At 38.4% G+C, this 65,904-nt stretch overlaps 2 protein-coding genes and 3 non-coding genes across 5 annotated transcripts; all 5 read left to right on the forward strand.

Annotated features, from left to right (window-relative positions):
• Positions 1-28,764: 28,764 nt before the first annotated feature.
• LOC122003908 (ABSCISIC ACID-INSENSITIVE 5-like protein 2) lies at positions 28,765-33,815 on the forward strand. The gene is made up of 3 exons (XM_042558881.1): positions 28,765-29,841; positions 29,935-30,006; positions 33,631-33,815. The coding sequence occupies exons 1-3, from the start codon at positions 29,206-29,208 to the stop codon at positions 33,709-33,711; spliced, it is 789 nt and encodes a 262-aa protein (XP_042414815.1). The 5' UTR covers positions 28,765-29,205; the 3' UTR covers positions 33,712-33,815.
• Positions 33,816-39,793: 5,978 nt separating this feature from the next.
• LOC122004519 lies at positions 39,794-41,251 on the forward strand. The gene has a single exon (XM_042559395.1). It carries the CDS (start codon positions 39,794-39,796, stop codon positions 41,249-41,251), a length of 1,458 nt encoding a protein of 485 aa, XP_042415329.1.
• Positions 41,252-51,618: 10,367 nt separating this feature from the next.
• On the forward strand, positions 51,619-51,720 carry LOC122007634. Its single transcript, XR_006119085.1, has one exon. It is a non-coding gene; the product is annotated as a small nucleolar RNA Z101 (small nucleolar RNA).
• A 77-nt stretch (positions 51,721-51,797) lies between these two features.
• LOC122007635 lies at positions 51,798-51,881 on the forward strand. Its single transcript, XR_006119086.1, has one exon. It is a non-coding gene; the product is annotated as a small nucleolar RNA Z102/R77 (small nucleolar RNA).
• Positions 51,882-52,079: 198 nt separating this feature from the next.
• On the forward strand, positions 52,080-52,218 carry LOC122007644. The gene has a single exon (XR_006119094.1). It is a non-coding gene; the product is annotated as a small nucleolar RNA snoR74 (small nucleolar RNA).
• Positions 52,219-65,904: the final 13,686 nt, after the last annotated feature.

Below are 65,904 nucleotides of genomic sequence, written 5' to 3' on the forward strand. Positions count from 1 at the left end.
CGCGAGATTCAAAAAAGGAGAAGGCCTTTGTCGCACCAGAGGTATTCCCAGAGGATCCGGATGAGAAAGTACCTTTCTCGGCTAGGATTTTAAATGAAAGACTGCCTAAGGGTTACAGAGCCCCTTCGATCGGAGAATATGACGGGAGCAAGGACCCGGAAGAGCACTTGTAGAAATTTAAAAACGCAGCCCTGCTGCACCAGTATAGCGATGCTGTCAAATGTCGAGTTTTCTTGAACACTTTAGCTGGCTCGGCCTTAAAGTGGTTCGATGGGCTACCCCAAGGGTCCATTACCTGTTTTCTGGACTTCAAAACGACTTTTCTGCGCCGATTTGCTAGCAGCAAGAAGTATCAGAAGACAGATAATTGTCTTTTCGCTCTGAAGCAGGGGTCGACTGAGTCCCTGAGAAGTTATATCAATCGCTTTTGTCACGCCCCGGAGGAGTCCCTGTCCGAAGAAATTTCGGCAGCATCTCCCCTGTACGGCGGATAATCTGAAACTTTCTACAAACACTATATACCTCAGCCACATGCGGCTGGAATAATAACAATAAATAAACCATCACCACGCAGTTAATATCAATTTCAGCCTCTGGTTGACACAACCACGCAGTTTATATGACAAGTAAACAGAATAATAATACCCTGACTCGAAATCAACCCTACTCAACTACACTCGTAAAGCTCAAATCCGACGATAAGATCAACTTACCTCTTCTGTCGTCTAGGCAGGCATGTAGTAGAACAAATCTAAACCATACAAAAATCCATCGATCAGACGAATCCATACAATATCCAAATCCTCAAACAGAATAAGTCTAACACAGTCTAAATAACAAACCAAAGGATAAAAAAAATAGTTTGTGGTCTGCAGGGGACTAGCAACTGAAACTCTCTCCTGACAGCATCAACCTGAAAATAACAACAATGGAGGCGGGGTGAGTCCAACACTCAGTAGGTACAACTGATATACAAAGTAAGGAAATAACACCTAGTACTAATCATGCGTACAGTCTCCTGATGTAATAAAGGTAAATGCAAACTGAAGTAAACAGGAGAATACTGTACTAACCAGGATCGGGGTATAAGGACAAACAGTCCGAGTGATATGAAAATCCTGTATGCATGTCAAACATAGGTGTCCAAACAATATGCAGCATATCAATGCAGCAAACGCAAACACAAGCAATAAATGCATCATGCATATGATGCCAATGATGCGTCCTGGTCACCCCTGACGTCAGTCGATCATCTCACACACAATAGTGAGGCTGAGTGGGTAGGGCTGTGACAACCGTGCACTCTGTCGTCACTACTCCTGATGAGTGACCGAGTGGACAGGATGCTGTCGGAGTACACCTATCCTCCTACCCCAAATTATAAATGGGGGAGCGCAATGCTCTCAACTCCCGGTACACGATGACGGGGAGGAATCCCTGCCGAATAACACGTTGTGTCACACTACCCATGAGCGGACCAACGGTGCCTAACAGAGTCCCTACTGCAACACACTCTGCCTGAATCGACCACCAACCCATGAGTGGTGGTGTGTGCAGATCCATGTAACTGGCGATGTGCTCAACAATAATAGAGCGAACTATCGCACAGCATGCAATCATGCAAATGGTGCATGGCACTAACGACAAAATATCCTGACCGAATCCATGTATATATAAAAGTGCACCATAGGTCAACGAATCAAATCAAATCAAAGGTACACAGAGAGTATAAAACCTAGGCCCTGAACATGGTGAAGCATGGTATATCACTACCCTACAAGCATGTATAAACAGGTAACGCATACATGAGATGCAAACCAATCAATCAATCAAGCATGTATCAAGTTTTGGGTAGTGATTAACCGAAACAGAATGAGAAACATAATTAATGCAATTTGTTATATTCACTACACTGTATATCAAATGACATAAGTCAAAAGTACCCGCCTCCAAATCGAAAAGTCCAAACTGGTCCAAATACGACGTCGAGATGCTCGTCTCGCGTCAAAATCCTGTGTCACAAATATAAACATATTTTATTTAACTAAATGCTTAATAATAGCTAAATAAAATATTTAACCCTAAATTAGGGCAAAACCCTAATCAACATACACATGATCTACAACTAAGCAAAATGCTAATTCATAGACCACATCAGCTCATTACTAAAAATTTCCCACCCTAACCGGATCAAGAAAAGATCAACCAGATAACCTAATCTAAGTAGCTCACTGCTAAAAATACCCAAGATTCATCACTGTACCCCCTTATTTTAGAGACTAGGGTTAACACTTACCTCAACTCACAACCAAAGCTGATTGCTGCCGGAAGAAGTAGCTGCTGGAAACCCTCCACTGAGGTGATCAAAAACCTAACAAAATGTATAGAATCATATCCCAAATTCACGCTAGCAGCTTACCCTTGACCGGAGATGGAAGGAACCCACTGCATAGGGGTGAACCAGGGTATCGACAACGACGTTGGGTCGAATCTGATGACCAACGACAGTGCTAGGGCACACGGCGACGGCACTGGGGATCGAGTGCCGGCACAAAGAGTCGACCGGTGATGGCTCTCACAGCGTCGACATCGACAGAGGAGAGGAGGAAGGCGTCGGCATCCGTGATTAGGGCACAATGTGGAGATGGTCGGCTCTGTCCTGTGCGACGGCGACGCTCTGCAAAGGAAGAGGGCATCGGCGGTGTGGCTCAGATCCACGGCACAGCGGTCGGCGCTCGTTCTAGGGCACGGCTGGGTGGAGGAGAAGTGGTGCGACCGAGGGAAGAAGGGCTCGGTGAGGAAGAAAACGAGAAGAGGGGAGAAGATCGGCCTCGGAGAAGAGGAGGAGGCGGCTGGAGGTGGCTGGTATCGGCGCAGAGGAGGTTAGGGCAAATCGGCGCGAGAAGTGGCGTCGGGTGAGGCTCGGGTCGGCGACAGAAGAAAAGAAACGGAGAGGAAAAGGAAAAAAAAATAAAGAAAAAGAAAAAGGAAATATAAAATAAACATTTCCTCGCTTAAATGGGTCGCCTAAACAGGCTTTTCCGGGCCCCGTTTTTATCCCCGTTAACTCGTCCGTACGAGCTCCAAAAAATTCCCAAAAATTTCAAAAATTTCCCTTATTAATATTTGCCTATTTTCAATATTTTATAGCTTTAATCAAGTGGCTCAAGATGTCCCCACTGCCACTTCAGAGATTCTGATGAGTGCCTTCTCTCATGGATTGGGAGAGGGAGAATTCTTCAGAGATCTCATCAAAAATCCCGCTCGAAATTTTGATGAGATGGTGGAAAAAGTCGCTTCATACATCAAAGTGGAAGAGGCGCAAGCAGCTCGGAGGAAAGCTGAAAGACCGCCTCCTTCCACCAACAAGCAAGAAAGAAGGGCGCCTCAACCACCTCCTCAACTTCTACCGCGAGCCCGGGAGGCCAGACCCGCATTTCACCCGGGGCCAGAAGTCAGACCTGCACCTCGAGTGGCTGCTGTGCATGTTCCCCGGCCAGGGCCATGGAATAATCGGTACTGTACCTATCATCGGTCACATACGCATGATACTAACCGTTGCTTTCAGTTCGCTCGAGACTCCAAGCGGGCTGCCGAGATGGGCTTACCTCCGCCAGAGCTAGCTCCTCAATTGATCAAGATGATGGAAGAGCAAAGGGGGCGACTGGACAGGCCGGGCAATCTCGCCCCGACCTCGCAGGACCTAGCACTCATCAGCCTGGCCGGGGAAAAGAGCTAGAAGGATCACGAGAGGTTGAGAACAGAGGTAATGCAGTTGTCAGAGAGATTGGCATGATCTTTGGAGGGTCGATTGATGGAGATTCAGGGAGAGCATGCAAGTCCCATGTTCGGCGTTTGGAGGTGCATGTCGTCGGATGCAGTCAGGAGCAAGCTGCGGGCTCTATTATTAGCTTCGGGCTAGCAGACCTAGAGGGCCTGGAGTTACCTCATGACGATGTTCTCATCATCAAAGCCATCATTTCCAATAGTTGAGTGGCTCGAGTTTTCGTCGATACCGGGAGCTCAGTCAACATTCTATTTAGGACTGCGTTCGAAGAAATGCAGATTGATGTTACTGAACTCCAGCCGGTGGCTACATCTTTATACGGATTTACAGGCAATGAAGTGAAGCCTATGGGTCAGATTAAGCTGGCCATATCTTTGGGCACCGAGCCGTTGGTGCGTACAAGGAGCACCTTTATAGTAGTGGACTCCCCTTCTTCTTACAATGTTATTTTAGGAAGGCCCGCCTTGCATGAATTTCGGGCTGCTGTCTCGACCTTCCATCAAAAAATCAAATTTCCCGTGGGCGAGCAGGTCGGGGAAGTCAAAGGAGAACAGAGGGTTTCTCGCTGGTGTTACATTGACATGGTCCAAGTTGAGGCTCGGAAAAATCAGAGGATGCAAGATGGAGGTGTTCATGTTGTTCAAGAGGAGCCTCTGCCTATAGCTGAAGAACTCATCCCTTGGGAAGAAGTACAACTACACGCCGAGCGACCTGAAAGTCTGACCCGGGTGGCAAGCCACCTTCCCTCTCCCCTCAAAGAAGAATTAATTCGGTGTCTGATCCGCAACCGGGATGTCTTTGCCTGGTCTACTGAGGAACTTCCTGGGGTCAAGCCGGAAGTGGCTGAGCACAAGGTGCATCTATTACCTGATTCCCGACCTGTAAAGCAAAAGAAAAGAAATTTCTCAGCTGACCAGAATAAAATAATAAGAGTCGAGGTGGATCAGCTCAAAAAGGCAGGACACGTTCGGGAGGTTCAATTCCCATCATGGCTCTCCAATGTAGTCTTGGTAAAGAAGCCCAACAATAATTGGAGAGTATGCATAGACTTCCGGGACCTCAACCGGGCCAGTCCAAAAGAGTGCTATCCCCTGCCCCGGATTGATCAAATGGTGGACTCCACGGTCGGCTGCGAGAGAATATGAATGCTGGACGCCTACCAGGGGTATCATCAGATACCTCTAGCATGGGAGGATCAAGAAAAGGTTTGCTTTATTACGGCTGACGGTAGTTTCTGTTATACTGTCATGCTTTTTGGCCTCAGGAACGCCGGAGCCACATACCAGCGAATCATGGATAAAATCTTCGGGAGCAGATCGGGCGAAATGTGGAGGTCTATGTAGATGATATACTCATCAAATCCCCGCTAGCCGAAAACTTGATCAAAGATGTGGAGGAAACATGCAGGACTCTTCGGCAATATGGGCTGAAGCTCAATCCCTTGAAGTGCTTATTTGGAGCTAAAGGAGGAAAATTCTTGGGTTACCTAGTGACTGAGCGAGGAATAGAAGCCAATCCTGAAAAAGTGCAAGTGCTCAAGGATATGCAGCCTCCTCAGAATTTAAAAGAAACTCAAAAGCTAGTCGGTAGAATAACAGCCCTGTCAAGATTCATTTCCAGATCTGCAGACCGAGCTGCTCCTTTTTTCAAAGTGCTGAGGAAGGCCTCCAAATTCCAATGGGATGAAGAATGCACCAGAGCTTTCGAAGAACTGAAGAAGTACTTGGAGACTCTCCCTTCTCTCTTTAAGCCAGTTGTAGGAGAGCCTTTATGGGTCTATTTGTCGGCCACCCCTGAGGCTGTAGGGGCCGTGCTCGTAAAAGAACACGAAATGTACAATGACCAGTGTATTTCTTTAGCCATTTATTGAAAGGAGCCGAGTCCCGATACACGGCTCTCGAAAAGTTGGTTTATGGTGCTGGTTGCTACTCGGAAAACCTAGAGGTTCCACTGTACAAAAAAATTTGTACAAAGATCTGAACCTTTTCCTAGCTACCATGTGTTCTTTTAAATTAAATTTTGGATCACCTGCGGAACTTAACACGTTTGATCCAAAACTTAATTTATTTGTTCTTTTAGGTTTAGACTTGGATCTCCTGCGGAACTTAACACGTTCGATCCAAATCACCTAAGTTATTAATTCCTTAATTTCCATAATTGGTTCCTAGTACTGACGTGGCGAGGCACATGACCTTCTTGGATATGGGAGCAACCACCACCGACTAGACAAAACCTTTTAAGGAAAGCTAATATTTAATTTCCTAAAATAACTTTAGGTTAACCAAAAGGAACAATCAAATCACAAGGAAAAATAAAAACAAAAGAACACAGCATCGAAAAACATATTTGAAATACTAGAATCGTAAGCCTCTTGTCCATTAAATATTAATTTCCATAATTGGTTCCTAGTACTGACGTGGCGAGGCACATGACCTTCTTGGATATGGGAGCAACCACCACCGACTAGACAAAACCTTTTAAGGAAAGCTAATATTTAATTTCCTAAAATAACTTTAGGTTAACCAAAAGGAATAATCAAATCACAAGGAAAAATAAAAACAAAAGAACACAACATCGAAAAACATATTCGAAATACTAGAATCGTAAGCCTCTTGTATTTGATATTTATTTCCAAAAATAACTAGTATGATGCGGAAAGGAAAAATTACTAGTTATACCTTTTAGAAAGACCTCTTGATCTTCTACCGTATTCCTCTTCTAACCTCGGACGTTGTGTGGGCAACGATCTTCCGAGATGAGAAATCACCAACACACCTTCTTCTCCTCATTGCTAGGTTCGGCCAAAACAAAAGCTTCACCAAGGATGAAGAAATCCACCAACCAAGCTCCAAGGGATGCAAGCTTTCTCTCCTTCTTCTTCTTCTCCAAGTAGTATCCGGCCACCACAAGAGCTCCAAGCAAGAGGAAGGATTCGGCCACCACAAAGAGGAAGAGAGGGAGAGAGGTTGGTCGGCCACAACACCAAGGAAAAGAGGGAGGGAATAATAGAAGTTGTAACCCATGAAGGCACCCCTACCCCTTCTTTTATATTCCTTGGCTTTGGCAAATAAGGAAATTTATTTATAATAAAATTTCCTTAACTTTCCTTGACAACAATTAATTAAGAAAAATTAAATAAAATTTCTTAATCAATTAATCATGGTCGGCCACCTCAAATAGACAAATTAGGAGAGTTTCAATCAACAATAAAAACTTCCTTATTTGTCTTTGAAAATTTTAAAAAATAAAATTTCCCTTTAAAATCCCTTCATAGTTGATAAAAAGAAATTTCTATAATTTTAATTTTCAACATGTAAATAATTTTTCAAAGAGAAAAAATAAAATATCTATCCAATCTACAAATAAGGAAAGAGATCTAATCTCTTTCTTTTAATCTTTTATAGATCCTTTAAAGAGAGATATTTTAATTTTAATTCTCTGTAATAAATTATATCTTCCACATAATAAAAATTAAAATTAAAATTATTTTTAATTTTATTATGGCCGACCCCCTCTAGCTTGGGTTCAAGCTAGGGCCGGCCACCCATAAACCAAGCTTAGGCCAGCCCTAGCTTGGCCGACCCCCTTTAGGTGGGTATAGGTGGGTATAGTACTCTATAAATAAGAGGCTACGATAGGGACCGAGAGGAGGAATTGGTTTTGGTCTCCCGATAAAATTAAGCATCCCATGTTCGCCCCGAACACACAACTTAATTTTATCAATAATAATTCATTCCACTAGAGAACTATTATTGAACTACCGCACCAATCCCAAATTACATTTTTGGGCTCCTTCTTATTATGAGTGTGTTAGTCTCCCTGTGTTTAAGATGTCGAATGTCCACTAATTAAGTGAGTTACTGACAACTCATTTAATCAATATCTTAATTCAAGAATAGTACCATTCAACCTTATCGTCATGTCGGACTAAGTCCACCTGCAGGGTTTAACATGACAATCTTTATGAGCTCATCTTGGGGACATTATCAACCTAGATTACTAGGACACAGTTTCCTTCTATAATCAACAACACACACTATAAGTGATATCATTTCCCAACTTATCGGGCTTATTGATTTATCGAACTAAATCTCACCCATTGATAAATTAAAGAAATAAATATCAAATATATGTGCTTGTTATTATATTAGGATTAAGAGCACACACTTCCATAATAACTGAGGTATTTGTTCCTTTATAAAGTCAGTATAAAAGAAACGACCTCAAATGGTCCTACTCAATACACTCTAAGTGTACTAGTGTAATTATATAGTTAAGATAAACTAATTCCTAATTACACTATGACCTTCCAATGGTTTGTTCCTTTCCATTTTGGTCATGAGCTACTATTTATAATTTATAAGATATTGATAACATCATCTTCTGTATGTGGCACCACATACTATGTTATCCACAATATAAATTAATTGAACAACTACAACTAAATGTAGACAAATTAACCAAATGTGATTCTTTATTTAAAATAAATGTTTACAAAAGCTTAGGCTTTTTGTATACACTCCAACAATCTCCCACTTATACTAACGACTAAGCTGCCATATCTTCTGCCATACATCTGATTCTCATTCCCTCCACATGCCGATTGAAAGCTTTAGCTGGAAGGGCCTTAGTGAAAGGATCTGCCAGGTTATCTGCTGATGCAATCTTGGTGATGACAACTTCTCCTCGCTTCACGATATCTCGTATCTGGTGGTACTTGCGCTCTATATGTTTATTTTCCTTATGGGCTCGTGGTTCCTTCGAGTTTGCAACTGCACCACTATTATCACAATAAATTGTGATGATTTTGGGTAAACCAAGAATCACATCTAAGTCCATTAGAAAGTTCCTGAGCCATACTGCTTCTTTAGCTGCCTCAGAGGCTGCTACATATTCCGCTTCCATGGTTGAGTCCGAAACGCATTTCTGCTTAACACTCCTCCATGCTATGTCTCCACCTCCTAAAGTAAATGCATAGCCTGATGTAGACTTACTGTTGTCCCTATCTGATTGGAAATCTGAATCCGTGTAACCCACAGGGAGCAAATCGTCTGCTTGGTAAACTAGCATATAATCTCTAGTACTTCTCAGGTACTTTAATATATGCTTTACCGCAGTCCAATGTCCTTGTCCAGGGTTACTCTGATATCTCTGATATCTGCTAACCATGCCCACGGCAAAACAGATATCAGGTCTCGTACATAACATTGCATACATTAAGCTTCCTACAGCCGAGGCATAAGGAACTGCTTTCATGTCCTCTATCTCCTTTGATGTCTTCGGAGACATCTCTTTAGATAGAGCTACTCCATGCCTAAAAGGTAAGAAACCTTTCTTGGAATCCTGCATGCTAAAACGAGCAAGAATAGTATCTATATATGAAGCTTGGGACAGACACAACATTCTTTTCTTACGATCCCTTATAACTTTGATCCCAAGAATGTGTGCACAATCTCCTAAGTCCTTTATATCAAATTGTTTGAACAACCATACCCTTACGTCTGATAATACCTTGACATTGTTGCCAATTAACAAAATATCATCTACGTATAGTACAAGAAATACCACCACGTTTCCGTTACACTTCTTGTATACACAAGACTCATCCGGACACTGAATAAATCCATATGACTGGATTACTTCATTAAACCGGATGTTCCAAGACCTTGAGGCTTGCTTCAGTCCATAAATGGACCGATTGAGCTTGCACACTAGATGCTCTTTGCCTTTTTCAATGTATCCTTCTGGTTGCTTCATATGGATGTTCTCTTCAAGACTTCCATTAAGGAAAGCAGTCTTGACATCCATTTGCCAAATCTCATAATCCATATGAGCAGCAATGGATAAGAGTATCCGGATAGACTTAAGCATGGCTACCGGTCAAAAGGTCTCCTCATAATCGATTTCCTCTTTCTGAGTGTACCCTTTCGCAACAAGCCTAGCTTTGAAGGTTTCTACCTTCCCGTCTGTCCCTCTTTTCCTTTTGTAGATCCACTTGCATCCAACGGCTTTTACACCATCACGTGGTTCTACGAGCTCCCAAACCTTATTAGAGTACATAGACTCTATTTCAGAATTCATTGCCTTTTGCCAAGATGCTGCATCTATATCTTAGAGTGCTTCGTCATATGTTCGGGGATCAGGTTCATGTTTACCCGGGATCAAGTCCGAAGACTCTCCCAAAAACATGAATCTTTCAGGCTGCCTTACAACCCTCCCACTATGACGGGGCACAGTCTGTGGTTGTGTATCATGTGTGATACGTGTTGCAGTCTCTTGTGGTACTTCATCTTATACTGTTGGTACTAAAGTAGACGTGTCCTCTCTAAGTTCTTCTAAAATAACTTTGCTACTGGACTTGTGATCCATTATATAGTCTTCTTCTAAAAACTCGGCATTGGTGCTAACAATGACCTTCTGGTCTTTAGGACTATAAAATAAACCACCTTTCGTTCCTTTGGGATACCCCACAAACACGCGAACTTCTGTACGAGATTCTAACTTATCAGCATCTGGTTTCAGCACATGTGCTGGACTACCCCAAATCCGAATATGTCTTAGACTGGGCTTTCGCCTATTCCACAATTCTGTGAGAGTAGAAGAAACTGATTTAGAAGGTACTAAGTTCAGAATGTACACTGCTGTTTCCAGAGCGTATCCCCAAAACAAATTTGGTAATTCCGAATAACTCATCATCGATCTAACCATCTCCATAAGAGTCATATTCCTTCGTTCTGCCACACTATTCTGTTGAGGTGTACCAGGTGTGGACAGTTGGGATTGAATCCCGGCCTCTGATAAGTAATTCCTAAACTCTCCTAAGAGGTATTCGCCACCACGATCAGACCGTAGTGTCTTGATACTTTTACCTAGTCGTTTCTCCACATCAGCCTTGTACTCTTTGAACTTATCAAAGCACTCGGACTTGCGACGCATTAGGTAAATATATCCGTATCTTGAATAATCGTCTATAAAAGAGACAAAATATTCAAAACCTCCTCTTGCCTGGACAGACATAGGACCACAGAAATCAGAGTGAACCAATTCTAACACTTCTTTGGCTCTATACCTCTTGGCCTTAAAAGGCCTCTTGGTCATTTTACCTTCTAAGCAAGATTCACAAGTTGGAAAATTTTCCAACTCTAATGAACCCAAAAGTTCATCGGCCATAAGCCTCTGAATCCTACTTAAGTTAATATGACCAAGCCTTAGATGCCAAAGATATGCTTGGTTCATTTCCGAAGGTTCTTTTCTCTTATTAGAGTTAGAAGATGAGTTATAAATTTCCTTGTTATGCTTTGTGGGAGAAATTGGATTTAAAGTATATAAATTGTCTACTAATGCACTAGAACAGATAATCACTTTATTTCTCTTAATAATTACATCATTACTAAAAGAAACTGAATATCCATCCAAAAATAGTTTAGAAACTGAAATTAAATTCTTTCTAAAACTGGGTACATAAAGACAATTTCTTAAAACTAAATTTCTATTTCTATTAAAATATAAGTAGACGTCTCCCACTGCAACAGCCGCCACCTTAGTAGCATTGCCCATGTAGACGGTAATCTCTCCTTCAGTTAGTCGTCGGGTTTCCTGGAACCCCTGCAAGGAATTGCAGACATGATCAGTGGCTCCCGTATCTACACACCAGGTGCTGGTAGATAACACCGCTAAACATGTTTCAACAACTAGAGCATGAGATATACCTTTGTTGTTCTGATTCCTACAAGGACAGTCCGCCTTCCAATGCCCTGACTGCTTGCAGATGAAACACTTGCCCTTCGGCTTCTTCACTCCAGCTTTAGGTCTTGTACTCTGAGATTTATTCACTTTCTTTGCTGAACCAACTTGTTTCTTCTTCTTCTTTCCTTTCAGTTTAGAAGTAGAACCATTTTCAGCATAGTGAATATGAGAATTGTGATGAAACAAACCTTCTGTTGCCTGAAGTTCCGCCAATGAATATACCCTTTTGTTCATATTGTAATTCAGGCAGAATTGCTCAAAACTTCTAGGTAGTGTTTGGAGGATCATATCGATCTGGGGTTCCCCATCAATTTCTCCTCCAAGGATCTGTATTTCGTTCAGATAAGCCATCATCTTTAGGATATGATCCCTCACAGGAGTACCCTCTTGCATGGTGGCTGTCAATATCTTTCTCATGGCTTCTTGCCTAGAAGCCCGATCCTGATGACCAAAGAGTTCCTTGAGATTGTTCATAATTTCATAGGCTGTTGGTAAATCTTGATGCTGATGTTGCAATACATTTGACATTGAAGCCAAAATGTAACACCGCTCCATCTCATCTACTTTTACCCATTTCCTATGATATTCAATCTCCTCTTGGGTAGATTCACCAGTAAGTGCATCAGGACAAGGCTCAGTCAGTACAAACTTATAGCTTTCAGCAGTAAGAACAATGTCTAGGTTCCTTTTCCAATCTATGTAGTTAGGACCAGTAAGTCTATTCTGTTGTAGTATGATGGACAGTGGGTTGAAAGTCATCCTAAGAATCACAAATAACTTTTGGTCAGAACTCTAAATTTAGAATAATATTGATTCCTCAAACAATACTATTTTAAATTAACCAACACCTCAAAACACCGCGAATATTGTATGACACGATAGTGTGGACGTATACAAATTCAACATTTGTAAAAGGAAGGTTTTAACCCATTAATTTTATTATCTTGTCAACCTAACTTTTTGACAAATAAAATTAATAGTTGGTATCCTTTGGTCACACAAATAATAGCAGTGACTCCGATGGGGAGGATACTATTAGATGTGCCTAAGTGTATACCATTACTTGACACTAAGTCCATTAATAAGATTGTGCCCCTTCCGATGGGGAAGATCACACGCTCTTAATTAATTTCCTATAGTCATCCTAAATGGAAGTTTGTTCTAGTGATCCACAAACAAGCTCATCTGATATGGAGGAAGGCACTCAGAGCCAACGCGCAAGCTTGTTTGCATCACTTACAAACCAGTAATGGAGACCGTGGAATTTATTTAAAATTCCTCTCCCACTTAGTTATTTATAAATGAGGAATTTTAACTATGCTAGCCTACTGGACATGTATACTAACATGCACACACATCACAATATAAAAGCAATAAATGAAAAACTAATTTTCAACTATTATGGCTTTTCTCTATCGTTGTCCTCCGTGTGTCGCCAACCCTAGCTGCTGCCTTATTTGGCCACTGTCATCGGGTCTTGCTGTCGCATCCATCTTGCTCCTTGTTCCGCTGTGCCTCTAGTCCTCAAAAGGTTCCACGCCTTGCAAGATTCGATCCGCGACATAAATAGAATTTTACATTTTTCGATCCTATATTCCTCGAAGGAATGTACATGTGAACTAGATCGAACATAAAATAAAAATTCACATCCATCGATCCTATATTCCATAAAAGGAATGTACATGTAACTAGATCAAAAATAAAATCATAATTAAAAACTAAATACAGCTCCTGTTGTATTTTATAATACAATCATGCACACACATATAATTGCCCTTGACATGTCCAAGGGTCCAATCACACACATAAAGAAAACTATAAGCCATAATAGTTGGATCTTGCATCCACAAAGTTAGCACATCCTACTATTAACCTACCTAAATTATGTATGACATGTGCATAATTAAACTAATACCAAATACACAGAGGCAAAACCCTAGCTCTGATACCAATTGTTGGTTGCTACTCGGAAAACCTAGAGGTTCCACTGTATAAAAAATTTTGTACAAAGATCTGAACCTTTTCCTAGCTACCATGTGTTCTTTTAAATTAAATTTTGGATCGCCTGCGGAACTTAACACGTTTGATCCAAAACTTAATTTATTTGTTCTTTTAGGTTTAGACTTGGATCTCCTGCGGAACTTAACACGTTCGATCCAAATCACCTAAGTTATTAATTCCATTAAATATTAATTTCCATAATTGGTTCCCAGTACTGACGTGGCGAGGCACATGGCCTTCTTAGATATGGGAGCAACCACCACCGACTAGACAAAACCTTTTAAGGAAAGCTAATATTTAATTTCCTAAAATAACTTTAGGTTAACCAAAAGGAACAATCAAATCACAAGGAAAAATAAAAACAAAAGAACACAACATCGAAAAACATATTCGAAATACTAGAATCGTAAGTCTCTTGTATTTGATATTTATTTCCAAAAATAACTAGTATGATGCGGAAAGGAAAAATTACTAGTTATACCTTTTAGAAAGACCTCTTGATCTTCTACCGTATTCCTCTTCTAACCTCGGACGTTGTGTGGGCAACGATCTTCCGAGATGAGAAATCACCAACACACCTTCTTCTCCTCCTTGCTAGGTTCGGCCAAAACAAAAGCTTCACCAAGGATGAAGAAATCCACCAACCAAGCTCCAAGGGATGCAAGCTTTCTCTCCTTCTTCTTCTTCTTCTCCAAGTAGTATCCGGCCACCACAAGAGCTCCAAGCAAGAGGAAGGATTCGGCCACCACAAAGAGGAAGAGAGGTTGGCCGGCCACAACACCAAGGAAAAGAGGGAGAGAATAATAGAAGTTGTAACCCATGAAGGCACCCCTACCCCTTCTTTTATATTCCTTGGCTTTGGTAAATAAGGAAATTTATTTATAATAAAATTTCCATAACTTTCTTTGACAACAATTAATTAAGAAAAATTAAATAAAATTTCTTAATCAATTAATCATGGCCGGCCACCTCAAATAGATAAATTAGGAGAGTTTCAATCAACAATAAAAACTTCCTTATTTGTCTTTGGAAATTTTAAAAAATAAAATTTCCCTTTAAAATCCCTTCATGGTTGATAAAAAGAAATTTCTATAATTTTAATTTTCAACATGTGAATAATTTTTCAAAGAGAAAAAATAAAATATCTTTCCAATCTACAAATAAGGAAAGAGATCTAATCTCTTTCTTTTAATCTTTTATAGATCCTTTAAAGAGAGATATTTTAATTTTAATTCTCTGTAATAAATTATATTTTCCACATAATAAAAATTAAAATTAAAATTAAAATTCTTTTTAATTTTATTATGGCCGGCCCCCTCTAGCTTGGGTTCAAGCTAGGGCCGGCCACCCATAAACCAAGCTTAGGCCGGCCCTAGCTTGATTCCCAAGCTAGCTTGGCCGGCCCCCTTTAGGTGGGTATAGGTGGATATAGTACTCTATAAATAAGAGGCTACGATAGGGACCGAGAGGAGGAATTGGTTTTGGTCTCCCGATAAAATTAAGCATCTCGTGTTCGCCCCGAACACACAACTTAATTTTATCAATAATAATTCATTCCACTAGAGAACTATTATTGAACTACCGCACCAATCCCAAATTATATTTTTGGGCTCCTTCTTATTATGAGTGTGTTAGTCTCCCTGTGTTTAAGATGTCGAATGTCCACTAATTAAGTGAGTTACTGACAACTCATTTAATCAATATCTTAATCCAAGAATAGTACCACTCAACCTTATCGTCATGTCAGACTAAGTCCACCTGCAGGGTTTAACATGACAATCTTTATGAGCTCATCTTGGGGACATTATCAACCTAGATTACTAGGACACAGTTTCCTTTTATAATCAACAACACACACTATAAGTGATATCATTTCCCAACTTATCGGGCTTATTGATTTATCGAACTAAATCTCACCCATTGATAAATTAAAGAAATAAATATCAAATATATGTGCTTGTTATTATATTAGGATTAAGAGCACACACTTCCATAATAACTGAGGTATTTGTTCCTTTATAAAGTCAGTATAAAAGAAATGACCTCAAATGGTCCTACTCAATACACTCTAAGTGTACTAGTGTAATTATATAGTCAAGTTAAACTAATTCCTAATACACTATGACCTTCCAATGGTTTGTTCCTTTCCATTTTGGTCATGAGCTACTGTTTATAATTTATAAGATATTGATAACATCATCTTCTGTATGTGGCACCACATACTATGTTATCCACAATATAAATTAATTGAACAACTACAACTAAATGTAGACAAATTAACCAAATGTGATTCTTTATTCAAAATAAATGTTTACAAAAGCTTAGGCTTTTTGTATACACTCCAACATATGGATTGGTCCATATGGCTCGGCGATTAAGACCCTATTTCTTGTCCCATCCTATCACCGTCCTAACCAACAACACTATGGGGAGAGCGCTAACTAATGTAGAAGTTGCGGGTAGGCTTATCAAATGGGTCACAGAGTTGGGAGAATATGACATACAGTATCAGCCGCGCACCACCATTAAGGCGTAGGCCTTGGCAGATTTCTTGACAGAAGTTCATCAGGCCCACTCGGAGGAACCCTGGAAGATCTATGTGGATGGGTCTGCTAATCATCAGGGAAGCGGGGTTGGGGTCTTGGTAATATCTCCTCAAGGAGATATACTTCAATTGGCGGTCCGATTAAATTTCCGAGCCACAAACAATGAAGAAGAATACGAGGCTTTATTGACAGGATTTCAAGCAGCTCGGCATGTAGGGGCAGCCCGGGTAATCATTTATTCAGATTCCCAGTTGGTGACTCAGCAAGTAACTGGCAACTTTGTGATAAATTGTGATAAATTGCAAATGTATCGGGAAGCTTATGAGAAGATGAAAGCAGAATTTACAGAGGTCACTGTAACCAAGATACCCCGGTCGGAGAATGTGAGGGCAGACAAGTTAGCAAAGATGGCCAGTTTCTTAACTACTTGGGTGTTGGATCGGCCAACGGCACAAACTTTTCTGATAGGCCAGATAGATCTGCAAAATAATATAGAAGCAACTATTGATTGGTGGGCACCCATGATCAACTATCTCAAGCAGGGTATTTTACCAATTGATCCAGAAGAGTCACGGCTGATCAGGAAGCAGGCCTATGCTTATGTCATAATTGGGGATCAGCTTTACAAAAGATCCTTTTCTCGACCCTTACTTAAATGCTTGAGTACGGAGGAGGCCGACTAGGCCTTGCGAGAAATTCATCTAGGATGCTGTGGTAATCATGTGGGCGGTCGAACATTATCTCGCAAGGTACTCCTGGCCGGGTATTTCTGGCCTACTTTACAGAGGGATGCTCACAAGTTGGTGAACACATGCTTATCCTACCAGAAACATCAAAATTTGACACATCGACCTACGGCCTTACTAAGAACTTCTATAGTTTCATGTCCTTTTGATCAATGGGGCATGGATATCGTGGGACCATTTCCGATGGCGCCAGGTCAGAGGCGTTTCTTATTAGTGGCAGTGGACTATATTTCTAAGTGGGTGGAAGCAGAGGCCTTGGCTCGGATCACAGAAGATGTCGTTATTCAATTCTTATGGAAGAACATTCTTTGCAGATTTGGTATTTCTCACAAGTTGGTGTCTTATTAGTGGCAGTGAACATTCTTTGCAGAATGAAGGTTGGCTGAGCTAGATCTTATTAGCGAGACCCGGGATCGAACGGTGGCTCGGCTGGAAGCCTATCAACAAAAAATGAGACAAAACTATAACCGGAGAATGATTCCTCAGTTCTTTGGAGAAGGAGATCTGGTCTGGAAGCAAATCAAGCCAGTGGGGGATGTGACTAAGTTAGCACCTCAATGGGACATGCCTTATAAAGTTGTTAAAAAGTTAGCATCCGGAGCTTATTATTTACAGGATGAACGGGGCAAGAGGCTAGATCGACCATGGAGTGCTAATTACCTACAACCTTATCGAGTTTGAAGAAGCAGGTCGAGAAGTGTAAGTTGGGTAATAAGCCGGTATGTCCCTTATCCAACAAATTAGGATAGCAGACCGGGAAGAGTAGATCAAGGAAAGCAGAAAAAGATGTGAAAGCAGAAATTATATGTCCTAATACTTTTTGTGACAAAAGCTAAGAAATTTTAGTAAAAGCAAGCCTTAAAGTGCAAATGAGGAAACAATAAAGTACTTTACAAGAAATTCTCAAGTCATTATGTACAAGAAGGCAGAAAATATCATTCAAAAGGAGCAAATATTTCATCCGACATCTCTTTAAGGATCCGGTCATGGTCTAAAAATTCAGGAGGCGGAAGGGACTTTAAATAGTCTTGCTCGTAAAGTTGTTGTAGAGCCCCGCCCGCCCCGTAGATAACAGACGTGGAAAAACGATGTCCCACCTGTGCACAAAATTCTGGAGAACGTAAATACAGAGCATGGTTCTGCAAGCAGCGATCGTTCTCTCCCTCTCTGTAAACAGTCAGAGCTGTTGATACGCCTTCTGTGGTGGCTCAAGCCTGAGCTAGTTCATTCTGGGCAGAGGTCAGTTCTGTTGCTTGGGAAGTCAGCTGGGTCTCTTAAGATTTCAAAAGGGCCTTCTGCGATTTTAACTTCTAGTCTTGATCCTTTGCCAGAGTCTCGACAGCACGCAGCTTCTGGGCCAATTGATCCATGGCTCGTTGATGCTCTAAAGCTTGCTGATTTATACTCTGCTGGTGTACAATATCAGCTTGACTTTGCTTTTCCTGGAGGTCTTTAAGTTCATGGTTGGCTTGCGCTAGGGATGTTTCCAGACTGTTCTTCTGTCTGGTCAAATCTTCTATCTTTGCCCGCAAAGCATGGCTGGCTTGGGCAGGATCATTCAATTGCAATTCTAGTTCAGCAATTTGGTCTCGCAACACCTTATTCTGATGATAAATAGCATGGAGGGAATTGTTCACTGCTAGAGACTCCGCACAAGCCTGGGGCATATAGGAAATATCTGATAAGAGAGGGGAAAACAATAGTTTGGAAAGCTTCAAAGTTTACCTTGACATATAACTCTGCGAATTTGTCCATCTGGGCTGGGGGAGGCAAGGAGTCCATATGCTGTATGCTTTCTTCCCATACAGTGGCCAGATGACCTTTCATCTTGAGGGAGCTGGTGGGAACATCTGTTCGGGACCATAACCTCCCCTCAGAAGGGACACTAGTGCAATAACTGTGATAAGTAAGCTCGACGACAGCCTATTAGGAAGAGTCACATGTCAACCACCGCCAGACAAAGTCTGACAGCAGACATTCCCTGACATCCGTCAGACCCAGGAATCTTCGTTGCAGTATAAAAAGGGATGTCTTGTCCCTTATACAGGTACGCTCACTCGTCATTTTTCACTAAGTCTTTACTTTTCGTTCGTCCTTTCTCTGCGTTTTCTGGGGAAAAAGTACCTGACTTGAGCGTCGGAGGGTCTGACCCGGGGACTTTTTTCCTGGTTTATGGTCTTTAACGACTGGTGGACTCGTCTGAGTGTGTGCAGAGCGACAGCGTCATCGTCCTAATCACCCCTCTCCGTCAACCACCCGTGGGAACCTTTTCAGGGAGGTACCCAGTACGTCCAGCGCTTCGACGACTCTCCGTCAACTTTCCGCACAATAAGGCCCGTCTTCATCCGACTCAACTTCCGGACGGAATCAACATGCTACATCACTATTGGCAATTACTAGAAAAGGAGAAACTAAGCCAAACAATCCACTTCAGTATTCCCTCGATCAACTGCCACAAGTTGAATTATACAGATGAATCTATTCACTCGTGTTGTCGGGCTCAATTTCGGCGAGAGATGGTGCTGCATCATCACATTTTGTCGAGAATATTTGCAACCTCATATTTGTCTACTTTCCCATCCTTTGACGTCCAATCACCTCGATGGTTTAGTTGCATGCCAAAAGAAACACGAATCATGCTCAAAGTTGTGCAGAGTATTATCCCTTATCTTTGGAAAACGCACTGTTCTAATCTATGTTTCTTTTTATCCTTTCTTTTCTACTCTTTTCAGAATTTTTCTTTTTGCAAGTTGAATAGAATTTCATTCATACAGAACTGTCATTATCTTGTAATTCGCTACAAAACTTTAAGGAAATATAAGATACGATAATTAAATAATAAGTATTATTTCATAAATAATCTTATAAATTTTTTTAAGAATTTTTTTAAAAAAAAATTAAATTTAAACGGAGACTGTGTGATGTATTTTAAGTGAATGGATCTATTAAACTAGGAGAAAGTCTATTTGAAATATTCAGAGTAAAAGTTTATTAGATTAGATGAATGAATCCTTCAATTGACCTAAGTATATAAACCTAATTTAGGTTTAATTTTAGATCATTTCTCTATCTTTTCTCCTCTTCTCTTTTCCTCTACATACACTCACTTCTCGCGGAGCAACTACGTGTGTCGTTGCCTATTACAATCATCGGCCCGTTGCATCATCGATTAATCCATTGTCGGCCCACAACCCCCCCCCCCCCCCCCCCCCCCCCCCAAAAAAAAAAAAAATCTCCTCCTTCTTCATTCGAGCCATCCCATACAAGGGAGTCATCGGCCAAGGGGGGGGCCTTGATCTAGCCATCGATCCACCCGATCGCCACCATCATCGGCCAAACGTTAGGTGCTGCCAGCGTCAGAAGGGGGGAAATAACACAAGAGAGGTTGAGCTACCCTCTCTCGGCTTGGGGACCCAACCGGAGCGGCGAATCCTACGATTTACTACCTCCACCGTGCCATTTCCCTTCACCGAAGTTGTACCGCGACCATCGTCCCCAGCACAGTCGCAGCCAGCATTGCAACCGACCCCGATTGTCCACCTAACCACCTTGCCATCACGAATGTGTTGCTAAGGTTGGTTGTGACTCAGATGTCTTTGTTTACACTGCTCTTGTGTCGATGTACTGCTCATTTGGTCATGTCGGTGATGCAAAACGTATGTGTTTAACAAAATGTCCTAATTCCTCTTATTGTCTCTGTTCGCGTCGTTAGCACTGTAGTTGGCCACCTGCTACCGTGAGCTGCTGCTAGGGCACTGAATATCCACCGTAAGAAATTGTGAGGTAATGAAATCTTGCTTCTTATTAAACTTATATCGTTGGATTGATTAATTGTTGGATTCAGTGAGAATGTAGGATAATCAATTTTTAAGAAACTATATCTCTCTGTATATAATAATTAATTATTACTTATATTAATGTTGCTTATTGGTGAAAATTTTATCACTATTTTGGATAATTATATTTAACTGTTACAACAAAATTTAGAATTTTTAACGAATAAAAATAATTTTAAAATTATTGTGTCAAAAATTGATTCTTAAATCGTAAAATTCCATATTTTTGGAAAATAATTTCTAGATTTTTTTTAAAAATCTTAGTCACTAATTAAGTAACCCTTAAAATTTTTCTCATATTTTTTAAGTTACCTCTATTTTTAATGTCATTGAAGGGAGAGACATTAGATGAAATTTAGGGGGGATAAATTTTTTTATATACATTCTTATTTTTGCAAATGCTTACTTATTGCAAAATCTGTGTAATAAATTGCTAAATCAAAATTTACTTTTGGTACTTTGCTTTTTGTTACCCTAACTTAAATGCACATTAAAAAGGAAGAGATTGTAAGTACCCAGATAAGTTTTGATATAATCAATCGGGTTAAGTTAGGTCATGTTGTGTTTGAAGACTTGTGTTTAAGTGTGTAGGAGTTTAGAAATATAAGAAGTCGAGTGAAAGTTGCAGCTAATGAGAAGGATGACACGAAAAAGGAGACAACGGATTTGATGCATCTAAGGGACGAGATGCTGTTGAAGAGTGCACCAACGGATGAGAAGGTCATGCGTGACGTTCAAAGGACGAGAAGCCGGAGTAGAAGACTGTTCGAGGAGAAGGCCAGATTTGGGTTTGGGTGTACTCAACTCTGGATGGCCGGAGGATCACCTAAGTGACTGTAGGTGAAGCAAGAGACTGATGATGAAGTAAGCGATCGGAGAAGGTGTCAGACGAGTTAGCATTGGGCTGACCGGTCTAGGCACCCGAACAAGATGGTCCGAGCGCCAAAACCACCAAGGTACCCAGCAGGCGCCTCGTCGCAGTGATCGACCTTCAGGTCCACATCAACAATAGTCTGCGCCCAGAGAGGATCCAAGCACTCAAACATGAAAAACTTCATCTTCTAGCCATTGCGAGGAAATAAAATTTGCCACTCTAGGGGCGCCCGAAGAGGGTCCAAGTGCTTGATCCGTGCCACATCAGCAACTAATAAAATTCACCAGAGCATTATAAATAGAGCCTTGTTTCAATCAGTTTTAATATAACACACTCTGTATTACTTTCTAACTCTTATCTTAAGTGTTTGTGCTTTCAACGATTGTAAGAGGCTAATCCACCTGCTTGAAAGGAGAACATTAGTGGAGCTTTTTATTACCTTAAATTAACAACTACCTAGCTAGGTTGTAATCAAGTAAAATTTTGTATGTCTCTTACTTATGTTGTTATTTTTATCTAACTAATGTGAGCTTTTTATTCCGTTATGAAGGGGAGCCTTGGCGCAATGGTAAAGTTGTTGCTTTGTGACCAAAAGGTCACGAGTTCGAATCTTGGAAACAACCTCTTGTAAAAAGTAGGGTAAAGCTGTGTACAATGGATCCTTCCCCGTGACTTCGTATAGCGAGAGCTTCGTGCATCAGGCTACCCCTTTTAATGTGAGTGTGTCTTTGCTAAATTTGGAAAGTAAAAGAAATTTGTAAATTTACTTTATAGGGCAATTCACCCCCTCTTGTCAGTCGCACGGGACTACAATTTCTCCTAGCTTCACTAAGAATCGACCCTCGATTAATTTGATAATTCTACCATGATGAACTTGTTAGGACCTTCGGATAGCGGCTAGAGAGGGGGGGTGTGAATAGCCGACCCCAAATTCTCGTTTCTCCCTACAATTTGAGTTAGCGCAGCGGAAATAAAGAGTAGAAACGAAAATGGAGAAGATCAAACCTCAAACGCGACGATATAACGAGGTTCGGAGATGATACTCCTACTCGGCGTGTTCGTAAGGTGGACGAATCCTATCAATCCGTCGGTGGATGAGACCCCGGAAAACCGGCTAATAAAAACTCCTTCTGGGTGGAGAAACCTCGCCACAATCTCTCTTGCAACAGCAAGATCAGAGTACAAGAAATACAGCAAGAAGTCAAGAACAATATGTATGTAAAACACTAGTTTGCTTGCCTTCTCGTCGACTGTTGATGAAGCAGCAACTTCACGGATGCCAACCACAGCAGCAACTGTTCAGTTGGAAACCCAGCCGAGGGAAGCTCACACGAAGCTTCAGCAGTGGAGAGCTCAGCAAAGCTCAGATCGTAGTCAAGAGTAAGGAAAAAAAATCAGCAGCACTGTAGAGGCCCTCAACCTCGATTTATATCCTGAACCTGCGAAGAAGACAAAGAGAAAGCAGAAATCTAGCCGTTGTGACTCAACGGCTAGACCTGGACCGATCAGGCTCCACCCTGATCGGTCCAGGGTGGATCTGATCGGTCAGGGGACCGATCAGGCCCTACGCTGATCGGTCCCCAGACCGATCCCAACTCTCACAGAGAGTTGGTTACGATCCCTGATCGGTCTGTGGACCGATCAGGCCATCCCTGATCGGTCTGTGGACCGATCAGGCCATAGGTGGATCGGTCCACAGACCGATCCTCCCTATTGTTCTCTGAATCCCATCGCTTCCTGATCGGTCTACCGACCGATCAGATAACTTCTGACTCTTGTTTGGTTCGATCGGTCACCGGACCGATCGATGACCCTGATGAGAATCGGTGTATCCGGATCGGTCGGACCGATCCGGATACCCATATATCACCGGATCGGTCAGACCGATCAATTTCCGACCTTAAACCTAAAGCCTTCACGATCTAGAGAACGAGCTACCGAGCTCTCGACCTAGTCCGGAGAATGAGCCACCGAGCCCTCTCGACTTCCACGTCCGGTCCGAGCGAGCTACAGAGCCCTCTCGACCTGAGTGCGGAGAACGAGCTCGAGCCCTCTCCGACTTCGTCCGGTCGAGAGAGCTACCGAGTCCTCTATGACCTAGTCAGAAGAACGAGCTACGAGGCCCTCTCAGGCTCTATCCGGTCCATAGAGCGAACTACGGGCCCTCTCGGCCTGGTCCGGAGGCGAGCTACGGAGCCCTCTCCGACTCCATCCGGTCCGGAGAACTCCCGAGCCCTCTCCGACTTCCACGTCCGGTCCGGAGAACGAGCTACCGAGCCCTCTCTGACCTAGTCCGGAGAACGAGCTACCGAGCCCTCTCCGACTTCGTCCGGTCCAGAGAACGAGCTACCGAGCCCTCTTTGACTTAGTCCGGAGAACGAGCTACCGAGCCCTCTCCGACCTCCCATGCCAAGCTTCCATACTTGGACTTTTCCCCGTGCCAAGCTCCCTGCTTGGACTTTTCCCGTGCCAAGCTCCCTGCTTGGACTTTTCCGTGCCAAGTCTCCATACTTGGACTTTTCCCGAATCAGGTCAACTCAAGTCGGGTCAACCAGGTCAACCTTGACCAAAGGTTGCACCCACAATCCCCCAAGTTCCTATTCTTGTCAAACATCAAAATATAACTTCTCCATTATTGTCAAACATCAAAATATACCTCGAGTCAGGTCAACTCGAGTCGGGTCACCCAAGTCAACCTTGACCTAAGGTTGCACCAACATAACTAAGTTCGAGAAGCAATTTACTGTATCAAAATGAGTTTTAGCTTCATCAAATCCAAATGGATTTAATGTTGACCAATTATAGGGAAAATTAATATGTAAGTCATGTACATTTAGGCTAGAGATCATGCTAGAAATTGTATTTAAAGATTATTTAAAAAAACCTTGGTGGAGTGTATTTGTTGATAGAAAAATCATTGATTAGTTTGATACAAAATTATAGAGAAACATTAAAATTTATAATGGTTGCTAACATTGTATCACTCTTTGAAAATAAGATGTATTTTTATTGGAAACTGTTTTTCTCTGATAGTATTTGACATAAGTAATATCTATATGAAATTTTGTGATTTTTTAAAAAATGTAGAATTACTTATGCATTTCTGAAATTGGTCTCAAATTGAGTTACGATTTTTTAGACAATCAATCAACTGATGTAGAGTATCAATCGACTGATTTCTGTGTTTTTCATTAAAATGAATTTGTTTAACTCATTTAAGCTCACTTCTAGGTAATTTAACTATCCTTGGCCTCTAATATTCTTGGATAAGTATTTAAAGGTGATTTTCTCAATGAAAATGAGAAAGAGATGTTAAAAAAAAGAGGCAAAATGAAATTAAGAGGGAGATTTGGATTTAAGATTGAATATTTACCTTCATAACTAAGGTTTTGGATTTTTTTAAAGGTTTAGGAACTTCAAATCATTGTTGTTGCAATGATTGAACTTGGAACATGCTTTGAGAGGGAGGTCCTTCTTAAAGACATGATTTCAATATGAAAGGAGAAGAATGCAGGATTTTGAGGATTGATGAATGAATGATGTATGCTCAAGGTTGAGTATTGAAGATGATGGAAGGTAGGGAACCTCCATTGTAGTGTTGTAAGTTAGGAATGGAAGAAGATAATGAATGTTCGAAAGTGGTTTTTGATGTATGCCAAAAAGAGAGAATGAAGGGGTCAAGTTAAAAAATATTCATTCATGCCTTAGCATGAGAAGTAAGATGTTGGGCTAATGAGTTAGCCTAACTTAAACATATTATCAAATATCAAAAGGGAAAAGATTATTGGTGCAATCAACCCCTTAGTTAAGGTTGACCAATTTGATCGAGCTTGAGTTGATTCGAGTTGGGGTTTTGATGTTTGATCAATATGTTATTTAGTCAAGTGAGACGTCAAGTAAGTCAAGCTTGATCAGATACTTGGTAGTCGATCAATATGTTAAGTTAGTTGTGCACAAAGTCAAGTATGTCAAGGTTGACCAAATACTTGATAAGATATGAAGTCCAAGTGGGTCATGGTCAAGTGGACACTTAGCGGTCAGAAGTCCGATATGGAGTTGACACGAGATGGAAAGTCCAAGTGAGTCATGGTTGACCGAACAAGAATTGCCCTTTGTAACAATGAAGACAGGTAAGTCCATCAATCCACATAGTTGTCCATGTACCAATAGAAGATTTGATAGCTACCACAACACCTGCTTCTTCTGGTGGAACTTCAGGTTGAGGAGTTAGTCAGAATGTTACCAAGATATTAGTATCTTTGACTTTGTAGTCCAAAGTATAATAAGCAATTTGTAATCATTAACACCAACTTTAAATAAAACACTTGCTTTAGTTTAATAGGTAGTTAGAAAGAGGAAAGTTAAACACTTGCTTTAGTCCAACAAGTAGTTGGAAAGAGGAAAATTCAAGTGGGTCATGGTTGACCGGACTCTTGGTCATTAGAAGTTCAACAGATAGTTGGCAAGAAAAAATTCAAGTGAGTCACAGTTGATTGGACATTTGGCAGTCAGAAGTCCAACAAGGAGTTTGCATAAGGTGTGAAGTCCTGAAAGGTCAAGGTTGACAGGATATCAAGCAATAATGAACCCCTAGTAGGTTAAGATTTATCAGAAGTCCCGACATCGAGGAAGCCCCGACAAAGTAAATTTTTAAAAACTATAACTTTTGATTCAAATATCATAATGAGATAATTTTTTATACGAAACGGAGCTCGTTCAGAGATTTATTATATTTCTTACTCAATATCAGTTGACTGATGGCTTAAAAAATGAATAAAAGCAAATTGATTATATTGTTAAACTTAACTTATGGCATCAGTCGACTGATGAGTTGCATCATTCGACTGATGATGATCATAACCAAATAAAAACAAGTTGATTTGGTTGTTAGGCTCGACTGATAGCATTAGTCTACTGATGATGATTAGAACTGAATAGAAGGAAGTCAATTCGATTGTTAAACTCGATTGATGACATCTATCGACTGATGTGTTTCATCAATCGAGTAATGGTGGTCAAACAGGTCAAGAAAGATTCGTTATATAGGTTTAATGATGGGATTCGACATATAAATCGACTAATAGGTGGAAATCAACCCCAATTTAAAGACTATAAAAAAGGTTATTTAGGAGATTTTTGGGGCCGGTTCTTGGAGATTTTGAGGTGAAGTGCTAGTGTATTTCCATATCAACAAGAGACATTCTCAAGCAATCAACAGTATCAAAAGCAAGATCCATGTAAAGTTTCTTACATTCTTGTATTTGCTTTTATATCTTATTTTGTTGTTGTATTGTTATGTTCTTATAAGGACAAGATTTTAAGAGGCTTCTATGTCTCTGGAAGGTTTTCAAAAAGGAGAAAAGTCATAGTGGAGGAAGATCACTAGAAGTATGCCTTGGATTAGTCGCCTAAGAGGCAGCTACCAAGTCAATCTTGAATTTGTGCATGCGGTGTCGATTTTGGATTCAAGTTTTTGTTGCGCATTGAAACAATGAGCATAAGATTGAGACGAAGCGATTGGAGTTATTTACCACCTCCTCTAGTTTACATAGGTCCTAATATGGAACAACTGAGGGACCGAAAGGATTAAGAGTATCAAAGACAATCAAACTTAGAGTAGAAGACACAAGCAAACGTGAAGGATGTCACAGAAAAAGAACCAATGGACTTGGTGTATCCGAAGTAGAAGAGACTTGGTGGAAGGGTATACTGATGAAATGAGAAGAATACACAAGGAGTAAGCTAGAGGGTTCGATGTGTATCTGAAAGATGAGAAGTCAGAAGGAAATTATAATTATAATTGAGATGAAGGATAGATTCAACTTCGACTGAGTCAGGAGTTATATGCAATTGGATCATGGCTTTAATTGACTAAAGCTTTCGATCAACAAAAAAAAATATGTTCCATCAATCGGTGCACAATAAACTCCTCTTATCTAGAGGATCAAGCGACCAAAAAAGACATGCGATCAATCAAAAAGCCACGTGGGCTGTGATGCATCTTGGAGATCTGATTTGTTCGAGAATCAAACAATGGAATAGGGATTCGGTCTCGAAAAAAGTACTGGTGTTAGAATAGCAACATGAAGATTGTGAACCAAATAAATACTGGTGTCCAACTTGGCATGTTTTAATTGCATATGTTGATTTTATTTCTACTCTAATGTGTGTATTTGTTAAGAAATTAGCAAGAGAAAGATAAGCAATTTAATCGTAGGTTCGCTATTACCCCCATGCTCGTGGCTACTCTAAAATTTTTGGCAGTGAAATATGCACATACGCCCAATATAGAATACACACAGTGCAATGAACAAACTCCCAAAAACTGACAAAATTACTAAAAGTTGCCCACTCAAAATCTCAAAATATAGGAAAACCTTAAGATTGATCAATAAGAGATTTTTAAAATGGCTACTCAAGAAATTGAAGTAAAATTAAGCTCATTTGGCAAACCTGTGTTAGACACAACTATTGGAACTTGCCATTCGTGGCAAGCGCACGTGACCCACTTTCTTCGTAAAGCACGCTTATGATCTCTCAAAGTATGTCTCATGGCATGCAGGGGATTCCTTAGCCTCGTTGAATAATTAATTAAAAGCCTTGCTATCTGATTAAGAAAACTGAAACTCCCACCTTTTGGAAATATATAAGTAGGGGGAGGGCATACCATTCATCATAACCACCATACGCTTTGGTTCACCACTACCTTTAATTATTCCCTCTCAAGTTAAACTAATCGCCACTACCTTTCCTTCACTGCTTAAAGGTAAGGTTGGAGGGATTAATCCACTGAAGGCAATTCTGTCAGTGACACTTGCCTTATCCCTCCCCCATTAATATTTCCAGCACTACATTTATTTATGAGTATACATTTGTGCTGTCTATGATGTTCAATCTACTATTGCTTACTTTGATCAGACGTTAAGCTAGCTATATATAATACAGTTAATTAGTGCAACTTGACCTAATTAGATTCCTCACTTGCTTCTGTTGTGTCCTACGAATGTTTTCTACAAATTAGAGGAGCACGAGGACATGGAAACTAAAGAGATTGCAACCATAGAAAGAGTAGAGTCCAATTGGGTGCAATATATAGCGATGAAGACAAAAGGTGTGTTTGCCTATGCCAAATTATAGGCAATGTAAGCCTGTTTTTGGAAGTGCTTCGTTCTCCTCGTCTTCCAAGACGAGAGTGTGATAAGAAAAATCGGAATTATCAAATGATGAGGACAGGAACTTGTTCTTTTCACCTTTCAAGGTTGACCCTTATCAACGAATGAGAGGTTTCACGAGAATTAAGAAATGGAATTTGATGGCCAAGTTTTACTGGTGTTCCTCACTTAGCTTAAGCCATATACAAAGCCCATAACCCACAGTTGCTCTCTCTTGGGACTCTCTATCCACCAATTGGCACGTTTAGTACCCGCCAAGTGTTTTTCCATTGGGAAGATGGCTGCTTCTTGTTTTGCTGCTGCTGCAAGATTCTGATCTGGCCCCGTCAGTTGTGCCATACTTCTCGTTTCTTAATTCATGCTCGGTTCTTTGGCTTGATTCCTCCGAGACAGAGTAGTGAAATTGCACTGGATAGTGACATCTTGTGGGAAAATTTTAAAATCCTCTGTTGCAACTTAGACTTGGAGGAATCGAGCTATTCGAGCACCGGCAGCGAATGGGCATGGCCATGGCAACTCAGGGCGCCGGCAGAGCTCAGCAAGATGCGCAATCCCAGAGCTTGAGCAGGCAGGGCTTAGACTGCAACCTCACTCTCGACCAAGTTCAGGACCACCTCGGCGGGCCCTTGCTCAGCATGAACCTCGAAGACCTCCTCCGAAACGTCTTCCCCGCCGGCAAGGACAGCCGCTCCCCCGCGGCCGACTCCGGCGCCGGCGCCATGAGAAAGAAGACGGTGGACGAGGTGTGGAGGCACATCCAACGGGGGAAAGAGAAGGAGAGGCAGCAGCCACGTCTAGGGGAGATGACTCTGGAGGACTTCTTGTGCAGGGCCGGAGTGGCCGGAGACGAGACAAACGAGGGCTGCGGGAATAAGATTGTGTTGGGCCCGACGGAGCACTCGTTGCACCACTGCCATCCCCAGAAGCAGGAGCAGACCGTCATGGGAAGAAACTACGTGTGTCAGCCGCCTGCGCCCCAGCCACAGGCTGCCGACTCCTCGCCATTTGATCCGCAAACGCCGAGGCGGAAAAGGGGGCGCTTCGAAGATGTGGCCAAGAAGAAAGTGGAGCGAAGGCAGAAGAGAATGATCAAGAACCGGGAGTCGGCTGCCCGTTCTCGAGCTAGGAAGCAGGCAAGACTGCAAAATGATGCGTCGTTAATATCTTTCGTGTGCATCGCATCTTATCGTTAATTCTTTCATCTATTTTTCTATTTTCACTCTCAGGCTTACACCAATGAATTGGAGAAGAAAGTTTCCAGCCTCGAAGAAGAAAATCAAAGGTTGAAGCAGCAAAAGGTAAGTTGTTGTGTTATTATGTTAAGGTTGATCTTGATGGTTTAGGAAGTAATTGATGCTTTCAGTTCGAGATCATGTGTGAATCTAGTTTAGATTGAGCTTGGCTCGATTTGGATTCAGTTTGATTGAGTTAGAGACGAACCAAGTTAGATGATTTGGGTTTGATTAGGTGTGTTCTTGGGTTAGTTGGTGGTCTAGAGTTTCGGATTTATTTATATGCTTACCTAGTCATCACATGTGCTGGCACCTTTTCTCTGCTCTCATGTTTGGTTTTTTCCCCCCTCCCTCTCTCTCTCTCTCTCCGTCTCTCTCTCTCTCTCTCCCTACAAATCTTCTTCTCACGATTTATACGAATAATCGATAAAAAAAAATTTTTATAGGATTGACCGATCACCCTTAGGACTAATTGAATTTATTATTATTTTTTTCCCTTTTCTCTCTCCCTCTTTTATTTGATTTCTCGTTTGCAAATGTTACTTTGATTAACAACTCATAACTAATTTGTTAGTCAACTCATAACCTTTCTAGACGACTACTCAAACTTTCAATCGACTCAAATCATTTCTAATCAATTCCAACCGTCATGATAGCATGTTTATCCTCTAACTATAGTTTTTCAATTAATTGAAGTCTTCTTTATAAACATCCTTATTTCAAAACAATCTACTACCTAGTCAACTAAATAGCTTGAAGCAATTAACTCCTTCCTCTAATCAAGTAGAGTTGAAACAAAACCTTTCTATTTTTTAGTAGAATGTTTACCATTGACAGTTGAGTTTAGCTGATTAAGAATGACCTTCAGTCAACTGAATCTACTTGAAAATTCAAACTTAACTTGAGATCAAGCTAAAATATTGGCTACAACCCAAAATCCATTGTTCCTTAGTTGTATAAGCTATTAGGTTGGACCGGTTAGAATCTGATTCTGTCTAAAAGCAATAGATGATGTGCTAGGCAGGTGGCGTTGCTGTTGATCGGGAGATGACTCTACTAGGGAGACATGATGGCACCTAGCACTCTTTCCGGTTCCTCTCTGTGCACACTCGAAAGAGAAAACAGAACGTTAGGGCGAAAACCATGGAAGGAGTCCCTAGCATAGGCCCTCTGACGCTCAAATCAGTACGGTGGCCGAGTGAAAAGTAGAGAAAATGAATAGTAATATTGTGTATTCAAGCGTAAAGCATAAAGTATCAAACATACAACATATTTCGCCAACAGAGAGAACCCCACTTTTTATATCGCCTCTCATAACCTCCGCAATAATGAGACGACAAGAATATTCAGATAATGGAAGGCATATAGTCTTCCTAGCTACCAGGAATCTTCTGTTATATGTGTATAAACAGTCTTTTATAATCCCCACAATAATGATAGAAGCTGAGTAGTCACTACTATAAGAAGGTTTTATTGCCTATATGTGTCAAATATTAGAATATTCCCTGATGAATATATATTATTCTCTGACGGGTTATTATGATTTCTTGATAATGGTGTCCCTTGAGTGTAATCCAACTAGTCACATATCCGACCGACTATATGTAATAAGAGACTAATAAAAATGGGGAATCGAGTTCCTCCAGGCTGACGGGGCTATATATTGAGTTTTATTGTAATAGTGAGAAATGAGCTGCCCTCTAAGTCTGAATGGCAGTGAGTCCGACTGGCTATATACTGAGAGTGTCGTTGCTTGAAAGTGGAGAGCCCATCTCTAGGTCTGTTCGACACTTTAGACTAAGCAACCATATGTAACAAGACTTGCCCTTTGAACTGTTATATGTTAGGATCTAGAAGTCCGATCGGATCTCATCCTAGTTAGCTGTATGTTAGGAAATACTGTCTTGTTGTGTGATGAGAGAATACTTTTGGAAAATGGGGAGCTAAAACCTATTTGCTCGGCCGACATTAGGGTCGTTCAAGTTTATCTTATATATCTTAGCATCAAGTGGGGTGATAAATTCTCCTAGTCAGGCCGACTATTAGAGTCGGTCGATCGTATACCGAGAGACTTATATCCAAGGAATGAGGAACTAAGTTTCTTGAGTCCGACCGACTACTGGAGCCTTAGTGTTAAGGGGCTTAACCCGGGCTTCAGGTGCATACACTCTGACTTGAATTGCCACTTCATCATGACTTTAACCTTATCTCACCTTGACTTTGACCGTCACATCATCTCTAGATCAACTTATAACATACCATATCAAAATCGATTCAATGACATGATTGGATACTAGAGGGAGTTGAATAACATGTTCAATCCTAGGAATAAGAGTTATCCTTTTCTCTTGCATGTTCTCGCAAGGACAAATAAATCTTGTTAGATATTGAGGCATGCTCGTGCTAACATAGAAGAAATGATAATAATAAAATGTAAGCACAAAGAAAGATCAATGATAACAAATCAAGTTTAACATTCTTTAGATCCCAAGTCCTACTCCACAACCTACCAAGAATGAAAAACCCACTGTAAACGAGTCTCCTTTGTAGATGGACAAATCTCATACAACAAAATTACTTCTCTACAAGAAATATACAATGAAGATGTGAGAGAGAAGTTTTACCAAAGCCTATAGATGAGGCATTCTATAGTCCTTCGTTGACAATTTTCAAATTGTTGCCCAAAGGCTACATTTCAAATTGCTTTAGTCAACTATAATCAACTTCAGTCTGAAATTCAAAATATGGGGTCATTGTAAACAACTATTTAGTGGTTGTTGGTACTTCTATGACTTATCAAGTTCTTGCAAACTCATTGCGCACATAGACTCACAAACAAGCTTAATTTAAATCCTTTGCCATCTATTAATACATCTCAGTCAATTTGATAATTTAGGACCTGATTGCACCAACAAATTCTATTTAAAAGTACAACTCCCTGAAAAAATATTTTTTTCATTTCAGAAGTACAATATTCCCTATTTTATTTTATTTTATTTTCACTTATGAATTTCCTTGTAGCACATTCTCCCTCAAATTATATCTTGCTTCAGTTTCAGATGTTTTACTATTGATTTTGTCTATTTTTTTCTTACATATATGTTAGTTATATCTGATTTTCCAACTTTTGGCATTCTTTTGTAGCACCTAAAGGAATTTTGTGTTATCTTACTGTGGAATTCTTTTCTCTTTTCAATCATACAACAGAATTTCATCTGAAAACATATAGCTGATGTATTAGTTAATCTTTTTGCTCAGTTCTCACTATGTTTAGAATGTAGGAATACGTACTAGTTGAACCTAATTTACCTGGGAAGGCTACAAAAAGCAAAAACAGAGACGAAAAAAATTTCAGATGTTTATCTGCATAAGAATCGACTTGATTTTTTAGGATATTGCAGGAATAATATTAGTTCCACTATTCCAAGAAGTGGTAGCTTACAATTTTTGTCTTCTGAAATATAGAAATATAACCTTATTTTCCTATTGTCATGAAAGACTCGTACATAAGGAATAAAGTGAAAAGGTGAAATTCTTGCAGAAACTCGTATGAAGTTTTATATAGAGTTCAGTTAAAACTACATTCTTTCATTTTACAACCTTTCTTTTTTGACCCCCTTGGAGTGAACGAGAAGAACATTGCTTCAGGAATATATCAATGATATATCTTCTTTTTGAATGCATGTACAGGAGTCGGATGCTATGATCCAGTTTATTCCGCAGCCTTACCCGAAGCAACAACTACGTCGAACAAGTTCAGCACCTGTCTGATCCAATCGGGGAGGGAGTTGTGTGATTTAGCTTATTGAATTTGTATGGAGACTACTTGTTTGCATGCTGAATCAGTTACAGACCTGCCCTTGAAATATTGGATTGCAACGCTTCTTCCCTAAATCTGTTAGTTTTCGGAGTTCTGATTCCATATTAGTCTAAGCCACTTAATTCGATAAAGAGCATGATAGAGTATTTCAATATAGGATATGCATCTTTTGTTCTACATTCCTTTAACAGCTTGACTCAGAGTTCATATCAGCCTGAGGCTTAAAATTCCATTTTCAAAAACCTGAGCTCTTTTCTTATATAAAGAAGCATTTGGTAAACTAGTTTCCATGGCAATGGAGACTCATGGCTTCCGGCAAGATATTGAAGCCGTGGAAAGTTATAGATATTCTCCTCCTCCATTAATTTTTGATCTGGTAAGCTTCATGTTCAGCTCATGATTTGTAGCCTGGCTAGTCTTTGTGGCCACCACTACCTATTTAGAACAAACAATCTCTTAGTTGAAGGCTTAACTCAAGTTATAGGTACTCTACCTCTACCTGATCAACCTCTACCTAGCTAAGTACGTATGTCATCACTAGTGATTAGTTGCCTAAAGATTGAAATCCAATGTTGCATTTCACTTGTAATCTATCATAATTTTCTTATCTCTAGGTATTTAATCTTGTTGATGTTTTATATCGACCTCAAGTCTACTTCACATCAAGCCCTCAATCCTTCAAGTGCACCAAACACACTATGTTTTTGCCCCACACCTTATGCTTTACCATTCACCTATGAAATATATCTTCTGTTTGATTGCCTTGGAGATCTGCATTGCCAGGAATCTTTCAATCCCTCATATACTCTAAGTCATGCTTCGTTATCTTGGTCCTGAGGAAAAAAAATCTTTTCCTGCACTAATAAACTATAACTTCCGATTTACCTCCTCGTATATAGTCGTGGGGCCGACTGTATAAGGTCGTTAGGTGGTGAATTTCATCTTTTACTATCATGCATGAGTCATTCTTTGTTGATCACCGCTAAGTACACGTAGTTAGTTATAGGCCATCGAACCATGGAGCCAACAATAATATCACGTTCCTCTTCCTAAAGTCAACCTCATAAGAAATTTATGATCTCTCGGATGTTCCAATTCATACTAGGCCAATAACCCCGAGTCAACTCAATCACATGGATTCATAAGCTATGCAAAGTTGCAAACTCCATGTGCTCTTTGTCAAATCCCACATATTTGATGTATATTATAACTTAAACCTTTTATCAAACGTATCAAAATAATTTGATCAAATTAAACCATTTAATATATGTTATTGTAGTATTATAATAAAAAAAGTGATTATGCTCTTCTAAGCATCTCTTACAATCCGTCCCCAGATTATATAAATGAAGATAAAATATAATGTCAACTTATAGTCAACCGTCAAGTAGTTAGAGTATGGAAGAAATTTCTTTTCCTAAGAGCATGCATATATATGTTATGTTTATATGCCATGTATGATGATTAGTTGATTACGCGATTTGAGCAGCAAGATATAGTAAAATCAAAATAGCATGTTTGATTATCACAGTTATAATGCACATGATCACACTTAGACATGATTTAGGAATTATCCAATCAAGTCTTAATCATAAAATTTAATATTCATGTAATTAAATTCCATGGTTGACGCAGTTTGTATATGAGTTAGCACCTATAAAATATCTAACTGGGTGTATGAGCTTTCTCATATAAAGAGTGATCACTATATTAGGATAAATGTTTTCATGATTTATGATCTTTTTCAAAGAGTATGAAACTGTCCTACAAAAAAAACGTTATGGTGACGATTTCATTGTTTACATAAATATTCATGGAATCAAATTGATAGAAGTTAACAATTCATTATACGATGATGATATGTACATTGTAAAATTAAAATATAGAAACTTTTGAACATTCTAGACTTGCATCAAAATTATGATAAATTTTATTTTACATGAAAAATTATTTTCGCATTGGAAAATATATTTGCAAATATATATACTTTTAAAAATACATTGTTTAATGAACTTTTAAAATTAAAGTTCTATAAAATAAAAGTTTACTTGACTTAGCAAGTTTCCATTTGACTAGAATAATAATATTAGATAACATCCTTAGACTTATTTTGAATATTCGGCATTTAGATATGTGGTAATGATACTTTAATTTTAGCTAACATGAGATATTAGATAATCTTTCGAACCGATTAATTTTAGGGATTAATTTTAGGGATGATCAATTTAAATCTATGAAATTTTTTTATCGACCATAAGAATAAATTTAAAAATACTCAAAATGGATGATCCAGCAACCCAACATCTCAGGTTTGTCATCAGAGGAAAGTATTTTATAATGTGCCATAACTAGAAATCGAACTGTAAATATCTAGAAGACTACATGGGCACTCTATCACTGTACCATATCGCGAGGGGCATTGCTAGAAAGTTGCAATTTAAGCACAATCATGCTTTATATTTCATTTTTATTTTTTTAGTTGGCACCAGGAATTTAGCTTACACCGACTAATCCTAGAGATAACTGGTTCGACCCCACATAAGTTTTGCACTGGCCATCAGGGATAAATCGGGAAACACTCGTAACGTGTGATCCATCAGCCCAGTGTATTCTTAGGTCAACCGTTTATTAAGAAAAATGTATTTGTTAATTCATTAAAACTCGGACTAAATAATTAGATGCATGAGAAACTAAAAAAATATCCTCCCACTGCACCATTACTCAGGATCATGTTTTATAATTTATTGATTTATAATAATTGATGAAATTTTTTCCTATGTTTTGTTTTAAAATTTTTTGGGTCGTTTACCACTTATGAACAAGAAAATATGCAAATGTTTGATGATAAAGTGAATCACATGAACTTACAAATTGATTAAGTGCCTAAATGCTTGTCTATGTGATCACCATGCTTATTTTACATGATTGTGATATGCATGTTTTTTTATCTATAACATCATGTATTTTGTGTGTAGCAACAAAAAGGATAAATATTGTAGTATAGGTGATTATATTTATGTAGGAGTTCATCATAGTCCGTCTCTAAGTTATTTGATCAGAGATAAATGACAAGGTCAACTTATAATTGACCATTAAGTGAATAGAAGGAGGGAGAAATTTTTCTAACACGTGTCAGTCAAAAATTGATCTATGTTTTATTATAATAAATCTATCATGATCTCTAGCCAATTGACTATCCCATGGGGACAACATAGAGGAGAAATATTGATATTTAAGTTGGTAATCGTCTAATCTGGAATACAAAAGGTTACTAAATAGATAACTTAAATTGAGGGAGAAGACTATTTAGCCTAAATCGAGGGAGGTTATGATTGAGAGAGAAATTAAATTTGAGTGTCCATTACATTGATGCATATTAATGCTTTGTTGCATGCCTTACATAAATGAATTATCAGATAACAAAAAGAGATCGATTTTAGAGAAACAATTCCTCCCTTGTGTTTATGCTTAACCATATTATTTAGATATATTAACAATACTACTTCAGTTGAGCCCGTGTTTGTTATTTATTGCATTAAATCTACCGAACTACAAAAAATCAGGAAAATAGCGACGAATTATTAGCGACGAAACATACTATCGTAGCTACATAACGGTATTTGCGACTAAATATAGTATCGACGCGAACATTTTCCTTTTTTAAAAAAAATATATGTTTGCGACGAATCTAGCGGCGAATAAATTCGCCGCTAAAACGTTTGTGACGAAAAGTGTTAGTTTTCGCCGAAAATGATTTTTTTTTTTTAAAAAAAAATATATGTTTACAACGAATATAGCGGCGAATTAATTCGCCGCTAAAAGATTTGCGGCGAAATTGTTAATTTCATGACTAAGTATAGATGTTTGTGGCAAAAAGGGGTGGTTTCGTCGCTAACATATTAGCAACGAATTTATCAATTTCGCCGCTAATATCCGTTATAATCCCTAATTCCCCCGACCCTTTCTTTCTCCCCCCGACCCTTTCTGCCCGCCGACCCTTTCTTTCTCCCGTCGACCCTTTCTTTCTCCCGTCACACGTTATTCTTCCTCCCTCATTCGGTGATTCCGGGATTCTTCCTCGCTCATTCCTGCGTCCTCCTTCCTCCGGCGAGACTCCCTCGACGCTGCACCGAACGCCCCGACTCTTCCTTCCTTCCGGCGAGGCGACTCTTCCCGCCTTCCTGCTCCTGGTATTGCTGTGGATTTGTGTTCTTCCGCTTGAACGTGCTTCACATCAGTTCTTTCCACCAAATAGGCTTGTAATGTAGTGTTTATTATAATCGTGCCTCTTTGCGTCAAAGCTGGCTCTTTTTCATTCAAACATGAACTATTCTTCTTCTTGTTCCTTTAGTTTTTGATTTGATTCAAAAGTACATAGTAGACATGAAACATCTCAGTTCATCTGGTTTCGCAGAAGGAGTACATAGTATAGAAGATAATGTTAATTTCACAGAAGGAGTGAACATTAATTGAAACTCGAAACCTTTTGTCAGTTGTGTTTTTCATTTTTATTCATCTTTATGTACTTCTGTTTAGTTTAGTTCTTTAGTCCTTGGTGATCTCTTGCCTACATTTTTGTTATCCCCGTCCACTCCTCATGTTTGTGTCAAATCTTAGCTTGGTAATTAAAATTAATCTTAGCTTTGTGTCAAATCTTGCCTACCTAGTTTAGAATTGTAATATTTTTTTTTGGTAATATAGTCATTTATAGTATAGATGATAATATCTAGTTTAGTTCTTTATAGTATAGATGATAATGATAATGATAGATGATAATATAGTCATTTTAGACCACATGTGTAGAAAATTTCTTAGTCATCAAGCCTATCTTTAGATGATAATGATAATTTTTTATTTTAATGCTTAGATGATAATTTTAGGGTTCTTTTGATGCTATTAATTAATTTTAAGATTATTTTATTGAATTTTTTTATATTGTTAATCAGGTTATAAATATGGATAAAAGTTGAATAATGATTGAGAATCGGATTGAACTTGAATATATAAATGGACTAAATCAGTTTTTAAAGGTGGCAGAGAATTATATGATAAGTTTGAATTTATCTAAAATTCATTGTCCATGTCGAAGATGTGGCAATTTGTTTAAATATGAGTTAGATTATGTTCGAGGGCATCTTTATAGGTGGGGATTTGATAAATTATACAAAGTTTGGAACTTTCATGGAGAAGCTACTACATCATCTATTAATATAAATATTATCAATGAAGAGGAACATGATCAAGAAGATGATTTTGAAGATATGTTTACTGATTTAAGAAATGCAGAAAATATCAATACCAGTGGACCTCAATTAGATGATATTAATGTAGATCATATTAGAGGAAGTTATACCTCAATGTTTGAAGAAGCACAAAAAGAGTTGTATCACACTTGTACTAATTTTTCCGCATTCAGTTTTTTGGTCAAGTTAATGCATGTGAAGGTGTTAAATGGGTGGGGCAATAAATCTTTTGATATGCTACTTCAGTTATTGCAAGAGACATTTCCAAAACCGAATGCGATTCCAAACTATCATTATGAAGCAAAAAAAAATGTTAAAAGAGTTAGGATTGACATATGAGAAGATACATGCATGTAAGAATGATTGTATACTATTTTGGTGTGAACACGAGAATAAAGATATATGTCCAGTGTACAAGGAGCCCAGATACAAGTATGATGGGATGAATAAGAAAAAGAATGCTCAGAAAATTCTTCGATATTTTCCTTTGAAGCCCAGACTTAAGCGGTTGTTTATTGCCAAACATACAGCAAAAGATATGAGATGACATAAAGAAAAACGGGTTGAAACAGATGGTGTATTAAGGCATCCAGCAGATAGTGAATCATGGAAAGAATTTGACACATCACATGAAATATTTGCTAGTGATCCAAGAAATATTCGCTTAGGGTTGGCTACTGATGGTTTTAATCCATTTGGAAACATGTCAAATGCTTATATTATGTGGCCTGTTATACTTGTAAATTATAATTTACCACCATGGAAAATGATGAAGCCATCATATTTGATAATGTCTCTTTTAATTCCTGGTCCTAAATCACCTGGGAAAGAGATAGATGTGTACTTGCGACCTTTGATCAACGAACTAAAGGATCTATGGGATGATGGGGTGGAAACATATGATGCATCAACTGAACAAGTATTTCAATTACATGCTGCTGTGATGTGGACCATTCATGAGTTTCCAGCATATGGAACAGTATCTGGATGGAGCACAAAGGGTTATAAAGCATGTCCAGTATGTCTTGACGAAACTAAATCCCAAAGATTACGGAGTAAAATATGCTATACATGCCACCGTCGATTCTTGAATGTGCAACACCCATGGCGTAGAAATAAGAATTTCAATGGAAAGGTTGAACAAGAAGGACCACCACGAAGACTTAATGGTTATGAGATTTTAGCACAGTTAAATGCATTACCCCAAGTGACATTCAGTAAGGATCCTACATTAAGTAAAAAGCGGCAGCGATCTTTGGATGAAATCAATTGGGTAAAAAAGTCTATATTTTTTGAGTTAAAGTATTGGCCAGATTTAAAGTTGAGACACAATTTAGATGCGATGCACATAGAAAAAAACATCTGTGATGCTTTGGTTGACACATTATTTAATATAGATGAAAAATCAAAGGATACATTTAAAGCAAGGTTAGATTTGCAGGATATGGGAATTAGAAGTGAATTGCATTTAAAGAAAGTTGGAGACAAATTTAGTAAACCATATGCAAGTTACACATTGACATTAGAAGAAAGACGTGAATTTTGTCAATTTTTAAAATCCGTGAAGTTTCCTGATGGATATGCTGCTAATATATCTAGAAATGTGAATGCAAATGATGGAAAGTTACATGGACTAAAATCACATGATTGTCATGTTTTGTTGCAAAGAATACTTCCAGTGGCCGTACAAAAATTCCTTCCAAAAGACATATGCCGCACACTAATTGAGTTATGTGATTTTTTCAAAAAGCTAACTGCAAGAACTTTACACTTAGCGGACTTATGTAAAATGGAGAAGGAAATAATCTTCATATTATGTAAGATGGAACAAATATTTCCTCCAGCATTTTTTGACATTATGGTTCATTTGGCAGTTCATTTACCTCGTGAAGCTATGTTAGTTGGACCTGTTTCTTCACGATGGATGTATCCTTTTGAACAATATTTGGGCAGACTAAAAAGGTATGTTCGTAATAAAGCAAGGCCTGAAGGATCTATTGCAGAAGGGTATATTGTAAATGAGGCATTGACTTTCAGTTCCTTATATATGAGTCAAATTGAGACAAGATTTAGTAGGTCAGAACGAAACCAAGATGTTCAACCAGTAACATGCAACTTAAGTATTTTCTCACAACAAACAAGAGTATTTGGCAATCCACATAATCTGAAATTGCCTTTGACTTTGTATAAGAAAGCACATTGGTATATTCTCAACAATTGTAAGGAAGTTGACCAATATAGGAAGTAAGTGTTTACATTATGTAATTTTATTGTTTATATTTCATTATACAATTGTAAAATAATTATTTGTTTCTGCAGTGAACATCTACAACTTCTGTCACATAAAGTTCATTCAAATCAACTTCTCCAATACCATGAGCGAGATTTTCCACAATGGTTTAGGGATAGAATGACACTTAGCATATAAATGTAGACATTTGACCACACGTGAAGTGTAGTGCCCGAAACCACTTAATTAATTAATGAGATTTATTGGGTTAAATTATAATTTAATTATAATTTGAGTTTATCTAATTAAGGATATTTATTGGATTTATTGTAATTTAATTAGATTTTGAAGTTATTTAATTAAGTATATTTATTTAAGTAATTGAAATTTAATTAGAATTCATATTTTATTAAGAATTATAAATTTAAATAGATGAGTTAGTTAGGATTAATCAAGTTAACCTTTAATTATGGAATTTGGATTAATCAAATTAAGAAAATAATAGGATATATTAAATATAATATAGAATATATAATTAAACAAGAATAAAAAAAAGAAATACAAGACTAAAATTTTATGTAGCGTGTATTGTATATAGAAAGAAAGTATAAATAATATATATAATATAAACCCTATAATATATATATATATATATATATATATATATATATATATATATATATATATATATAAAAGAAATTATAATATGAATTAAATATATTACCATATATATGGATATAAATATGTATAAAATTAATGTAATTAATGACTTAGCATATAAGAAGGAAGACAAGGTCTTAAACTCTCACTTTTATTTAAACCTTACCCTCAAAAGCCTCACCTGGGATGTTGCCACAGACCCTAAGAAGGTTTCCTACGCCCTTTTTGTTTCTCCACCGATGCTAGTGTTGGGAATTTCGGACCGCAAAAATCATTTTTTCGCGTTGCAGAAACCCCAATTCCCATGCCACCGGATCCGTGCGAAGTAAAATAAAACAAAAACGATACGTGTACGAGTTTCTAATTTAGATTTACACTAAATCTACAAAGAAAAAGGATTTACCCTCGATGCGATGCCCTTCGCAATCCCGCTCGTCCAACGGTTCGCCGGATCTCGAGATCGTCAAGTGTACGATCCTCTAGAAGTATCGACACGAACAAACTAGGTGGAGAAGACCAAACAAAGGTGTGCTAGCACCTTAGATGGTTCGGCCAAGGAGGAGGAGAGGGAGAGCAAGAAGAGAGGAAGAAGATGAAATCAATGCCTTGAATGAAAATCAAATTTTCATTCCTCACAATAAGTGCCCGGCCACTCAATGGAGTTGTAACCTCCATTCTCATTTAATGTGGCCATTAAATAGGAGATTTGTAACCTCCATGAGGTGGCACACACATTACATATGGGATGAACCATTGCTTTATAGGAAATGCGGAGAAAAAATCTATCGAAGGTGTGTGCTAGAAGACGAAGTCAAAGACATTCTATTTCATTGCCACTCATCGTCTTAAGGCAGGCATTTAGGGGTTTCAAAGACAGCAACGAAGATTTTACAAGTAGGATTTTTTGGCCGAATTTATTTAAAGATACAAAAAAAATTTGCAGTCCTGCGATCAATGTCAAAAGATTGGAAACATCACTAGGAGAAACAAGATGCCATTAAACTATATTCTTGAAGTAGAATTGTTTGACGTATGGGAGGTGGATTTTATGGGCCCTTTTCCTTCATCGCATGGAAATAACTATATTTTAGTAGCAGTGGACTATGTGTTGAAATGGTTAGAAGTCATAGCTTCTCCTACTAGTGACTCCAGACAGTGATCAAACTGTTTAAGAATGTGATTTTTTTTCATGATTTGGTGTACCCAGAGTAATCATTATTGATGGGGGCTCACATTTCATTAAAAGGCAGTTCGAAAATTTACTAAAGAAATATGGAGTAAGCCACAAAGTAGCAACGCCCTACCATCCCCAGACTAGTGGAAAAGCTGAGATTTCTAACCGGGAGATTAAAGCAATTTAGAAAAGATAGCACCCAATTCACGAAAGGACTGGTCATTAAAGTTGGATGATGCCCTATGGGCATACCGTACTACTTTCAAAACTCTAATTGGGATGACCCCATTTTGACTTATGTATTAAAAACCTTGTCACCTTCCAGTAGAACTAGAATACAAGGCTTATTCGGCGATTAAATGGCTTAACATGGACCTTAAGTTAGCAGGAGAAAAAAGGAAGCTCCAATTGAATGAAATTGATGAACTGAGGATGGATGCCTACGAACATGCCAATCCTACAAATAAAGAACAAAGAGATGACATGATCAAGATATTCTACGCAGAGAATTCAAGGAAAGGGACTTAGTATTATTGTTTAATACAAGATTGAAACTTTTTCCTAGAAAGTTAAAATCAAGATGGATAGGGTCATTCCAAGTCAAGAAGGTCTATCCGTTTGGAGCAGTAGATATTTGGAACGAAGAGCACGGAGAGTTTAAAGTAAATGGGCAGCGTTTAAAAAAATACCTCCACGACATGCCGGCAGAAGTAAATTCACTGCTATACTTTTCAAATCCACGCCCACCTGAATGAGTCCAATGGGGTTGAGCTAAAGATCTAAAACAAGCATTCTTGAGATGTAGCCCAAGGATTTCCATTTAATTGGTTTTCAGTTTGTTATTTTGTTTCCTTAGTTAAGTTCATTTGTTTCTAACTCTTTGTTTTCAGGTTGTGCATAGCCTCCATGAGTTGGCCATGATTATTTGATGGGCGTGAAGGCGTCGGAGGAGTCAAAGAGGAGAAAATCCAGCCACTACATAAGTCAAAAGGTCGGCCGTGTGATGCTGGCAGAAATGGAAATACCATAGGCCGTGTGAACTCACACTACCGTGTGGCTTTAGCAGAGCAGAGAATGGAGCTGGCTGTACACCTGACCACGGTTCGGAACCGCCGATTCGACGGTTCGGAACCGCCGGTTCGGAACCGCCGATTCGACGGTTCCAGGCAGGTCGACCCTTAACCTTAACCGCCCAAGACGGTTACGATTCACGGTTCAGAACCGCCGGTTCACGGTTCGGTTCACGGTTCAAGATTAATATGTTAAAAAAAATTAAAAATTAAAAATTAAAAATTAAAAATTAAAACTTAAACATTAAACATTAAAAATTAGAAATTAAAATTTATTGAAAAAGGGCTTGCACTTATTTAAGTTGCCTACGTATCCCTTTAGGGGAATCAAAGCCCACGTAGTTCTTTTACATTTTTATCCTTTTACATTTTCATTCACTTCCATTTCCTGTTCCTGTCGTATTTGTTCCTTCAGTATCAAAATCTTCAACTTCGTCATCTGAAAGTTGCATTCCTTGGATTCTTTTCTCCGCTCTGGTCCAATCGTCCAGTAATGCTTGAGCTTCCAAGGAGTCGGGAGACAAAGTTGATCATCGTTCATCTAATATGTTGCCGCCGGCACTGAACGTCTGCTCCACAGCAACAGTTGACACTGGACAAGCTAAAATTTCTTTTGCGATCACGGAGAGAACGGGAAAGCTTTAAGCCTTCTGTGACCACTACTTTAAGATATCGAAGTTTTCGCTATCTGCTTCATTAAAATCAAAAGAAGTCGTAAAATAATTCTCAAGTTCCTGTGTGGAACTTGAGGATCCTCGTAGACGTTTTGTCCATTCTTTTAATAAGAGTTGTGCTTTTGTAAGTTTTAAATTACTACTAGTAGTTTGTTGAATTTCAGAAATATTAATTTGTGTTCCATATTTTGCATAATATTGATTATAAATATCATATAAATAAATTCTAACATTATATATAATATTAACTGGATCAGGGGAAGAAGATTATTTAATTGGAATTAAAGCGTCATAATATAAAGTTAACATTTCTTGTAAAACTTCTAATTTAAATCTAGGATCGCAAATGCAATTAAATAAATTTCAGGAATTAAATAAAAATATTTTTCCCATTTAGTTTTCATAGTTAAGATGCAAGGAGATAAAGATTCATTATTAATATGTTTATTTAAAAATAATACTATATTAGAAAAATTTTCTAAAACTAATTGAGCAGTGGGATAATAAACATCGGAAAGTTGTTCGGTTGCATCATTAAATACTTTTAAAATTTCACAAATACTACTACAAATATTCCATTATTGTGAAAATAAATATATATTAGTAGTAGTGTTTTGTGCAAAAAATGAACATAATAATTCTTTATATTGAAATGAATCTTGTAATAATTGGTATGTTGAATTACAACGTGTTGGTACATCACGTGGAAATTTGTTAGGTCTCATTCCATTAATTTTACAAAACCTACCCCATTATTTCATTATAGATGGATGAGACCATAAATAAGAAATTACAATTCTAATTGGTTTAATATAACTTTCTAAAATTTTTAAACATCTTGAACACATAAATTTAAAACATGGCATACACAACGAATATGAAAAAATAAACCTCCAATAATAGGTTGACAAACAAATTTTAGATCATCTATACAAGCGGTATTAGAACTAGCATTATCTAATGATATTGAAAATATTTTATGAGTTAAACCATATTCTTCTAAAATTAAACATAATAATTGTGCGATATTATCAGCATTATGTGATTCATCAAAAACTCTATAAGCTAATAATCTTTTTTGGAGGTTCCAAGTGTTATCGATCCAATGGCAAGTCACACCCATATACGAATGTGTTTGCCAATGATCACTCCAAATATCGGAACATAAAGAAACTTTATTATATAATTTACTAAATTCATCAATTAAATTCTTTTTTCCTTGTTTTACTAATTTTTAATTATACGAGTAAGTGTAGTCCTAGGAACACGTTTAGCACATGGATTAAGAGATTCTTTACAAAAATCTTCAAATGTGCATTTAGATCCAAAACTAAAAGAAAGATGTTCTACGGAAACAAATTTAGCTAATGATTCTCTTAATTTATTATCCGAATATAAAAATAATCCGGAATCGGTACTACCGCTAATTGAAGAAAATCTTGATAATTGTGTTTCAGAACGGTCGAGTCCATATTCCGTCGGGTGCTTCGTTTCTACATGTCGTTTCAACGACCCATAGCCGCCACCAGCTTGGAATTTGTAGGAAGCATTGCAGTGCTTACATTTTGCACGCATTTCTCCCGACGGAAGAGTGACCTTCTCAAAATGTTTAGTAAAAATAGAAGACTTTAGAGGAGGAAGTTCCCGAACCTTAGAAGTAATTGCATCGGTACTTCCTTGTGTTTCGGGTGTCAGATTCGGAAGATGCTCGATCTCATCATCGGTGGATTGAATGTTGGGGTCCTTCTCCCGCGGATTCATTATTTGCTTTCCCTTCCAAGCTCGAGATGATGCACCTCCGCGGCCTCCTTCCATTGTAATTGAAAATTGAAAACGAAAGCGTGTAGAGATTAGATAATACAAAAATGAGATTAAAAGTAGAGAAGATGTGTGTGAAAAATGATGAAATGAGCTCTCTATTTATAGAGTTTTGATAGTAACGGACACTAAATCATAGCCATTGATCAAAAAACGGTCAAATGATTCTAACCGTTGAAAAAAAATACTCAAAAAACTCTCCCAACGGCTACGAACTGCCGGTTAACCGGCGGTTCCAACGACTATGAACCGCCGGTTAACCGGCGGTTCAAGCCGTTTAAAAAAAAAAAAATTTGTTTGCAGCTGAACCGCCGGTTCAACCCGCCGGTTAACCGGCGGTTCGCCGGGTTTACAGCCCATGAACCGGCCCGACAAGTTGCCGGTGTTGGAGTGTATACTGAGAGCCTAAGCTTTGTAAACATTCATTATGAATAAAGAATCACATTTGGTCTAATTATCTACATTTGTTTGTAGTTGTTCATTTAATTTATATTGTAGATAACATAGTATGTGGTGTCACATACAGAAGATGATGTTATCAGTACCTTATAAATTATAAACAGTAGCTCACGACCAGAATGGAAAGGAACAAACCATTAGAAAGTCGTAGTGTAATTAGGTATTAGTTTATCTTGACTATATAATTACACTAGTACACTCAGAGTGTATTGAGTAGGACCATTTGAGGTCGTTCCTTTTATACTGACTTTATAAAGGAACAAAGACCTCAGTTATTATGGAAGTGTGTGCTCTTAATCCTAATATAATAACAAGCACATATGTTTGATATTTATTTCTTTAATTTATCAATGGGTGAGATTTAGTTCGATGAATCAATAAACCCGATAAATTGGGAAATGGTATCACTCATAGTGTGTGTTGTTGATTATAGAAGGAAACCGTGTCCTAGTGATACTAGGTTGATAATGTCCTCAAGAGGAGCTCATAAAGATTGTCATGTTAAACCCTGCGGGTGGACTTAGTCCGACATGATAATAAGGTTGAGTGGTACTACTCTTGGACTTAGATATTAATTAAATGAGTTGTCGTTAACTCACTTAATTAGTGGACATTCGATATCTTAAACAGGGAGACTAACACACTCATAATAAGAAGGAGCCCAAAATGTAATTTGGGATTGGTGCGGTAGTTCAATGATAGTTCTCTAGTGGAATGAATTATCATTGATAAAATTAAGTTGTGTGTTGGGGGCTTAATTTTATCGGGAGACCAAACCAATTCCTCCTCTCGGTCCCTATCGTAGCCTCTTATTTATAGAGTACTATACCCACATATACCCACCTTTTATACCCACCTAAAGGGGCCGCCAAGCTAGCTTGGGAACCAAGCTAGGGCCGGCCTAAAGGTGGCCGGCCCTAGCTTGAACCCAAGCTAGTAGGGCCGGCCATAATTAAATAAAAAGAAATTTAATTTTAGATTTTATTATTATGTGGAAGATATATTTTAAAGAGAATTAAAATTAAAATATCTCTCTTGTAAAAGTTTTACAAAAGATTAAAGAAAGAGATTAGATCTCTTTCCTTATTTGTAGATTGGAGAGTTTTTTATTTTCTCTTTAAAATTATTCACATGTTAATAAAATTAAAATTATAGATATTTCCTTTTATTAACCATGAAGAGATTTTTAAAGAGAAATTTTATTTTTTAAAATTTCTGGAAACAAATAAGGAAAGTTTTAATTGTTGATTAAAACTTGTCCAATTTGTTTCCTCTTGATGTGGCCGGCCATCATTGTTTAATTGGGGAAATATTATTTTATTTTCTCAATTAAATCATGTCAAGGAAATTAAGGAAAATTTGTTGTAATTAAATTTCCTAATTTACCTAGGCCAAGGAATATAAAAGAAGGGGTGAGGGTGCCTTCACAAGACACAACATCTATTATTCCTCTCCCTCTTTTGCTCCTTGGTGTGGCCGGCCATCATCTCCTTCTCTTCCTCTTGTGGTGGCCGAACCTCTCCCTCTCCCTTGGAGTTCTTGTGGTGGCCGGATACTACTCGGAGAAGAAGAAGAAGAAGGAGAAAGCTAGCATCTCTTGGAGCTTGGTTAGTATTTTGTTTTTCCTCCTTGGTGAAGTTTCCCTTTGTGGCCGAACCTTGCTTGGAGGAGAAGAAGGTGGTTGGTGGTTTCTCATCTTGGAAGATCGTTGCCCACACAACGTCCGAGGTTAGAAGAGGAATACGGTAGAAGATCAAGAGGTTTTTCTACAAGGTATAACTAGTAATTTCTATTTCCGCATCATGCTAGTTATTTATGGAAATAATACCAAATACAAGAGGCTTACGTTCTAGTATTTCGAATATGGTTTTTGCAGGTTGTGTTCTTTTGTTTCTTTCTTTTCCTTGTGATTTGATTGTTCTCTTTGGTTAACCTAAAGTTATTTTAGGAAATTAAATATTAGCTTTCTATTAAAGGTTTTGTCTAGTCGGTGGTGGTTGCTCCCATATCCAAGAAGGCCATGTGCCTCGCCACGTCAGTACTGGGAACCTTTTATGGAAATTGATATTTAATGGAATTAATAACTTAAGGAGACTTGGGTCGAACGTGTTAAGTTCCGCAGGAGATCCAAGTAAAAACCTAAAAGAACAAATAGATTAAGTTTTGGATCAAACGTGTTAAGTTCCGCAGGAGATCCAAAATTTAATTTAAAAGAACACATGGTAGCTAGGAAAAGGTTCAGACCTTTGTACAAAATTTTTGTACAATGGAACCTATAGGCTTTCCGAGTAGCAACCAACAGCCGGGCCGGTTCCGGTTCTACCCGGCGAACCGGGACAACGGGCAACTGGCCCGTGACCCGGTTACGGGCCAGGGCCGGGTCCGGGCCAGACCCGGCCCGGGGTCGGGTCTAGCTGGCCGTGTCAACTAACACTACCGTGTGAGGCCACCCAAGAGGAAGAAGACATGGGCTATGTCGATTGACACGGTCGTGTGACCGAGGCCGAGAAGGGGGAGGGGTCGTGCCAAACGGCAAGGCTTTGCGGCGATACCCTCAGTTGAGTTGTGCCCTTAAGACACAACCGTGCCACACCCGTGTGCACCGCCAAACACCTCCACCCTTCCCGCCCCCCCCCCCCAAATTTCCATCTCCTTTTGTTCCAAATCCTTTTTCTCCCTCATCCCTTTTCATCAACCTCAAATACCTAGATCTACGATTCCTCTCTTTCAAGATCTAGATCTAGGTCCCTACTTTTTTTCTTCTTCCTCCTCCTATTTCTTAAAGATCCACCTCTACCCACAAAAACTTTCTTCATGTCTCACCTCTTGAAAAGGCTCCAATGAGGGAGTGGAGGATCTAGCGAAGGAGATGCACTGGAAGGAGACAAGGGTAAAGGAAACATTACTTCATCAAAGGGCAAAGGCAAAAGGGTAGCACGCGACGAAGGTAACGACAACGAATTTCATATTATTTTTTGAAATCAATAACAAAAAGCTAGATATGATTTATTTGTCATTAGAAAAATTATGTGTACTAGATATATGGATCCAACTACTATGAAGATGTTAGGTATTAGGGACGATATAGATTGGATGATTAGTTCTTTTGATTGGAATGACATTATGTGTACACGTCTTTCGACATATCCATGCCTAGTTCTTGAATTTTTAAGTTTAATTGATGTCATATTTTCTTCTAAGGATGATTACATTGGAAAAAAAAAATTTAGATTGATGAACAGGAACTTCCAATGAAATTTAGTGATTTTAAATTGGGTTGAGATATCAAAGCCTAAATTCAAATAATAAACTCAGTTTTAAATTTTAATATTATTAACATTTTAAAAAACTTTTTATTAGGCGGTACCTAGGCATTACCTAGGGGTTAAATATCTTTTATTTTTAAATAAATAATATTATAAATAATTACTATTCTTTGTATTATTTAGTTTTAATCAAATATATTAATTAAAAATTAAATATTTAATCTAAATGTTTAAAAATTAAAAAAATAATTATATATATATATATATAATTAATAGGATAATTATATTAAATTTTAATTAAATTTATTTAAATTATCCCAATAATTAGGATTTGATTAAAATTATTAACATAAAGTAATTTAATTAAATCATAACTTACAATTTACTCGTGTACTTTATTTTAGTTGGGCAATGAGTTTGACACTTCGTGGGGACTACGCGATAAGTTCAGATGCATCACTGGCTTGAGCAATGTGTCGAGGTCTATCGTTGGGCTCGAGAGACGCTTCTAGACTCGTCGCCAAGATCGGGAGATGCGTTCGGTCTTGCACGATGTGTCCGGACACATCGTAGGACCAAACACCACATCGAGGCTCATGCAACACATCTAAATTTATCGTCGGATCCAAGTCATGCATCCGAATTTGTTGTGATGATGAAATGGTAGTAATAACGACTCTAGACTAATAATGACGAAAGAAGGTGAGTTATCACTTAAAATACCACCTCAACTTGAGATAATGCAGTTGATATGTGTTTCCCGCTTAGGCAGTGCCTAGAAGTTCGCCTCGACGGTCGTTTAAAAAATAACTTTTTATATAAATAATAAATCATGAGAAAATCGGAAGCTTTTTTTCCCCTTTTTTAGAAAGGTAATATACTGGCCGTCAGATATGATGTACACCTGACCCTGATGAACGGTTCAGATCGTCTCAAGTGGACGGAACTCTAACCCTAGCTTTACACCCTCTATATATTCGGGCAACGCATCTCGCTCTCCGCATTATGGATGATGAAGGTTGGCAAACAACCGGACGCCGCTAGGCATTCCCAGGACACATCTCTGTTTTTTTTTTAAAAATTTCTTCTATTTAGTGATCTTTTTTGTTCTTTTTGTTTTTATCATTGATCGATGTACAGCTTAAAATGGGAGATGAGTATCTTTGGTTTTGACGGATCTCTTCTTCTCCAACTCTTTCGTATTTGGTGTTTTTTCTTTCTTTTTTTCGATCAATTCAATTCTTGTATGTATACATATTTGTGAGCTGGGCGGATGATGATTCATTGATTTTAATGGGTAATTTGCGTCTGAAGCATGTATTCATGATGTTACCTATCATATCACCTTGGAGATCTGACACCCGATTTCTGTTTTTATCCTCTTTTATCGGGTTTCATTTTCTGATTTGAAAATGGTTTGCGTGATTGTCTATGAATTGGAATTGAGATGATGATGGATTATCTAGTTTCCCTATTGGTTTGATGGCCGATATGATGGCTAAAATGTATTAGCTCTATCTGATCTCCTCTGGTCTTTACTATCTTTATGACATTTTAATCTAAACAACTACTTACAATTAAATTTTGAGATGGAGTTCGTACTTCTCTGCGTGATAACTTTGAAGTTCTATTTTTAATGAATCTTTTTGTGTTTTTCTTATAGTTTTCAGTGTAGGATTATTTTGATCGGAATTTTTTGAACAAAAAACAGCTGTTGACCTAAATATACAACCAGGGGCTTGTTCTTTTTTCACTTGTAGCAAGCTTCTCGAAAAACTTTAGGAATATTGATCTCATTGTTATTGGGTGAACCTTCAGAGATTTTTATTCCATGAAAGAAGGTTCAATAAACAATGACACAACTTTTCTCCCAAATTAACTTTAACTACTTCAATTTATTATGATCATTATTGGTTGTTTAAAGCATGATAGATCCCTGGAAATTTGTTGTACAACACGAACTGAAAAAAAATATTATGTTGTAACCTTTTGTAAAGGTTCCTTTGATAACCATGCATCCTCATTTGCTTCTTGATTGGCCAAATGGCTGTTTTGCATAGATAAAATTATAGTCATTTGATTGAATTGCTAACTTAGATGGATATATCCGTCCGGGTACATCTAGGGAGATCATTTGAATTTATTACCTTAACAGTTTTATTGCTAGCTAATCATATCTTTTACATGTTGGTTCGGGCCATGAGAACATCTTTACTTAGGAATATCTCTGCTGCACCCAACCCTTCACCTCTTATATCTGATCATTCTTGTTCATAATGTCTTAAGCATATGTTTGACATGAGCAACAGTGATCCATTCATTCTTGTTAAACATGTTTAGACAATGAATTCTAAACATGTTCTAAACATGTTCTAAACATGATTGAGTAACAGTACAGCATATGTTTGACATGAACAATGCCATAGCCAACCCACAACCGGTGTGAACCTAGTATACAGATAGTTCAGGGAGCTTGGGCCGATAGAGTTCAAGGGCACTGCAGATTCGATCGCTGTAGAGGAATGGTCTGCTCCTTAGAAACAATCTATGATTTCATGCAACTCATAGATGCTGACAAGGTCCGCTCCTTAGAAACAATCTATGATTTCATGCAACTCATAGATGCTGACAAGGTTAGGTGCGCCATATTCATGCTGCGGGACGACACTCGGATATAGTGGGAGGGTACATGCTCTGCGATGGATCTAACTACTATGACCTGGATGGGCTTCAAGGAAGTATTGTATGAGAAATATTACAACACTGACAACTAAACTCGATTGGCGAGCGAATTCCTAGAGTTGCGGTAAGAGGGCATGACAGTGGTCGAGTATGTCAGGATGTTCGAGAGAGGACGATACTTTGTACTCATGTTCGCAGGATAATCGATCGAGGAGTTGAAGCACTTTATTAAGGGATTGAGAGCTTTTATTTGTCACGATGTCAAGTTGAGTCAGAGCTATCATGTTCAGAGAGGTAGTGGATCAGGTTCTGATGTCAAAAAGAGATTAAAACGATATGATCAAGGAAGCGCAGAGTAAGAGAGCGGGATATTAAGGAAGGGACCAACAAGAGCCAAGTAGGAAGAAGATTGTTCTTGCTCAGTTTTCACCAAAATGGTCGCAGAAACAGTCACAGACACAGCAGCCACCTCAGGGACCCCAAGCACTGAATGGTACTGCTCCCAAGGTTGATGACAAAGTTCAGTGCCCCAGGTGTGAAAAGGTTCATGCAGGATAGTGTCTGATGGGTTCAGATGTTTATTATATGTGCAAGAAGATGGGATATTTCGCTAGAGTATGTCCTCAGCTCAAAGAGCCAACTAAAGGAAAGGTGTGTGTTATGACACAAGAGCAGGTAGATTTAGATCCAACCATCATCACAAGTATGATTTTTATTGTCAACCTACTTGCTCATGCATTAATAGATTTTGGAGCTACCCACTCTTTTATATCTATGACCTATATTGTAAAATTGGACATTTCACCCGATCGAATGGCTATGAGATATGGAGATTCCCTACCTTCTGGGGAAGAACTGTACAACAATAGGATTGTCGGATGATGATGCAAGATCGAACAATGTACACAGAACTTATTGTTCTAGAGATGGTGGAATTTGATGTGATTCTAGGAATGGATTGATTGACACGACACGAGGCAATCATTAATTGCAAGCAACGAACAATCAGGCTAAAATTACCTAATGATGAGTCTTTCATATTCAATGCAAACCCTAAACTAAATCTTACGCATATCATCTCAGCATGCAAAACTCAATGAATGTTAAGAGATGTAATGGATTCCTAGTCAATATCATAGTTAATACCAAGACTCGTAGATCGAGTTTGGAGGAAGTGGATATAGTACGAGATTTTTTAGAAGTATTTCCAAATGATATTACGGGATTACCCCTGTCAGGGAGATGGAGTTTGGGATAGAATTGATGTCTGAAATGACACTAGTGTCTAAAGCACTGTATCGATTGGTGCCTACAGAAATGAAAGAGTTGAAGGAGCAATTGCAAGAGCTATTGGACAAAGGTTTCATCCGACCGAGTGTGTCCCCATGGGGAGCACCTGTAACACCCCATCTTCTATTGACTAAACTGTAAGGTCGGGGGTTACGTTTGCTAAACTATTCTATGACTATTTCTAAATTATAATGTGCGGAAAGCTGAACTAATTAAAATCTCTGCTAATTGCAATAAAATCTGGAATTTATGTTCAAAATACTATTTCATTGTTGTACATATGTTACATGATGAAATTTTTAACATTTTCATTTGATCAAGGAGCTGAAATCAGACGTTTCCAGCTGAAATCAAACTTCTCAATCGATTGAAGCTGAGACTCGATCGATTGAAAGAGCTTCAATCGATCCACTGATCGATTCAACGTGCTTCTGCGCACGGAATCCTTTCTAAATCGATCGACTGATCGATCCAGCCTGGTCCATCGATCAACTGATCGATTCAGAAGTTCTCTGTTCGCGGAAATTACTTTTCGATCGATCAGCTAATCGATCCATGGCCAATCGATCAGCTGATCGATTCATCAGCTCTCTGTATGCGGAAAATCACTTCCCAATCGATCAGCCGATCGATTGGGGACCCTCCAATCGATCGGCTGATCGATTGGAGTTCTGATTTTTGTTGCATTCCACCACAATCCATATACAATGTAAATGTATCAACTTAAAAGCATCATAAGATTCCTAGGCACATTATTACTATTATTATTCGTGGTTTATTAACTAATATCAAGATAATCAGTGGTCTAGGCATAGCAATGTGCATACTTTTACAATTCATGATATTTAAACATTCTAAATGTGCGGAATAATAAGAAGCTAATAAATTCTTTAAACTTGCTAGTCCCCAAGAGTCTTTATTCCAAGTTCCTTCTCACACACATCTTGACACATTGCCCTCCAGCCTCCGCTAATTCATCTTCTTTTTACTTTTATCTGCAGTATAAGAAAAAGGAAACTATAAGCTTAGGAGCTTAGTAAGAACCATCTATCTCACAAAATATGCATTCGATGAAATCATGTTTTTAAAATATGCTATTTGAAACACATGCTGTTATTTATGCTGAAAATGCTAAAACATGGCATACTAATATATGAGTCATGACAATCAAATACTGATCATGGAACTATCTTGTTGTATCAATAAGAAAAACTGAACTGATACACAAACCAAGCTAAACTATTGCTAGGCTAATGCTAAATCTGAATTGTATTCACATAACTAGATTGTGAAGTTTTGGAAACTATTTTCATAATAGATAAAAATAATAATCATGCTGCTGATGGACCCGGCTACTGTACTTGCTATGCGCACATCCCTAACTAGACCCGAGGTAACTAGTCCCGAATCTAGTAGGGTTACTAGGTTATCTAAACCTAGAGACGACTATGGAAGCCCAACCCAAGGACAACTAAGAGTCCAGTACAGTGCCACTGATAAAAGTAAAATATTGATTCATAAGCTAATTTATCTTATCTTGCTCTTACTAGGTTGTCTGAACCTAAAGCTAGGTTATCTGAACCTAGGGGCAACTGTGGGAGTCCACCCATTGGACTGTGGTCCCATATAAACTAAAACAAGATTAAGCATGTTATTTAAAATGTTTTTATGACATTTAACTGAGTTATTAAAATACCTACTGTAGTATTTAACTGTACTAATCATTTTATCGAACACTTGGTGTGCTCTATCCCTCCTATCAATTAGGGGTTCACCTCTAGGCACCCGATAGCGTCTAAAACCCCAAAACTGGAGAGGGAAACATGTCTGGCCTATCTAGAGGTGCTCAAATAAACCCTAAACTTGCGAGGAGGGTCAAATACACCCTACGTGCCGAAAAATTTGCATATGGCTGAACTAAAAACATAAAATTGTGCGATTAACTACTTATACTGCAGGTGAGGGTTACTTACTTCTTGCGCTAGGTTTCTTACAATTCTGATCGCTAGATTTCCGGAGAAGAAGATCTCTTCGGCGATCTTCTTATGTCTATGCGTTGTTCTCGCGGAGATGAACGTCCTCGTACTAGAGTCGTCATCGGAAGGTGCTCCTACGACCCTAGGGATGGAACCCTAAGTCTCTTGAGGGCTTGGTGTGCCGAGAGGGTGAGGAAGAGGGAGAGGGCGGCGATTGAGGGTGAGGGTGAGGAAGAGTTGTCGATCCAAAATAATAAAGTCTCACTTAAATTCTCTATTTTTATTAAGTGATTAATACGACCCAACTAAATCATAAATATAATTTCTCTTATCTCCTTTCAGCACATCCCTGCTGGGGCCACCTGGTTACTAAAGTCATGCTATAAGTTGTAGGGTCTAATACGTCGCAGGTTCAACTCCTGCTTAGGCTATTTTACGTTTTTATTTAATTTTGCTACTTCTACTACTCCAAAAATTTCATAAAAATATTCTAAAATTTCAGAAAAATAATAGAATATTTTTAAAATTTATTTGAGAATTTTCGGGCGTTACAATCTCTCATACCTTATAAAAAGTTCGTCCTTGAACTTAAAATAACTCTGGGTACTTCTGTCTTATACTAGCTTCTGTCTCTCAAGTTGTCTCTTCTGCGGTGTGATTTTGTCAAATAACTTTTACTAGTGGTACCTCCTTGTTTCGTAATTTCTTAACTGCTTGGTCTATTATCTGAATAGGCCGACTGTCATAGCTGAGGTCTTCACGGACTTGAACCGACTAGGGCTCAATCACCTGGATGACATCTGGGATATGCTTCTTTAACATAGAGACATGAAATATGTTATGGATAGCTGACATCTCCTGGGGTAGCTGATATAGAGAATCGGTCACATCCGCTAATCAAATTGTACAAATCTATATTCACTGAACCCCTTAATTTCACAATAGCGTTGTAGTAACGAGCCCAGGATCGATCCGAGGAACCAACGGTAGAATGTAATTTAGGATTGTCTTTTATTCCTATTTTTTGGGGTTTTCGATATAAAAATGGAGTTGGGGGTTTAAACTTTAAATCTAAATCTAACAGAGGAAAAACACATCAATTAAGAAATTAATCTAAAGCAAGAGTGAAACCTAACTATGTGCCAATGAACAAATCATTACGCATTATCACACTACGTTGTGATAAATCCATCAACACACATCAAACTAAGGATGAAATTTCAAGACTCAAATAAATCTGATCTAAAACAAGATGTAAACCTAATTTAGCACTTAAACACTAAACAATTAACCAAGCACAAATAAAACTTAAACAAAGCTTCAACAAGGTAATGAAATACTAAATGACTTGCTAAAACTATAATAATGAATATGTTCTGAGATAATAAAAATAGTAACAAAATGAAATAAAACCTAACCAATCCAACTCGCAACCAATCTATACAAGCTTCACACTCTTGCCGTCACACAAGAGTGCCAATGTCGAGACCACCCAACTATGGACCTCAATGGAGCATCTCAGTGCTTATCAGCTCTAGGAGTGTTCAACAACGCCGACGGACCACCCCCGACGAGCTAAGAACATCCCGGAACCCAGAATTGTCGAAAATGCTGGAAATCTGCTAGTCTGGACCTCTGGATCTGGAGTGGAGCTGTGGATGGCGGATGGGCATCGGATGGAGTTCAGGAACACCGGCGGACCACCTCCGAGTGTTGCTGATGGACGGAGATACCGTAGATTTGAAGGACCACCTACAAATCTCGGCGGGAACAGAAAATCACAGAAAAGAGAATTGCGCTGGAAGGAACACCTGCCGGCGACTCCAGATGATCGGGATGAGTTGCCGTGAAGCTCTACAATGAAGTTGAAGCTTGAGAGATCGATTGGAGAAAGAATCGGGACCGAAATCTGCTGGAAGACGCGCGCCGGGACTGAGCTGCGCGAAGGGGATCGACGAAGAAGCTCACTGCAGCTTCTCAGATTTAAATCAGATCTGGATCTGAAATGGACGGCTGAGATGATTCCGGGCTAAATCAACGGTGAAAAGTCATCCAAATTCCGATCTTAATGTACTGATGTTGATCTAGGGTATGGATCTACCCTCCTGTAGGTCGGATCGATCAGATCATCACTGGATGGCCCGGATCTGCACAGTCTTCATTGAACGGTCCAGATTAATCCGGCTGGATCAATGGCTGAATGAACTCAGATCTGGATCAAAACTTCTGGATCTTCATCAATGGCTTAGATCTGCTCCCCATTAGGTTGGATCGGCCAGATCTTCAACGGATGGTTCAGATCTGTCCTATTCTTGATGAACGGTCCATAATGCTTCAAAGCTTCATCTTCTTGTTTGAACTCCGATTCGAGCCCAATTTCGGTCCAAATATATCCAAATCTAAGATCCTTTGATGCCTACAAAATAAGAATCAAATATTAGCACCAAATAACATAAAAATAAAGTAATTTGTAATTAAGTCAAAAAATACACACAATGCACAAAATGTGATGTAATCATGATTTTAACCTATGAAATCAACATCAAACCATGCATATATGAATCAAAATAATGCAGTAAAATCATGGTTATCAAATCCCCCACACTTAGTCTTGAACGTCCCGTGCAAGTAAAGAAAACTAAAAATTATCTCCACACAAATTACCTAGCAATACCTAGAAGATAGTAAAAAGAATTTAACTAAGATTATCTTAAAGATCACTAACAATCATGAATACAATCCAAACAATAATCAGTAGTTATGGTAGCTTCAATTCAATTGAAAAATTAAGCAAGTTGCAATCTCACAAGGTATTTACCTATTCTAGCTCTCACACTCAAACATGTGTATAAGTGGAGCTCACTCAATGCAACTCACAACATTTCACTACCATAAGCTTGCTTATTTTCTACTTCTCCACCACTATAAACATAGCATACATGAATTAAAAGGAATTTATCATGAAGAATTGAAATGGAAGCAAAAAGAACAATGAAAGTGAATGAAATGGCAAAGAAAAAGAATTTAATGAAGGAAATGAGGAGATGAGAGTATTGAAGGAATATACTTGATGAGTTGACCATTTTGATGTAAAAAGAGATGAATACCATTTGTTTTTACCACTTTAAAGTATCAAGCTAGCCTCCCCTTCAATTTGATGGCAAACATTGAATCTTGATACTCTATCTCCACCTTTGATACTCTTTTGATGTGCCAATTTTCAAAAATTTTCTTTCACTATTTTTCCACTTCAAATTCTGCAATTTGAAACAAAAAACAAACTCACATTAACTAATGGCAAATAGCTCCCTCACCCACACTTAAAATCTTGTCCGTCTCGGACAATAAAACACATCACGCATTCACTTAATTGATACTAATCTTGCCACTGTTTTATTACTTTTCTGCTGCAAATTTTTGCTCTCTGTTTCTGTCATTAACAGATTCAATAAAGATGTGTCCACTGATACCTTTTCTCTTCTGTAGCTTAGGTCTGAAACTCCACTTCGAAATTTACAACAAGAAAGACAATTGTTTCCAAAAGAACAAAAATCAGAACTAAGAACAGAGATGCACTGATTCTGTTTTCTGAATTCATCTTCAACCTGTGGACTTCAAAGAAACACTAGCTCAAGTCATAATGAGTGAAGCTACTGGAATAACAGAAGTCCAATTTAAGTTGTTACTGAATATTAGCAGCAAGTGAACAGATTCATAAACCTTTTCCGAGAGCTGCATTTTCTCACTGCTACAACTTATGCAATTCTGTTATGCAATTCACAGTTCAGTTTCAGAAATTGAATTTCAGAGAACTTTAGATTAAAACTTGAACGGTTTAGCTTAGGAGAAAGTTTCATTTGGCAATAGTGCATATTCTAGAACTAGAAGTTGATTCTGCAAACAGATCGTGTCACTGAACAATGAAGCAGTGACTTCTTTCAAAAGGTTCACAGATTGTTGAAATTTCTAGGATTTCAAATTCTGTAGCTTTCAAGCTTAGCTCACTTCTTAACAGATATATAAAGCAGTAACATCAATTCAACTTTTAACCCCAAGGACTCAACTTAGCAACTTCTGATTTCTAGTACTTAGTTACAGAATCTGAACATTCTCCTAACTTATATTGCAGTCAAAATGCAAAAATTCTGCTCTTGAAGTTGTCACTCATCATAAATTTTAGCAACTCTTAGCACACAACAACTCCTTCAAATTTCTGTTTCTACAATTGAATAAGTGGACTGGCTAGACAAAATCTGACCTTTAAGAAATGCAAGAATCAATTCTGAATTCAATCTTCTTGCTTTATGGATCAAGTTCAGATTCAATTCTGCACTCTAATTTCTGTCATTCCAGCAATCAACTTCTTTTGTTTCCATTTGTTTCCTTCTAAAGCTTACACTACAATCATTGAATGAGTATCACTTCATAACTAGAGAGCCTTCACTGCCTTCTCTTATTCCTCTCATTCACCCAAAATTCAACCTTTAAATGCTTAAAAATGTCATTGCAATTCCTTCTCTGCAGTAACTAACATGAATCTGGATAAAAGCTATCAATGCAAGATTACCATTTGTTACTACACAATACAAGTCTCCCCTTGAATTTCTCACTGATTTAAATTTGCTATTGCATTTTGATACACCATTTGATACATCACAACTTCCTTGTTTCTGCAATTCAACATTCTGTTCATCAGCATAATCTGATTTCAGCATTTTGATCTTTAGTTTCAGAAATGGAATTCAAGGAAATCTTGACCGGATTCATGAAAATTAAAATTAGGAAACAAACATCATTTAGCCCTGCATTACTAGAGCACTGAATCCACCTTATTCTTGATAAGAAAATGGTTTGAAAAGTTGACAACATTGCATTACTGCCCCTTATCAATTCCCGAAATCAGCTTTGTGTATGGCTGTTGTCACTGCCCTCCTTGCTTATGAATGACCTCAAGCTCTGTAAATTCGTAGATAAGCTTGGCACAAAACACATCAACAAACATTTTTCACAGATTTGGTAAATTTCTGAAAATTACAGCACTTCTTCAATTTGTTAACATTCCATAATCCTTGGGTCTAAACTTTCCTTTCTTTTCTCTTGCACACAACATATCTTGGATGAACTTGGTGATACAGGCGCCAAAATTTGGTGTTAATTGAAGCCCTTTTGAAGCTGAATCCTTCATGACTCAATGCCAAAATTTCCTTGGATTATGAATGCTGAAAATTGGCCAAACAGAGCTAGCATGTAGATTCTGTACCCAACAGATCGTTTGCAAAAATCAGCTTCAATTTTCAGGATTGTTCAATTCTGCACTATTCTCACAGAATTCTTAATTTCAGATTTGTACACTTGATATGATGCTACTGCTTCCTCACTCCAAGCCTTAAACTCAATTAGTTTCAGCTCTAACAATCAGCATTTGTATCAATTCCTTTACTTGAACAAAAGCAACCATTAGCATAGTGAAAAGCTTTAGCATAGTAAATGCAATTTCGAATATCAATTCCGGAAATTTGATACTCATAGTTAAAGGAATTTTGCTTGAAACAAGAAGAATTAAAGGGTATTATTCAAATGGTATTATTCACTTCAGAGCTAATCTGATAAGGACATATAGAACCGAACAAGTTTGGTGTCATGTCAGTAGCAACATTCCGGAAATAAACTTCTCCATGAAATGAAATTGCATCTCTGCATTTCTGTGTATTTCAGATTAAAATCACTGATTTCAGGGGCCAAATTCAGCCATGCAAAAAAAAATGGACAGAATATATAAAGGACATCAAAGGCTGAAATACCATTTGTTACTGTAAATCCCAAAGATTCTCTTAAACTTCTCACTTGTTTACATTTTATTCCTGATTTTTGATACCCTTTTGGCACAAGGATTTGGCACAGCTGTCAAGCCAAAGAGCTTAGAATGAAACTGCCTTTAATGAATTCTGGATAGCCCTGCCTCCTTCAATTAGAATGAATTCAGAAACACATTTTAAGAAAGTAACTTCGAATTCCAGAAAAGCAATTCGAAATTTAGCTCCTCTTCTTCTCTTGTTATTGTAACTAGCACTTAATACCACACAACTGAAGGTATGCATCTCAATTGGACTAAAAGAAAACCAAATCAAACTTCATTTGTGAACAAAACTATGTAAAGACTTTGCATGTGCTGAAATCTTTCTTTTAACTTCCGACCTTCCCTTTTAATCTCCCAAAGGATTATCTTCTAAACACTGCTCTGATTCATTTTCAGAATCTAATTGAACTCAGCTCTGCCCAATTCAGAATTTCAGAAACACACAAAGATTTGGCTCAATTCAGCATTCCATTTCTGATTCTTTGAATTCTTTTAACAAAAAAAAGCTAAGCTTTACATCAAATTAAATTATGTCGAATCAGATTTTGCAAATCTAAAACTTGAAACAGATGATTGAATTCAAAAATGCAAGTCTAGATCTTGAAAGGTTTCCTTCAACAAGGACAAAATTTGAAAATTCATCCATTTGCCCAACTCACACTCAACACCTCCCCCACACTTAAAACATGTTATCTTGCACAATCTAACTCATCAAGCAATTCATCCAAACATCTCAATGAAATAATGACAAGCAAACATAATCAAGGGTTTGGATGCTAGACGAAATTGCTTAAAGAAAATTGTAAGGAAAAGGAATTAGGATTTATGAGGGAAAAGAATGACAATATCCTTTATCTCCATGCACACATATGCCATTGTGACTTTGAAAAGAAACTAAGCAAGTTCTAGAGTTTCAATTGTTATGAGTGCATGTCACACAAAAGAATATAATCGTGTATAGGCTTAAAGTGGTCTTCACTAGGTAATATTATGCAATCAAGCTCAATTAATCAAATTGATATCCACTACCATTTTAACCAATATCATGTAAGTAGAGCACCCAATCATGTCAAATGACCTAAATTTGATGATCAAATTTAATAGACTTTTACCATCTTAAAAGTATCACTAAACAATTCATGGGAGACTTTTATTCAAATGACATGCTATGTATACCAAACTAAATGCAAAGTATGGAAGCAAATGTGGAAATAAAATGCAAAATGTAAAAACAAAGTGCAAGTGCAAAGTATGAAACCAAAGAAACGTATAACGAATTTATTAGAGAAAAACTAAACACAAAGCATGACTCAAAATGCTAAAGAAAGCTAAATTAGAACCAACTCCCCTTTCATTCCCGGTGGTTGAAGAAGGATTAGAAGAAGTATCCACCCCGGAAGTGGAGTAATCATGGTTCCACTCAAATTCTTCTTATTAATCATTTTTTCTTTCACTATTCTCTCCGGAGGTCTAAGTCGGTTCAGTTTTAGCACCCACTCCGGGAGCTTGTGTTCTCCTACAACATCAATAAAAGAAAATACCTCCCACACGCATGTGGGATAAAAAGAAAATAGGAGAATATTAGTGTGGGCAAAATATATATCAAGAATTGCATCACAACTAATAAAATCAACAATTGGTACCTCAATAAAATTCTCTGAAAAATTACACAAAATACTCACCTTGTCATCTTGAGAGGTACCTGAAGTGGTGTTTGTTACCTCTTTCTCCTCAAATAAATGCTCAGACTCCAGTTCTGGCGAATGTTCAACTTCATATAGTGATTCTTGGGTGCTTGGCTCCATAGCACAAGTCCCTACACTTACATCCTCCATTCTTGGTGATTCTTGAGGTAATGCTTCCAGTAAGCATTCCCCTACACGTAAATTATCTTCAACATCAAAACCTGCATCTTCAACAACATCTAGAGCAAAACTATTAGTAGAATCAGAAATTTGAACAACTACATCATCATCACAAATAAAATTAAATAAATCTTGTGAATAAACGGGAATAGGGTCAGGCCTGACAAAATCACTACTCTCCATCTCTCCACTGGAGTTTTGTGCTTGTAACTGATTAATGGATGATGCAATCTGATCTAACTGATTCTGAATATTCTGTATCCTTGCAAATTGTTGCTCTTGATGCTCTCTCATTTGTTGCATAACTTCATTGTATTTCCACATTGATTCTTCAATTTGTTCTTGTGCTTCCTCATACTGATATTCAGGCGCATAAATCCCAGTCTGAGGCTGATAATAATAACTCTGATTCCAATCTCCAAAATACGGATAATATGGATTCATGGTTGCTGGATTTCCTGTTCTTACACTGAAAAACTAGCAAATAAAATTAGAAGACTCAGGAACAAATACAATCAAACACATGGATATATAAACATGAAAACAATCAAACAACAATCCTAAAATTACTACAATGCTTATAAACTCCCCGGCAACGACGCCAAAATTTGGTAAGCGAGCGAATCTGTCACATCCGCTAATCAAATTGTACAAATGTATATTCACTGAACCCCTTAATTTCACAATAGCGTTGTAGTAACGAGCCCAGGATCGATCCGAGGAACCAACGGTAGAATGTAATTTAGGATTGTCTTTTATTCCTATTTTTTGGGGTTTTCGATATTAAAATGGAGTTGGGGGTTTAAGCTTTAAATCTAAATCTAACAGAGGAAAAACACAGCAATTAAGAAATTAATCTAAAGCAAGAGTGAAACCTAACTATGTGCCAATGAACAAATCATTACGCATTGTCACACTACGTTGTGATAAATCCATCAACACACATCAAACTAAGGATGAAATTTCGAAACTCAAATAAATCTGATCTAAAGCAAGATGTAAACCTAATTTAGCACTTAAACACTAAACAATTAACCAAGCACAAATAAAACTTAAACAAAGCTTCAACAAGGTAATGAAATACTAAATGACTTGCTAAAACCATAATAATGAATATGTTCTGAGATAATAAAAATAGTAACAAAATGAAATAAACCCTAACCAATCCAACTCGCAACCAATCTATACAAGCTTCACACTCTTGCCGTCACATAAGAGTGCCAACGTCGAGACCACCCAACTATGGACCTCAATGGAGCATCTCAGTGCTTATCAGCTCTAGGAGTGTTCAACAACGCCGACGGACCACCCCCGACGAGCTAAGAACATCCCGGAACCCAGAATTGCCGAAAATGCTGGAAATCTGCTAATCTGGACCTCTGGATCTGGAGTGGAGCTGTGGATGGCGGATGGGCATCGAATGGAGTTCAGGAACACCGGCGGACCACCTCCGAGTGTTGCTGATGGACGGAGATACCGTAGATTTGAAGGACCACCTCCAAATCTCGGCGGGAACAGAAAATCACAGAAAAGAGAATTGCGCTGGAAGGAACATCTGCCGGCGGCTCCAGATGATCGGGATGAGCTGCCGTGAAGCTCTACAATGAAGTTGAAGCTTGAGAGATCGATTGGAGAAAGAATCGGGGCCGAAATCCCCTGGAAGACGCGGGCCGGGACTGAGCTGCGCGAAGGGGATCGAAGATGAAGCTCACTGTAGCTTCTCAAATTTAAATCAGATCTGGATCTGAAATGGACGGCTGAGATGATTCCGGACTAAATCAACGGTGAAAAGTCATCTAAATTCCGATCTTAATGTACTGATGTTGATCTAGGGTCTGGATCTACCCTCCTGTAGGTCGGATCGATCAGATCATCACTGG

This window comes from Zingiber officinale, chromosome 7B (assembly GCF_018446385.1).
Source record: "Zingiber officinale cultivar Zhangliang chromosome 7B, Zo_v1.1, whole genome shotgun sequence".
NCBI lineage: Eukaryota > Viridiplantae > Streptophyta > Magnoliopsida > Zingiberales > Zingiberaceae > Zingiber > Zingiber officinale.

Coding starts and splice junctions, on each gene's coding strand:
- LOC122003908 (XM_042558881.1), top strand. CDS start 29,206: ATGGGCATGGCCATGGCAACTCAGGGCGCCGGCAGAGCTCAGCAAGAT. Junction 29,842..29,934: donor GTTCTCGAGCTAGGAAGCAG/GCAAGACTGCAA, acceptor TTTCACTCTCAG/GCTTACACCAATGAATTGGA. Junction 30,007..33,630: donor AAAGGTTGAAGCAGCAAAAG/GTAAGTTGTTGT, acceptor ATGCATGTACAG/GAGTCGGATGCTATGATCCA.
- LOC122004519 (XM_042559395.1), top strand. CDS start 39,794: ATGTCTCTTTTAATTCCTGGTCCTAAATCACCTGGGAAAGAGATAGAT.